This window comes from Dreissena polymorpha, chromosome 4, assembly GCF_020536995.1.
Source record: "Dreissena polymorpha isolate Duluth1 chromosome 4, UMN_Dpol_1.0, whole genome shotgun sequence".
NCBI classification, from domain to species: domain Eukaryota; kingdom Metazoa; phylum Mollusca; class Bivalvia; order Myida; family Dreissenidae; genus Dreissena; species Dreissena polymorpha.
Window position 1 is genome coordinate 88,973,782 of NC_068358.1, and position 62,113 is coordinate 89,035,894.

At 32.4% G+C, this 62,113-nt stretch overlaps 1 protein-coding gene across 2 annotated transcripts; it reads left to right on the forward strand.

The window, feature by feature from the left end:
- The first annotated feature begins 24,677 nt into the window (after window positions 1-24,677).
- Window positions 24,678-43,913, forward strand: LOC127876851 (neural cell adhesion molecule 2-like). Of its 2 annotated transcripts, XM_052422344.1 has the most exons (8): window positions 24,678-24,714; window positions 24,955-25,206; window positions 40,496-40,626; window positions 41,698-41,932; window positions 42,298-42,318; window positions 42,851-43,141; window positions 43,405-43,434; window positions 43,612-43,913. In XM_052422344.1, exons 2-8 carry the CDS (start codon window positions 25,122-25,124, stop codon window positions 43,767-43,769), a joined length of 951 nt encoding a protein of 316 aa, XP_052278304.1. In that variant the 5' UTR covers window positions 24,678-24,714; window positions 24,955-25,121; the 3' UTR covers window positions 43,770-43,913. The 2 variants fall into 2 exon arrangements, with proteins under 2 accessions (XP_052278304.1, XP_052278303.1); XM_052422343.1 differs by lacking the exons at window positions 24,678-24,714; window positions 24,955-25,206 and adding an exon at window positions 37,667-37,811.
- The last annotated feature ends 18,200 nt before the right edge of the window (window positions 43,914-62,113 follow it).

A 62,113-nucleotide genomic window follows, 5' to 3' on the forward strand; every position in this document is an offset into this window, starting at 1 on the left:
CTTAATTTTAACGGCAGCTTATTTGATATCCAGTCTGTAAACGGCCGCAATTGAAAATACAATCTGCGAACGCAATCTTACTGAAATCCATACGATTTGACGGCAGCTAATCTGCAATATTTAACCGCAGTTTTCTAACATCCACTGCAAACGACAGATATCTGACATCCAGAGCGTGAAATTCAATAAACTGAAACCCACTTATCGGACAACAAGTAACAGAAATCTAAACTGCTAAAAACTAACGAACTGAAATTACTCTGCAAAAGGCAGTTACCTGACATCCACAGCGTGAACTTCAGTAAACGGCAGCTAACTTAAATTAATACAAAGAACGGCATCCAACTGAAATCCACTCTGTGATTTGCAGCTAAATGAAATCCACTATGCGAACGACATTTACATGATATCTACTCTGTGAATGCCAGTTACCCGAAATCATCAATTTGAACGACAGCTAACTGAGGCAATCTGTGAAAGCTAGCAAATTGACAACGAATCCACTCCGAAAATTTCAATTAAGTAAACTAAGCTCTGCGAACGGCAGTTTTCTGAAATTCACAGTGTGGACGCAAGCTAACTGAAATGCACACTGTAAACGGAAGCAATCAAGTATTAACTATGCAAATGACAGTTTTCTGAAATCCGTTCTGTGAACGTCAACTTACTGAAATCAACGCTGCGAAGACAATAACATGAAATCCGGTTTGTGACGGAAGCAGTCTGAACTTAACACTGATGACGTAAGTTACCTGAAAGCGACTCTCAACATCAGTTACCTGATACCAGCTCTTCGAACGGCAGCTAATTTAAATCCTCCCGCGAGCGGAATCTGAATTAAGTTCCCACTGTAAACGGCAGTTGTCTGCACTGTGAAGAGCAGAAAACTAAAATCTACTAAGTGAACGGCAGCAAGATGAAATCCACACTTTACAAAGGCGAAAACTGAATTCTACGCCGTAGAAGGCGGCAACGGGAAGCCTATTTGAAATCAATTCTGCGACCAGCAGTACACTAAAATCCATACTTTTAAAAGCAGCAAACTGAAATCAACACTGTACAAAGCAGCAAGCGGAAATCCACTCTGCAAATCGCGGCGTTCTAAAATACACACTGTGAACAACAGTAATCTGAAGTCCACTCTGCGAATGGTTGATAACTTAAACCCGAACTGTAAATGAAGCATATTGAAATCCACATTGTAAATTGAAACAATCTTAAATCCAAACAATTCATGATGGCGAACGGATATTCACACTGCGGATGGCAGTCACATTTAAACAACATTTTAAACGAAACCTTATTAAATTTCATGTACGACAGCTTATTAAAATAAAAAATATGTACGGCAGCAAAGTGAAAGCAACCCTGTGAATAGCAGCTGATTGAAATGCACACTATGCACGACCGAAAAGGAAGATACACACTGTAATCTGCAGCTACCTGAGTTGAGTCCGACAAAAAAGTTGCTGTTTTCTCTTGACCCGGTTTTGAGGTGTAAAGAAAATTCTTAAGTTAGGGTCATGTTTCTGATGAAGAATCTAAATGATGCCAGGCTAGTTTCATTGAGGGTTTTGAGAAATGCAAAATGGCGTCTAATATGGCTTTTTTAAGTCTTTCTTTGGTTTATTATATAAAAATTCATCATTGTATGAATTACAACGTCATTTTCATATATATATATATATATATATATATATATATATATATATATATATATATATATATATATATATATATATATATATATATATATATATATATATATATATCATATATATATATATATATATATATATATATATATATCATATATGATATATGATATATAATACCCGATTGTACATAGTATATATGGGAACAGGAGTGCAAACTAATGTTTTATTTACACATTATGAAGGTAGCGTCAGAAATGTCTGCCAGAATGAATATTTTTGCATAAGATCAATTAATATGGACCAAAAATACAATAAATTTGCAATGAGTATTTTAAAGGAGTCTGATTAAATGATTTCAATAATAAATGTGTAAAGTAAAGTAGAACCATCTAAATCTGACCATTGGAGATAAAATATGTTATCTAAGTGAACAGCACCATCTTTAAATGAATGCTTTGTTTATGAAAATAAATCGGTGTATTGTCATAAAGCAAATTAAATAGAAAATGAAATATAATAATACGTATTATTCAACCTTTGGTCACTAAGGTAAAGCTCAAGTTACTTTTTCAAACATGGTATATAGTAGGATGTGTACCAGTTAAGAGGGTTGTCTAGAATTGAGTGATGGTTTAATGTAAATCTCCATATAACATATTTTGTCTTGAATAACAACAAATACATACACTAAACGTTTCCATCATTCCTTTCTAATGGACAACGCAAATAATATAACGTGCATATTTATTTCTGCTAATTTCTACAATGCATTATGTCAACTTGAACCTTTTGAAATACATGGTAGTAACGATTTATCACGTGAGCTTTGAAGTGTTGAACATGGGCTGTCGCTTGTACAACCACATTTTATCATTGGTTAACCCTATGCCCCGAACCGTTCGATATTGTACGTATACAAACAACACTCACTGTTTAAAGCACCTGTTGTCTAAACTTTTTATATCAAATTTATTCTCTTGCACCAGTTCGCAAAGACATATTGGGTTATAGTATTGAACTCAATACGTTTTTCCAATGAAACAATGTTTATACCAACAACATGTCTGTTGTAAATTATTTGCTGACTATTTGCCTGTTCAACGAAAATGAGCGCACATTAATTATATACTTCTTAGGCGTATAACGTTAATGGCATTCGACACCAATAGATACATATTAACTTGAAGACACCATTCAAAATCTCAACAATACTATATTATTGACTTTCCGTTGACAATCATGTTAGACAACACATAATGTAAGAAACAGCTAAGAGTAAACTACCCAGATAAGCTTTTTATTCTCCCCACAAGTAGTTTGCGTGACGAATTATTCGCATTTGTGTCACATTTGTGCATACAAAGAAATTGATTATTTAATCAACTTCAGACTCATACGCCTGGGACTATCGGGAGGAACTTTGAAAATCCTTAATTTATCAGTATCTACCATACGCCATTTTAGATAAGAGTAAAATAAACGTCATCATGCAATTTATAGATTTTTTTCATAGGATCGGAATTGTTTCGCTGCTTAATTGTTAAAATAAATTCGATACATTAAAAAATATAGTTAATGTATTATTCATAAATATTTTGCGAGAAATTGAATACTCAAGTGTTGAAATAACACAAGCATCATTTTAGTGCTGAGCAAATAGTGCAAAATAATGAACATATGTTCTGACAGACATAAGATCTAATAAGCTCACACCAACCGGGCTTCTCTGCTTATAGACTAGGCGATATTCTGGTGAGTTTGGTGACCAGTTTTTGATGTTTACATCCTTTATAACACTGGTATCATAGTTATATACTATGCTAAAGGAAAAAATATTAGTTTTATAAATAACCTAAGCTTTCTATAACGGGGCTTTTGGTAAGTTATACCCGCTCTATAATGCGTGTGTGGGTACCTAACTCCTCAATGTTATTTTGTGTACTGGTGGTTACATCTTTTTTCTGAAACTTTTAACAAAACATTGCTTTCATTTTTAATAAAACTGTGATTGATGTGATTGATAGTATTACACGTGGCTAATATGACATATATAAGTCATTTTAATGTATAATGCTGCACAAAAATCATTTCGGACATTTCTGAAACAACTGCAATGTACGTATTGAAGCTGCCATTCGCAGACAGACGCTCGGGAACCGAACTCTCAAAAGATATTTCTTTTGAGGGTTTGTAAGTACTTAATAATAATTCTGCAAAAACATTTACCAGTTCTGTTTAAAAAAACAAATGGACATAACGGTGTTTAACGAGTATTTCCGCAAGTTTCCGATTGCGCACCGAGATCACCCATGTTAATACATAAAGATGCTACAAGCCATTTTGAAAATTGCTAATATGAAATTTTTCAATTTTTATAATAGACAGTGCTACAAAAAAGTAAAATGGGTCATTTTTTTCTAATAAATAACGTTCTGCGACGGTTATTATTGGCAATTCTACACATTGATCAGAAGCTTCCACTCTCAGTTAGCGATATGATGTTCTGCTTTGGAAATGATAAGAATGTTCATCATTCAACGAATCATCAGGGATACCTACTGCCCGAGTAAAAGAAATAACATGACACCGTTTACCATATTTCTTTTTTTGTCAAAAACAATACACGAAATTCGTCAGAAAAAATGTGAACCTCGACATTCAGCCTGCGGTGGAAAATGGCGGATAAACCTGAACCCCGATTAATCGATCGCTTGCTGGTCGATATATTTATAGCCGAGAGTTGGATTGACAGGTGGCTGGATATTTATTGAATATAAGCAACATATATATATACCTGAATTGCGCATTGACATTCTTATGCTATAAAAAAGACAATCAACCTAAACTAAAACGGAAACTCTAAAACGTTAAAACAATCTAAGTCAAATAAGATGCATGCTTATGTTGTATAAAACTCTCGCGATGTCTTGTTTGTATGAACGTTACCACCTTACGCATTGTTTGAAGACAGACAGACAGACAGACAGACAGACAGACAGACAGACAGACAGACAGACAGACAGACAGACAGACAGACAGACAGACAGACAGGCAGACGGGAATACATACATACAGACATACAGACAGACAAACAGACAGACAGACTGACAGACAGACAGACAGACAGACAGACAGACAGACAGACAGACAGACAGACAGACAGACAGACAGACAGACAGACAGACAGACAGACAGACAGACAGACAGACAGACAGAAAGACAGACAGACAGACAGACAGACAGACAGACAGACAGACAGACAGACAGACAGACAGACAGACAGACAGAAAGACAGACAGACAGACAGACAGACAGACAGACAGACAGACAGACAGACAGACAGACAGACAGACAGACAGACGTTGTCAACGATAACATCATACAAACTTTCACATCTCTACGAAATATACAAAATATGCTTAAAAAATTCTACTTAAAACAATTAATTGTCTTAAAATTATTTAAACAAAACATACATGAACATGTATGTACATTGTCACAACCTAGATCCACAGGTGGAAGTAACGTACCCAGGATAGTATTTTTCATATATATATTTTTTAGGAGCCCAATATATTCAAATTAATATATAAAATCATGTTTAATGAGAAAAAATTGACAAAGAGCCATGAAAAAAAATCCCCACCCTCTAATATTGGAATCATAACAAGGTCATTAACTAGACTTTATTATAGACCTGTCTTCGCGGGCCGCAAAAATGTCAAAAATAGCTTTAATCCAAAGCATCCCTTGATCCTACTATGGGCAATTGGACAACCTTTCAAAAAAAGTTAACTTCAAAAATATCTGTCCAGCCGTTAACTCACAGTCGGTCGAAAACCGAGCAATATTTCGAGTCCGTTTGTCAACACGAATAAATCTTCTACAGACTTTCAAACAATATTTTTTAGTTTTTGCCCCCTAATCGATAGCTCCCGCCCTATTCCTTTGAAACAACGAAGCGTGTCAAATAATGCATGCATATGCAACCACACACCCCTAAAAACTTATTCCAATACAATCAGAATGATAAGTAATTTCCATTTATTCACATTTATTAAAACATCGTTGTTGTTGTTGATTGGATATTTATGTGCCTGGCTCTGTCAGTGTAATTCACTGCTAAGCCGGGTTCAAGAGCGATGGCTTCTTTCGTTTTCAAGTAAATCAAATTTAGAGTTAAAACAGTTGTTGCAAAGAAAATATAACATTTTGGAATTAGTTTTTAGGGGTAAGTGGTTGCATATGCATGCATTATTTGACACGCTTCGTTGTTTCAAAGGAATAGGACGCGAGCTATCGATGAAGGGGCAAAAACTCAAAAATATTGTTTGAAAGTCTGTAGAAGATTTATTCGGGTTGACAAACGGACTCGAAATATTGCTCGTTTTTTGACCGACTGTGAGTTAACGGCTGGACAGATATTTTTGAAGTTAACTTTTTTTGAAAGGTTGTCCAATTGCCCATAGGAGGATCAATGGATGCTTTTGTTTAAAGCTACTTTTGACATTTTTGCGGCCAGCGAAGACAGGTCTATGATAAATTCTAGTTAATGACCTTGTTATGATTCCAATATCAGAGGGTGGGGAATTTTTTTTTTTCATGGCTCTTTGTCATTTTTTTTCTCATTAAACATGATTTTATATATTTATTTGAATATATTGGGCTCCAAAAAAAAAAAAAAAAAAAAAAATACTATCCAGGGTACGTTACTTCCACCTGTGCCTAGATCGTCAGTCGCAGATCACTTAAGAAAAATTACTTATTAAATATGAGGTCTTACGAACCGAAATATATTAATTCTTGTCGTCAACGTAAGTTTATCATTGGCGTCGCACTGAAGTGCGGCGACTAGTATGTAATACGTTTTTTTCGCTTATGGGAGGAGAAGTTATTTTACGGATCAATGTATATATTCAGAGGCGTATCCAGAAAATTTTCAGAGGGGGGGCTCAAGAGGGGAGGGTGCGGGAGGGGTGTCCCCTTCCGTCGAAGATTTTTTTTTAAATGGCACCTTGAAATGATGCGATTTCCTGCTATCTAATCAGCATTTTGCATGATAAAAGTGCATGTAAAACAAATAAGAACTTGAGTTCACACATCAAGTGTGACAGACAGACACACAGGGGTAAATCAAATGTCTCTCAAACCACTTAAGTGGTGGGAGACATTATCTTTATCCATAACTTTTTTAACAGAGTTAGATGGGTTGACCTCCTATTTAACCTTGTTGGATATCCTACTAGGTCAACTTAGGTACAACATTAAAATGTTTATGTCCATGTCCCTATCAATGGAAAGCAGGCACACAGCGGACAACCTGTCCTGACCCATTGATGATCTTAGTTTTGTCTTAACAAGTCCTTGGGCACTGATACTCTTTTCACACTCGCATGATGTAACAGGGAACACACTTGATATGGACAAAACAGTGTAAATGATGGGGTACAGCTGGGAATCACAATGTGCAACAGAGCCCTGAAGGGTAGTAGGTGGGTTGGGTACACCTTTCCACCTAGCCTGTCATATAAAGTGCAACTCAGCAGGGAGGGACTGAGGGGAAGGGAGATCATCAATGAACCATTCAAGGTCACTAGCACTGACAGGAGAGGCGCACATTTGTTCAGGTATAAACTTCAATCTCATGGCTGTCTTAGTCGGCAAATCACTGAATCGGGTGTCCATTTCGTTCACAAAAGTGTAAACAAAGGGAGTCGTTAGGTTTCTGTGTAGTTTAATTCGGGTGTTGCTGCCTCAATGTTGCAAAGACCTATAGATGTTATCTATAGGTCTTTGGATGTTGTCACGCTTTAAGAAAATGATTTAGTTTCATATAGCTTAAGTAATTCTTCATTTTTGAGTCTTTTTTAATTTTAAAAAGTATGGATGAACATCAAAGCAGTTAGCCCGATTTGTAAAAAAATAAAAATAAAAATAATAATTGACATTCATTAAGTGTGCAGTTAAATTTCACTGGCAATAACTTGTTACTCAAAAGGATTATCACTCTAAAGAGCTAATACCAATTAAATTCATCAAAGAAATTACCGAACAAATAATAATAATTGTCCATTGCGTTCGTCTAAACTCTTTAATTGCTACAAATTGAAATATTGCTTTTCACAAGTCTCATGCGGCAGCCATTTGTAAACATTTATCTATGGCTAAATGTATGGATGAATTTCATTAGTTGAATGTATCTTCTTCAGCCAATCAAATAGCGCAGTTTATTACTTACAGTCAATGAAGCGTGCACTTTAGCTGACGAAGGTTAGATCGTCTGTACACATGCCTGGGGGCTAATCACACAAATCGACAGCTGTTTATGGCTTAATTAGGGACATATGACAGGAAATACACAAGTGGATTGAAACTGTAAGGGGCTCATTTTTATTAAAAATCGTGTCTAGCCAGCCAGCTGGGGGGGCTTTAGCCCCCTAGCCCCCCACCTAAATACGCCTCTGATATTTTTGTTGTCAGAATATATCTTACACAGTGGTGATTTTTTGTGTAAATTATTGTAAATAAGTACTGCATTTGTGCGTATTACATTTACTAAAACATTTATTGCCAATAATGCAAATCTAATTGTTTTAATTAATAACTGATCGCAGGGAATGGGCAATAATAAAAGATCACAGGGACTGGGCAAATTCGCGAACCGGTGAAACTTTCTGGTTTTGTATTAAAACAAAACTTCTTTGTTCCACTATCATAGCAACCACCTAGTTACTAATAAAGGCGCTAAAGAGCGCGAAGCGCGACACGTATTTTTAATTGTAATAATGAGTCTTGATAAAGCAAGCAGCCGCTTATCAATGAGGAGCACCATCACAGCACCCCATTCTCATTACTATCAAGTCCTCCTACAGGTTTATTTTAAGAACCACATATAGAAGGCCGCAGGCCTGGCCCGTATGTTGCCAGTGGTATGGACCCTTTGGTATGGGCCTTTAACCCCGCTCACTATCCAGCGTTTAAACTTCCGGGTTTACATTTAAACTGACTATTAATAGCTTATTAATATCTTAGTTAGAAGGTGATTTTCAAGCGGTTCCGTAGTGTAGTGGTTACACGCTCGCTTCATACGTGAGAGGCCCAAGGTTCGAACCCCAGTAGAATCAAATTATTTTATTTGTGTTCTATGTTAACTTTTTGTTTTGATGTAGACATTTTAGTTTAAAAAAATATGCTGTTTTATTGTAACTATTTTTTTTTGTTTTTATTATGCCCATGAAATATATGTGTGAGAGGATGGGAGGTTCGTAAACACATTAAAACTTTTACAGTGTTTTCATATCAATGAGTACTCAACTCTTATCGTAAATAAGCAACGTAAGAATAAGTTCAGAATCATCTCCCCTTGAAGTTGAGAAAAGTATGAAATTACGCTTACAAGATGAAGCAGTTTTTTTAAAACCTACACAGTTCTGTTCCATTAATGAAAACTGCACACGAATGCCAGTAAAAAAAGGAAACCAATGCAAATAAAATGAATTATGGAGTTACATCACAAAATCATAGATAATAGTTATTTGGGGGTTATAACACAACATCATAGATAATGGTTATTTGGGAGTTATAACACAAAATCCTAGATAATGGTTATACCAGTATCTTTTTCTATTTTGTTTAAAATAATCGGCCAATAAATTAATATTTACAGTAGAAAAAAAATCTTTCCATGTAACTTCATTTCGTGCCTTTTATACTGAAATTCCCGACGCCCTTTGATGCTTTGCATCAATACTTATCTTGTATACTCTTGTAATATTTATCTATAACGTGCACACCGCTCTCATTCTTGTTTAAGTGATAAAAGAGGCACTGATAAAACTCCGATATGCACAAATGCGTGTTATAAAAGTAATTGTGATACAAGGACTTATATTGAAATTTCTATCAAAGAAGGAAAACATTCTCCTAATGCATGTTTAGTAATACACTACAAAGAATAAATGTGTATGCCTGCAAATATAAGGATACAACTTGAAAAGAATTGCAATGTATATGGCCATATAATAACTGGTAGGCTCATGCAGTTAGTTTGAAGTAATAAATGAAAGTGTTATCGCTTCGTCTCGTTTGATGTGAGCATTTATCATTAACATGAACATCTTTTGAAATCTTGATGATAATTAAAATTATTATCATAAGCATGAGAAGTGCTAAAGCTATATAAGTACTAAAAGATTCATGAGGGTTATGTTCTTACGTTCCTAACCCAAGGAGCACTTACGTACTCTCAATTCTTATTATTGCGTCATGTTATATTGGAAAATCTGCAACGCAGGAGTATCAGTTTACGCTTATTAACAAATTTAAATGGTAAGTGCTTACAACTTAGTAGATGTTTCATTTTAATGTTTAAAACGTGAAATGTGTAAGCAATTAGAAATAATATTCATATGATTGTTTTAACGTTAGTGACAATACATGGAATACAGCATGTTTGGCTATCTTAATACAATGTGAAAGTGTGAATCTTCATCACTCTTTTTGCAGGCAGTGCCAGATTATTCCTAATTCAGATATATGTGTGGGGATTTATTTTTAAGATAAATTTGTTCCGATGTAAAACTTATCTGCAGTTTTTCTCGTAAGTAATCAACTCAAGTTTTTCTGTCTTTGACTATGTTATGTGAGCGATTATCATAAACGTTAGATTGATATCTGCATAATTATTATGATTATTATCGTTGACGTGATAAGCTAATGATATCTGGATCATGCTAGAGAAATTATAACACTTCGTTTTTGAATTGCTCCTTCAAAAGATGGCCTTCAGGCACACTGGTATGTTTGTTTTAATACCTGTTCATCTTAAACAACATATTTTGCATCGTAACCGATTTCAATGTACCAAAATGCATGAAATTAGCACACTATTTACAATATGTTAGTAATGTTACTAATAAATATACTTTTTCAAGCATTGTTATTGCAGTAGTCGACACATTTATTAAAGTAAACCTTAACAATACTCACACCTTTCATGGTTATGTGTACCGTTTTAAATGTTGTATTAATAAGTTTATTTTCGATCCTACAATATATTTTTAATAAGTATAATTCTATATTTCGATATTATGCGTTTTTTTTATCAAAAGACATAGCACCGACAAAAGGAACTCATCATTTGACGTATGCTTTTGCAATATATTTAAGCGAGATACAATCCAAACTGTGCTTCATTTTAAGCACAATATAATGTAATACGGTATACAACTACAACACTGATATTGACATCGATGCAATGATGTTTTATGTGAGATTACAGATACAACATGCACATGTGTTCAGTAGTTTGTGCTTTTTGCTTTTCATATGAATATGGGCTAGAGGCACATGTGCATTCAACGATTTTTTATTTTATCAATAGGTGCTTAATACACGTTTGTTTTCTCTTTGTATCGGTGTTAATCGTTTATATATGACTTGGGTTTGCTCTTTTCAACAATCTGGTACCTTTTAACCGTTGTTCATTGTACATAGTATTATTGAAGTAAATAATTAATAGGTTTAGTCCAAATAGTGCAGTTGGGATATTTATCTTACTTCCTTTGACATAAATGTGTTCAGTTTACAACACAAGAGCTTATCGACTTGCTTGTATTGACGTTATATTGTTGCCATTGAATAAAGCGAGAGACGTTGGCTTTTTAAGTCTACATTAACTGTAAAGCTTCTTTTAGTCGATATTTGTCATTCATTTTCAAAGATTAATCTTAAGCATATTTGTTCTTCGTCTAACTGATTGCTTTCAAGCAGCGTTATACAAATAATGTCAGTTTGATAAGTAACAATATCCCTCGATGTAAACCAAACCAAATCTTAAAGGTTTGGATCGAACGCGTTGAAAGCACACATATATTGTGTTATTGACTGCTTAAATACCGGTGTATATATTCAAAAAAATTATTTCAAGACCAAACTATGGATAGTTATTGTATTTTACCCCCATTTAATTATCATATATTACATGTCATTAAGTGGTAATCACCCTGTGTATTATCAAAATAATCGATTTAAAGCGTAACATCCGACTTAACACAGTGTTATGTGAAGGTTATCAATTAAGTGGTCGATACTGAATATAATTATGTTTTCTGGAGACATAACCAACTCAGGCAGAAAATGTATTGGCGTATGTTGTACAGTTGCTTGTCTTCTCACTGTGTCAGATATGTATCTGAATTGTCAGTTTTGTGTGGTATTAATCGATATCCGTATCATTACGTTCAAATGGCATTCGAGTGCCCTAAGAAGTTAGGCCTTTAATAAATATTTATATCAATATACTCATAAACCAAGAACCACTCGAGTACAACTACAGCAAGGAGAAGTCATTGCCAAACATGTTGTGTATGAAGCCAATAGCCTATTTGATCACAAGTACATACACGATAAGAGATGAAACGCTGGATTTATTTTGAGTTTATGACTTTACAAAATATGTATTCTTTTAATAATTCATAATTGTAAAAGGACAATGTGATCTAGGAAATTTTTAACAAACCAAATTATATGTATAATCACGGAATGTCCTTGTCCTGCGCTTTATATTGGCGGCGATATAAAGTGTAAGAGGGCGAGAAACAGCTTGTAGATAATATTCCTTGAAAAAAAAACAGAACCAAGTGTTGATTTATTAATACTGTAAACTCGCAATTTGTACTTTAACAATCAGATTTTAATATATATATATATATATATATATATATATATATATAAATAGTTTATCACATATTTATTTTTGTGTTAAAATTCAATTAATGTTACTGTTCAGCAGTTCATTTTGTGTGTTGCAGAGGAAAAAGTTCTTTATAAAATGTCACAGCTCAAATGACCCACTAATTACTTTGTGTCGACTTTCATCCAACTTGAAGATAAAGTAATTATATGAGTAAACTTTGTTGGAGGGGTAAGCAAAATGTCAGGAGTTTCAATTATGACTTGTTTCTAATTGTTCGGTATGAAACTCAAAACTCAGAAACCGTCCACAATAATAAAGCTATAATCGAATCAACTATAAGCATTTGTAACTATTTGTTGCATGCTTAATTTAGCGCTCATACGGGTAAGTGTTTTAATGGTTATATATGAGTGCATGCGGTTATACTAGAACCAGGTTTAAACTACCTTCCCATGTGTATTACGTACAACAGTGAATAACGTCACTTGCGTATTGTAATATATACTTCAACAACTTTTTTATTTTCATATAAGCAGGTATTCTTTACAGCGTTTGATGAATCTCTTCATTTAATTCTTAGCTTTTTCATAAATATGCTTATAAAGGTTTATTAAGTTGGGCAATAATTGTAGGTCTAAGTTCTGATCTGCAAATTAAAAGGCAACATTACTTATCTGGTAAACGTATATATGTTTGCAAAACTGCAAGTTCGAAATAATAAAACGTAAATATACCCAGATTTTCCTCATTGCAAACATGACGTACTTCGTACCTCGCATTGTTTAATCTGCATTGCTGAAACATACAAACATGCAAATGAAGTGTTTACAACATGGCAGATGTTTTAGTTTGTATGTTTAAACGTGAAACTTGTTAACAATTAGAACTTATGTTTATATGTTTTTTGTGTAAGAAACAATACAAGGAGTACAGCGTGTTTGGTGGTATTTATACCATGAGAAAGTTGACACTTGATCACCTTTTGCAGGCAGTGTTCGGTATGTGGATAAGCTTAACTCTAAGTCTTGATTCATATTTATTTGTGGGGATTTATTGTAATAAATATGTGTTTCAATGTAAAATAACCGTCTGCAATTTTGATCGGAAGTATAAAATTAAGTATTATCGGTATGGCTAATTTGATAAGATCAATAAAATCAACGTGATATGAATATAACGATGATAATAACGATTATTATCATACACGTGAGAATCTCTTGATATCTGGCCAGGCTTGAGAAATAATAGAACTTCGGTTTGAAATTGCTTCTGAACCCGATGGTCTTCAGATAACATGTATGTTAGTTTCAATACCTGTTCGAATGAAACAACCTAGTATTGCATCGTAAACGAATTCAAATTACAACTTCTTGCAATGATAACACTATCATTAAAAGATACGTTTTGTTTCAAAGTGTACAGATAAATATACGTTTTCAGGTATTGCAAGTGGTGTAGTCGACACATTTACTATTGATCAACTGAACAATACTCACACCATTCATTATTCTAATAAAACTCATGATTATGTTGACCATTTTAAACTCGGTATTCATAAGTGCTTTTTTCGATCAGACAATCTATTTTTCATGAGTGGATTTAAATACTTAGAATGTTTGAGTCTGTAATCGAAAGAAATAGCAACAACAAAAAGAACTTCAAATATGACTTGTGGTTTTAAATATATGCAACTCAAACTAAGCTTTATTTTAAGCACGCAATAGTTTCATATAGAATAACACTACATCACATAAATTAACATTGACCCACTCATGTTTTATTTGCACTCACACATGCAACATGCGCATGTCTTCATTCGGTTTAGATTTTCATTTGAATATGAACTTAAGGAACATGTTCGTTCAAAGAATGTTTTACTTCGATCTGAATACTCTTTCGTTTTTATCGTTGTGTCTGTATTCGTCAATGAATTTATTACTTGAAAATGCTCTTTTCAAATTATTCAATTGGGTATGGGACTGTATTACACGCGTGTAATTATTTAGATGGAAGTGTACTTAATATTTAAGTGTAAACGTCCATGGTGTTCTTTCATAGTTTTGCTAAAACTCAGCATGTACATGGCGATGATTCTTCTTAAATACATTACAGCATACAAGCTATTCGCCACGTGTTTTACTGAAGGTGTCTATGGTTGAACTTATGAATTTGATGTGGTACTGTCGTACTGGTATTCTTCGTTAAAAAAAGCATGTGATATTCGTCGGTGTTTCAAATAAATGAGCGCTTTCAATGCGTTAACAAATATAATAAAATAATTTTTGTTTTTAATAATCACGTACTTAGACGTTTTTAGAAATACGTTCATATTTGCGTTACAATGTGGGTGCAAATATCAGTTACAGTTAAAATAATATGCATACTTTATTTTGCTAGAGACACCTACGGCGTGGCCGGATAAAGTGTTTGCACCATACAACAGACATTTGAAGTCTTATCCAGTCTATTCATAAACTCGGAAAATCAGAATAACGACATAAATAACAATCCGGTATCTTTTAACCGATTTTGAGGGTACATAGTATGATTGAGGTAAATAGTTCATAGATTTAGTCCGAGTAGTTCAGCTGTGATATTTATCTTACCTCCGTTGGTACAACTATATTTAGTTTACATAAACAGAACTAATCGATTTGCTTGTATTGACGTTATATATGTTGCCATTGAATAAGGCGAGAGACGTTGGCTTTTTATGTTAACATTAATTTGAAAGCTCGTTCAAGTTTATATTTGTCATTCATTGTCAAAGGCTAATCAATAGCATACTTGATCGTCGTTTAACTAATTGCTTTCAAGCAGCGTTCTACAAATAATGTCAGTTCGATTCGAAACAACATTCCTTAAAGTAAATCAATCGACAAAATTAATTAATTAATCGAAGGCGTTAAAACAGATATTGCGTCATCAACTGCTATAAGACTTGCGTAGATATTCCAAAGATAATTTCACGACGTAACTTTGGAAAGTTAATGATTTTTGTCATTCAAACATCATGCTCAACATTTCATTATGTTTGTTAATATATCATGCATTATCCAAATTATCGATTAAAAGCGAAACAACCGACTTACCACGGTATTGCATGACGAGTATCAATTTATTGTGCGATAGTTTGGTATGATATTCTTAGTTGTTATTACGCATGTTAGAAATTTATTGCATACTTTTTTCCGGGAATATATCGGCATTTAAAATTTGTGCGAGTGCTCGTTAAAAGCTGCGTTTGACTGAAAATTCTAAATTATACGCAGTTTCAGATAAAACATGATTATGTTTTTTTTTATCTCATGTACCAAATTGTATATATTTCTTTAATATGTTTTGTATATATTGTACATTAGTGTTAATTACTAACTTTTCATTGAGCACACTACATATTTAAATCGTATATCTTAATTAAATAGATTTTGTGTACATAATGGACATATAGATTCGGTCAAATTGATGTAATTATGTTTTCTGTAGACATAACAGACTCAGGCCGAAATGCTTTCGATTCGGTCGTTGAAGTTTAAATTTTTCAAACCGATTCGATGAGCTAAATTGTCCGTTAAATTTACCAATCGAGTAAAATTATATTTTTCACATATGTGTTTCTGTTAAGGATTGGTGATACTGTAGGTTTAACTGTGGATTGTACATGGGCATGTCTTACAAATAACATCTATTAAATGATCTAGTCCATAAATCGTGCGACTGATAACGCATTAATCGACTCGTAACACATTTTTTATTTCGGCATAGATGTTTTAATTCGTATGAAAATGTTTTATATTGTCCAATTCATTAAATACATTTAACTTGCATCTGGGATGCATTGTAATTCAACAAAAAGTAAACAACGCGTGAACACACATTAAGACCTGTCACAGAAATGAAAACGGTCCGCATGATAGGGCGTCTGTCATTTGGGTACACTTCTAATGCATATTGTTAGCTTTGTCATTTCATCCCACGCTATATTTAATGTTTACGTTTTCTGTTTAATGCGTACTTGGTATGTTCTCAATATTTGTGTTTCTATTCATTAGACAATGCCAATATATCCCTCCTTATGAATACACACGTTATTAAACTCAATTTCATACACTTTGGTCCTAATTACTAAAATAATTTTCTATATAAGCGTGAAAGAAATGCGCCGAAATATTTATCTTAAAGTGAGGGGCATACTTAACGCTTACAAGTATGCAATATATTCCCTAAACCGTGACGCATGCGCACTAGAAATCTTACTTTCTATAAAAGCTAAACCACATAAGGACATGTCATAAGGGTCAGTAAGATATGTTCCACGCAAGTAAATTTTTTTATGTGTGAAAATTTTGTTTAAGTTGGTGAGTCAATATGCTCACTGTACCTTTCCTTATTTTCCACCAATCATTACAAGCGCTCTCGCATTAGAAAAATAAAGGACACACAATACTTTTCGAATATATGTATGCATGGATTACAATAAACGGCCAGTTCTTAATAACATACAACCGCCATACGTATTGTATTGCCGTATGTTTTACAGTTGTTTTTCTTCCTATTGTGTCACATATGTAACTGCATTGTCAATGTCGTCTGGTATGCATCGACAGCCGTATCATAATGTAAACATGTCATTCGAGTGTCATTAGAAGTGTGGCCCCTTATGAATATTTATATCAATTTGCCCATAAAGCCAGATCCACTTTAGTACAAATACAAAAAAAGAGAAAGCATTACCATACATGTCTCTTCTTTATGAGGCCAATCGCCTGTTTGGTCACAAGTATCTTGGAGATAAGAGACGAAACGCTAGATTTGTTTTGAGTTTATGACTTCACCAAAACATAAAACTTTAATAATTCGTTATTATAACGGGACAAATTCGGTCTCGAAATATTTGGCCAACCAAATTATATGTTTTTTTAATGGAATGTCCTTGTCCCGCTCTTTATTTGCGGCGACTAAGATATAAAGTGCAAGCCGGCGAGAAACAGCATTTATATAATATTTCTGGAAAACAAGCAGACTCCATTGATACTTTATTAATACTGTAAACTTGCAACTTGTACATAAACAATCAATTTTTAATCTCAAAATTTTTTACATGATACTTGTGTGTGAAAATTTACAATTGTTGTTGTTGGTCAGATGGTAATCTAGTTTGTTGCAGAGGAAAAAACTTAATCAGTCACGACATCTATGAGATTATCTTGGTCACAAATTGTCTGTGGTATGATACCAAGGTCTTAAAATTAAATACATCTTTCTATATTAAATGTGTATTTGGTAAGATGCCAAAGTCTTACAATAAAATACATCGGTCTTTATTAAATGTCACTGACTAAAAGAGCGTGAAATGGCACACTTATCAATTATTGTAGACTTTCCTCCACATAAAGTCATAATATCAGAAAGCTGTGTTCGAAATGTAAACAAAATCTCAGGAGCAACACTTGTGTTTTTCTTCAGTATGAAGTGTTTGAAACTGAAAACACAGAAACTGTCCACACAAATAAAGCTCGAGTCAAATCGGAAAACAGCATAGATTACTATGTTTTTCTTGCTTAAATGGACGCTCATATTGGTGAGTGCGTTAATTTGTTTATATTAGTGTATGCGGTTATACTAGTACCAGGTGAAACAACATACCCCTGTGAATAACGTTCATCAGTAAATAACATCACTCGAGTATTGTAGTATACTTCAAGTACTTTTTTATTTCAAATAAGTGCGTACTCTTACACCGTTTGATGCATCTCTTCATCGATGCTTACCCGTTTCAACATTAGGCTCATACAGGCTTATTAAGTAAGGACATACTCATAGATATAAGTAACTGATTTGTAAATTACTATGCGAAATGACTTATGGGGTAAACGAGTACCTATGCAATAATACAAGTACGCAGTAATTAAACGTAAATATACCCAGATTTTCCTGCTTCTTTAACAACCTATTGTTTTACTTGTGTCAGTTCGCCTTGTGAAATGTGTGAACAATTGAAATTGGTCATATGTTGAGCTTAAACATAAAACAAAATTACATAATAGGTGTTTTCTTGAATAAATGGACACGATGTTCATTCCGCGCAGGCATTTTACATTTCATTAAGATTTGGATTATTTGATTCTCCAAATGTATAAGAATGTGAAACCTCAGAAAACAGTTCTGTCAGAATACACGAGTCTAAATATTTTTGTCAATACAAAATTAATACACGCACACTTTGTTTAAAAACATTGAGTCACCATTGTATTGTTCTTTCATAAGTTATGTGTTTATATTGATTGCAATGTTGAACAGTTAGAAGCATGTCTATATGTGAACAAATGCAATATAAACATCTGTATACGAATATATAATCGATTTTAATGGCTGTATAATTATCGTTAAATGGTTTTATAAATATTCATCTATACTGTTTTTACTTTAGTGTTCTAGTGCTCCTGAGTGTTATCAAACTCGGACTTTACTTAATATCTATGGACACAATAATTAACCATAAAATATTGATAAGTAGTACTTTGTCTGATCGCTACAACGGTGACCATTAACTGACAGTCCTGAGGGGTTATCACTTTTTATAACCAGACACTTATACTTTTTTACAAAGAAATCATCACATGGCTTTTTTGACCTGTTGACCGTAAACCTACAGCTACACTGTAATTGGTATTGCATTTGATACTTTGAACCTTAATATAAAAGTGTAGGATTTCGCATTGGATTTTGAGCAAAGCCTTATCGCTTCTGAGATAGGGCAGCTTAGGAGTTTAGACTCGTTCCATTACGAGTGACTTTACTAATATAAGGTATCGCGATTTTAATATTTGCGATTGAAAATTCGCTGCTCTTGTGCACGATTTCCCACTTTAAATGTCATTTCATTAAATTGAAATAATTGATAAATTAAGAATTAAAATAAAATTATCTCAATATAAAGAAGTGAAACTCCAGCTGCTGGAGCAGTATTGAATTTTTATTAAAAACAATTAGTTGGTCCTTTATTTATGGCAAGTGACCGATTGCCCAAACAGTACAAAACAGCACAATACAGCACAATACAAACCAACATAAACACAAAATATGAATAAAGCTAGGGTCACCGCCTTGGAACGGTCAATGCAAAGCATTGGGGGTTTAAACCTGGTTATAGAGCGCTCAACCTCACACTTGGCCCAGCAATATTCATATACATTTAAGTATCTCAAACCACAATAGTTAATTCATGTTAGTTCGTTTTTGTCATTATTTTGGTCATTGTTAAAAAAGTACACAGTAATAAGTTTTTTTTAAATTTGGATTTGTGTTAGGGTTTTGTAACCCGATACTTATTTTTTTATGATTGTAAAGTCATATTGCAAACATATTGATTTTGCAATATTTCATGGGTCATCAACCTATAGTGATATTAAAACCACAAACAAAAACCAATGTAAGAAGCCCGCGGTTTTATTGCAGAAGATAACATCCTTCAAAATAGATTAAGAAGAAATGACAAATGTAATTTATATGGGTGACTTATAGTTTATCAAACAACACATTTATATCGAGTATATATGTCACGGATGTTTGATGAAGTTTATGGTTTCATGACAACGACCTGAAATTGTGATAGTCGTTGCTATTATTTTTATTGGATTTATGAATGTGTGTAATATTCATTGCATATTTGAATTTCGTATAAACTAATAAGACAGCTTTGTATATTCTTATTGACAAATAAAGAATACTTACTTAGTGTGGAATACAGCAATGTCTGCTTGAGGAGGATTAACAACTCGTCGCTTGATTGCTATAGTGCTCTAACTACCATTTTCATTTTTTGGAGAAAACGCATTTAAAGGTTTAACCTTTTTTTTCTCACTTATTTCTGCACGTATGTGGAAAAAATATGCAGGGGTGTTAATCAGCAAACGGAGAATATGAATATAATTAAATATTAACTTAGTAAATTATATGTTAATGTTATTTGCCTTATTTTTTAATCGTTAATGCTGAACTGCTCTATCGGGACATAACGCATTATATCGGTTACGGATCTGGACATTTTTTAATTGAACGTGATGAAGATGGATCATTACAGTTCTGAAATGAAACTCAGTCACGTGGTGTAAGTTCTTGCAATTGATAGGCTAATCTGAGCGTCAATTCTACTTTTCTCTTACTCCCGGAGATGGTGCAGTGCAGCATTCACCCGATTACGTCATATTAAAGATCTCGTTCTCACAAACACAGCGATATAAAAAACTCATTTAAAAAAAAATGGAGATAGAGCACTATAGCAATTACGTGACGAATTCTTAATCAAAAGTCTTAGCGAGTTGTGCAGGTTTTCTAAAAAAATAAATAAACTTACATTACCTTACGCTTACCTGGTATATATATTATGTTTTAGAGTTGTTTGTCTTTTTTTTCAAAGTAATTATCGTAATTGTCTAAATCAAATGTCTGAAAACAACATTGAAACTTCAAACAACGACATCAAACTATAATCAATTATATCAAACTAATGAACGTGTAACGTGTTAGACAACAGTCAATTCATTGGAAACACATTATCAGCGATTTTAATGCGAGTTTGCGACCGGGATATAATGAAATAGCATTCACGTGTATCCACCATAGTACCGTGTTTATTAAACCTATTACGCTTATATGAATCTGAACCTGTTTGCCTACGCCACACATGATTTGCTAAACAAGATCTTTCGGTTGATATATTTAAAGTGGTTTGTTCAGTTAGAATTAACACACGACAAAAACAGTATTTGAGCAATGTTTAAAGTGCATTTAAATTAGCAATGGCGTATCATATCTTACTTGACATTTCGAATGCAAACATTAATGTAAGAAATTGTGTTTTATGAGCTTTTAAACATGTAACAGTTACGTGTTTTTAGTTGATCGCGCTAGCGGGTAACTAATGTAGATGGAGTTTTGCAAGTCAGTCTGCTTTTAACTACGCTAGGAACGACAACCACCGCATATGCCTGTTTAAACTTCACTGGTACACTGCAGACAGCAGAGTGTGTAAATGTAATCAATAGTGTTTAACAGCTTGCGCGACGACATTGGTCAGTTTATCATTGAAATCTGTACATATTGGCCGCTTTCAGGTAAAACGTGGCTTAACGCATGTCGAATAAGATTAGCCTGTGCACACTTATTAGCCTGTGCAATACGCACAAGCTTATTAAGGACGATTATTTCTGATTTTAATGTGTTTTTCGTTTAAAGAGAGTCTCTGGTACTGGGGTGATAATTAATGCATATGCATTAAGCCATGTTTTCCCAAAATGAGGCTTTAATGATCTTGTTTATTAGTGAGTTGAAAACAAAAAGATTAACGTGATTATAACTTCAAAGTAACCTCGCTGACAAGGCAAATAAACAAAATCCCTTATAAATCAAATAAACAACAAATGAGTTCTAAATTTTTACTTTGTGGCATTTTTAGTAAACATCTCAAAGGGACATTTTCACAGTTTGTCATTAAATGCTTAATATTGATAAATGTAAATATTGGATCTTAAAAGCTCAATTAAAAGAACAAAAACAAACAAGAATAAAATTAAAGAAACAAAAAGTTACCCTCAACTGGGCTCGAACCACTGAACCCTGGAATAAAAGTATATCGTTTAGACCACTCGGCCATCCTTGCTCATACAATGAGAGATGTATTTTATACTATATGTATAATCAATCATCGTTGAATGAGAAATTTAAGGACAACAACAGAACTCTCCAAATTATTAAATCGTTTAATTTTGTCAATTTACCAAAACGTGAAAAGGTCCCTTTGATTTCAGACTTGCAAATGTAATGAGTTCAATACACAGTCAGATCTTACATCTTGAATAACTTACAGGTTTAGTGGCTGCCTGTTAGCAATGGGCCAGTAGATTTAAGCCATGAAACTCAATTTCAAAAGTTGGTTACAGTTGGGCTAAAAAGCAGAACAACTAGCTTTTTGAAAGCTTAAACAACTCAATCCAATTAAACATAGCATACAAATTTGCGACTGTGGATCAATTAGGCCTAGGATATGATTTAATTCCGGCTAACAACAAGACATTATGCATCAAAAGTCTGTCATGTCTGCAAATTTGTTGCTCAATAATATTAAGAAAATAGATAAAGTATTAAATACACATTACAAAACATGTACATGATTCTAGGCTTGTTATTCTTTAGCAAGGCAACCAAAATTCTAAAGATGGTTGCCAGTGCAGCAACCAATTGCGAAAACAAGATACATATTGTTTTTATTTTGTCTAAGTTATCTCTATAACATAAATATGAGGATAAACAGTGCACACACATCTCGACCTGTGCTTTAAGACACACTCTTTATAAATTTGAATGGGTTGTGTTTATTTCAAACTTGCGATATAAAAAGCTATAACAATTATTTTGAAAACTGAGTTGCGTCTAAGATTATGCAATAGCGAACAACTTCAGTGCCTCAGCGCTTTGATTTGCTAGTGTAATGTGTCATGTTGTGTTTTTCAGGAAAACTCTTTTATCTGTTGCACGGAAAATGTATTTTTTAAATGAATATTTGCAAATATATAAGTTAAATTTCAACACAGATAGACATTATCAGATAATTTTATTTTACACCATGGACAACATTATCTGTCAAAATGGGATATTTATCATTTTTAATGGAATTCTAGTTTATGTTTATTTGAACCATTATATTTAATTTACCCAGTGGTACGACCTTTGCCTTCGGCACTGAAAGTTGACAGCTTTAGTCGCATTACTTGTTCTTTTGATTAAGACGGTCAGTTGTGCAATCGAAGGAAACCAATTGCTCTCACTGATAATCAATCGGAATATCAGATACCATCGAGAATAACGATGGCCATTAAAAATGCTTCTTCAAAGACCACAATACTCAACAAACAACTGTCAATATGATATGCGAATAGCCGTTTGAGTAGCAAGGTTTGTTTCATGAGTCAAATGTTTATTTGTCTTTTGTAGAGTAATTCTTTACATATTTTTTTATATATAGTTGCTAAATATAAAGTCTTAATTAATAGTTCCCAGTTTAAATGTTGATAGAGAGTAGGTATTATGAAATTAAGGACACATATGATGTTCATAAAATATTCTGAGTGATTTTCTTCCAATTTGCCTGTGTATTCTTATTGCTAATTAACCAAAGGGTGAACATCGTTGAAAAATAATAAGGTTGTAAATTGCAAAAACTGACGAATATGTATGAAATAACATAATTTAATTAATGTTTTATGAATGTTATAATACTACTTTGATTATTGAAAAATACCATGCGCATTGTTTGTTTTAAAACACACCTTCTTGAAAGTCGCTCTAAGATATACACATCTCTTATCACTGTAAATTGACAGTAACTGCTATTACTCTTGTTAAGTCCCATTGGACCGTCGTTAATATATGCATACATTAGCAGACTTTATCCGATGTTGTAGTGAAACTAATGATCTAAACATTTGCAACTGCATAAGAAAAAATAATATGTGTTCTAGTATCAGCTTGAAGCAACAACTTATTTAAAGGACTCAGACAGTTGTATGTAACATAATAACAACTGTAGTTACATTATTTTTTATTAAACAATTCACTTTTTCTCATTAACACTCACGATGCTCGTCGAGTCCATAATTGAGTTTATGTAAATAATAATAATAATAATAATAATTATAATCAGTTTTTAATTTCAGTGAGATTGAACTTCTTATTTTGAAAATATATAATATTATTTAGAACATTACGAAACAAACATCTGTGTGTAGTATTACCGAATTATCAACGAATGCACACCGTGATATATATAACTACCTACCGATGCATTCAGACCGTTCACTATCGCTGGTAAAATTAGGTATTTTAAGAGTCACTGAACCACATTGTTTATTGCAGTGATCGGAGTTTGTGGTGGTATCATTAACGCGTTTAGTATCAGTGTCGACGGTTGGAAGGATTGTCGCGATAAAAAATATAATAAGCGCATAAGTTATAGTGGTAAAACAAAGAGGAGTGGTTTGTTAGTAACATCAACTGTGTTTCAGTGCAGAAAATAATCTAACAGGTTTAAATTTACAAATGTGTTGAGTTTGTAGTGCTCGAACGCTTTAGAACTCATATGTAGATTTTCGCTTAAATGTTTGTTTGGAATGTACTCAATATTGTGTGATAAAACACGATTACATATATACACTACAGTGATTACACTGTGACTCTATTATTTGCTAACGTTAAATCCGTCTGTGTTTGTTTTTATATGTTTTATAGTTTAAGATGAGATTTAAAAAGAGAACATTCCAAGTTCTCTTAACAGAAAATATACTGGATAACTTGTGTTCGAAAGTAGGTATAATTTCCTTCAATAAAATATATTACTGTTAAATTCCTTTACAGGAGATGTGTACTACACGAACGGTTGCCTACAGAAAATCATATTACTTTGGAAACCCATAAAGTTTAGTAAACTGTATTATGCCAGCGGACATGTCATAAAACTTCTTCAGTTTGAAGTTGTATCGGAAATGCATTGATCAACATTTGTTAACTTCAACATGTTACTTATACTATATTATTTAATTGCAGATGCTGAATTATTGCAACGATATGGATTTAAGTGAATTCAAATTGATGTTATATCCGTTACCAAGCTTACATGTAACGAAACGTGTAAACCTTTAGTACGAGAGGTAGTTTTCGAAAGTTGCTGAATACTGTAAAACACGTGCATCATTCAATAGATACTAATAATAATGGAAATAAAACGTATGCTTGTCAAACTCCAACACTTTGGAAGGACGTGGCTGTTATTGCTGCTTATATTTCTGCGAAATTCAGGTACTTTTTACTTTAGTTAAGTTTAGTGTAAACCTATTTATTCTAGCTCGATTGCATAGAAAGTTCAAGGCTTATTTTAAACGCTATCGAATCCTTCTACTTTAATAATGGTTTTGTTTTGTTACTTGACTCTATTATTAACAACCGGAGAAATGGCAGTCTTGCATAGATTGATTATTGCTAAAGCTATTAATAATGACATTAACCATAAAGCATTCCTTATATGTAATGAACCGTCTATCAATAAAAAAATTCGTGATTATTTTATAGTTAAATGATCACTAATTCGTTTTAACGCAAAGCTATAAACATTAAATGATGTCGATCAAAATGGTTGTCATTTGTCGTAAAAGCAAAATTGACTTATCACATGACAAACATGTAATATCACAATCGTAAATCATGGCTGGACCAAAATCATATGATTCGTTGTCATTACATTATATACCGAAGGGGAAACAGGCTTGAGATTTGTCAACTTATGACCAATGAACACTGTTCGTTATGATATTCTTCGAATTAAGTGTAAGGAGCAATGCTCATAATGCGGGCAATGGCCAATCAGACAAGTTTAGTATATGTCCTCTTTATGTATACTATTTAAGCATGATGAAGATTATGTCAAGGCAATTATCGATATAAAGCTTAGATAACTACGAGTTTATAATAAATAGAGTATGTACGGTACGCAAAGTGTGAACGATAAAAAGGGTGTTTATATATTAAAGATGTGCTATGTAATGACTTATTACACGTTCGTATTGCTGAATGGAAATGTGTGGCATATGAACAAAAACAGTTGCATTCATTAACATTTGTTATAGATTGCGTGGATTAAACAAACCATGTTATAATCAGAAATGCGAAGAACGTAATGTACAGAGTTCGCCAGTTAAATTATATCGCATAATTTGGAAAGAAAATGGAATTTATTTTAGGTATTGATTGCATTAGTGTGATTCAATGTTATGATGTTGTATCCGGGGTACTTAAAAAAAACACTATAAATTTTAGAGATAAATATGTTGTGGATCGCTAATTTACGAATTGTGCTGACAAGCGAACGGTATTACATGCCGTTTTAATGATAATTCAAACACCATAAATTATTAATGAATTGTATTTTGTGCAAAATTGTTGGATACACATCATAAAAAGTACTAGGACTTATTTATAATGGCATGAATCTATGATCATATTATAATCAATATGTTTCAATAGTTACCGAGTTTTCTCTATATATATCAAGATAATGTGTAGTAGCACCATTTTATCAACAACTACGTGTTAAGTCTGAAAGACAGCAATCGCCGTTATTCAAATATGTTTTCACAGAAATTACTGTCGGCACGTTGGTTGCATACACTATGTAAATGGTTTGAGTATTATAACGATCGTCAATTCAGAAACTGGATTAAAACGGGTTCAAATGATTACTAATCATGAGACATACACATCATTCAATTGAATTCATGCTTTAGGAAATCGACATGACAACATCATAAACCCTACAACAATAAATTAACCCTCACATATTTCGTGCCCAAACCACTTCAATAGCATAGATAGTTTATACAAAGCCAGCAATGTATTGTATTAAATGTGTTGGATTCACTGGAGTATTCCATCCATTAGTGTTAATTGAGACCACATAATGTTCTCATTTAGAAAAACGCTGAATTGGTGGTATGTTAGTAATTCTCGAATTACCATATGCAAGTCATATCGGATCAATCTCTGTTGTTTGTCTGGAAATAAATTAAACTGCCACGCACAGTTGTTTATTCAATATGTTTAGATTGAATTAGCAATTTTTCGAGTGCATCAGTTGGATGTATTGCTGTAAGGCAATACATAGGTTTGCAGCTACATTTTTCATTAAACATGATTCGCTTCGCGATTTTGTTCTAAATATATCGTTTTATTTTCCATTAGAGTAGATAGTGACTATATTCAGTTTAAAATTTAAAACATTCCAAGTTGCAATAGAACTTAAATAGAAATAATGTATATATGGAATCGGATAAAATATATAAACACAATCTCGGGATTTTATATTGAAAAGTTTTGTTGTGAAATGTTTAAAAGACAATTCAAGGTACTATTTCTAAATATTTATACTCATTTTAATCCATTATTTATGATATGTAGAAACGGCCCTATACTAATGTGAGGCTTAATATTTTTGTATGGGGCAATACGTAATCTTTGATATTACAACTTCACTTGACTTCACGCGAGTGATTAATGTTAATGATGTGTCTGTTATTCATTGGAGCATTTTATACGTTCTATACAAATGAGAAGTTCTCGATATGTGACACTATTAAATGAACCGATCGATTAACGTAATTGTTTTCTTTATTAGTGAAATTTATCAAAGCTGATCTATGAACTACGTACATGTCAAATAAACGCATTCACATGGCAGTTACTCTATTTGAATTACTGTATACACGGGTTTTGCAATTGCACTATGTAAGATATAACAACACTTTAATTTAACCATCGTTAGGATTTGTAATCTATCTACCACCCACGATCACGTCAGTGTTTGGAATGTTGTAAGCCTTGAATATTGATCTGCCTGATATTTGTTTGATTACAAGTTATATAAAATGCACATGACTTTCAATGAAATTTCGCTCAAGCAAATCATCAACGGAATGTTAGATCGTATTTATTTAGCACTGGTCTTATACTTTTACAAACCTATGAAGAATATTAATATATGTACGCCTTTATCTACAGTTTTAAATATTATCAAAAGCGACACCGTAGTGTTCGAGTCATATAAGAGAGAGCTTTAACCTATTAATGCTAAAATATTCGTATAGCATGTGGTTTATGTCAACATCAATCAATATATTTTTTATCCGCGACCTGTGTGACGATTTTTTTCTCATAAGGCTTCATTTGGCACTTAAAAGTGACGGGCGTAAAGTTTTTGCAAATGTGCTTTGAATTGAAAGTTTTATTAAAGGATTTTGAAATCATTAGCTTTAGTAAGTGTATGTTGTATAATCTATACAGGTTGATTTCAGATAAAATTTTATCATGAAGCGCGTTATGCAAGTGGTTCTATGTCTTATATAATATAATAAACGAAAACTATAATCTAAAATCTTTGAAGATTCCTTACAAATTCCTTAAAAATATGAAGTTTTAATGTATTTTTAAAAATATTTGTTTTTAATGTTTAGAATATAGACTTATATTATAAAGTTTGCTAGTCTACTAAGTGATGGAACGCAAATGGAACGCACACATATCTACATTGATCAGTTTAGACCATCATATTGGCTATATACGTTTCATCGATTAAGGCATTCGGCATTCAGGCCATATACGTGCCAATAAAAGGGCGTACACAAAGTAACAGTGCATTCTATGTATAATGTCAGTTCTTCATCATACGTGCTACACATATATTGGTAATTTATTGCACGAACTGTAAGCGAATTAAGCAATTATTGAGAAAAGGTGAGACTAAGAGCGTTGAGTCATCGGAAAACATATGCACTTCGTTAATACTTACATGTCGAATACTTAATACGAAGAATAATGTATAAGTCTCAATTTGAACGATATGTGCGTTTAACAGGAATATAAACATGTATCAAGCATTACAAATGATATTCTGAATTTTGTTTAACTTAAATCATCCCAAGATTCACAGCAAATTTCAAAAATGTGAAATGCAATATTTAGTTTGTTATTGCATCAGTGAATTTAACTGCGACTTCGTTAATATTAAAGATTATGTGGTGCTTACCTGTGCATCGTCACTGCATTGCCAGCCATTTATATTGGTGTTTGCTGAAACCATTGCTAGTTATGTAAAAAGAATTTTATCTAACGACATGACAAAGTATGCATCAACATTTATATTTTTGGTGTATCATTATATTATATTCAACTAATGTATGTACACACTTTAATGTACTTAAAATTCAAGATAACCAAACAGTTTATAATTAATGCATTCTAATTAACTATGTACTCGTCTGTTCCGAGTACGTTTACTCTAGATTTCTCTATATGGTATGGGCTTTATAATCGAAAATGAACTGTATTAATTTTGCTTTTGTCTGCAACGAAAGCTATCACAGCATAATTATTAAAATAACAAATGCTGTATTGTGTACCATATAAAGGCTTTGCGTAATGTTTACAGTCTGACAAACGAATAAAATACAACATTCTCCCGACTAGTTCTCATCATTCACATCATTTGTTAACGATTAACTTAAATGCCATATACATTAACAGCCAACTGGTGAGCATTATACACCCAGTGTGAGTAAATTATAGCGCGGCTCATGTTAAAGATAAAATGGCGCACATTATTACTAAATATTGTTTGTGATCGTATGATAAATTATTGTATTATATCTGATAGCTTACGTTTTTGGGCCAAAAACTGTTGATTCTTTGAATTAATGCATGTGGAAATTAGTTTTTAACTTAATGCTAAAAAGCCCTTGCATAATTCGACATGTATTTAATAAATGTATTCGACATGTATTCAACATAAGTTGGACAGAAATAAATATATTGTATATTAACGCCATCATTTGTTACGCATGTGTATTGCGATGCAGCAGTTAATTTTCGCATTGGCATATGCTCATGTGCATTTAGACCGATTCTATTTAAAAGTCATTATTATAATTGTACAATATTTCTTTTAATATGGAACACTGATGTTATCTTAAAACATTACAATTATCTCATGTAAAGCATTTTATTTAAGTAATAAATTACAGAGATTCAAACAAAGTATTACAAAAGGTGTAAAAAGTTCTTATTAACGCCATTAATAGAGATAAGTCATACTGCACAACTGAACATCAAAGACATAATAAATGAGAGTAATGATATAGAAAACAATAGCGACATGAAAAAAAAACATGAAACCCGAAAGCCATTTATCATTGCATCTCGGCATAATGTTTGTAACGTTAGTCACATTACACGAGTTGCTTAACATTAAAATGAAGAAAAAGAATGAAATTAATGCTGTTGAAGTGTTTCATAGGTCGTGTTAAGCAAACTACAGTCATTCTGAAGAAACTCGATTCAGCAGAACCTATATATGGTATGTTGTATGATGAACTCGAACAGTGAAGAAATACAATCATGAACAGAAAAGATCATTGCACACAAGAACATATATTTTCTACATTTTCAAGAATAATTTTTAATTCATCTGATAGATGTTCGTGAGAGTTTTAATTGTGTTGATGCGATAAAGTGTAAATTAGATAAATCAGTAGTATCCATTCCTAGCCGAAAATATGAAAATACCTATCATATAGTAAATTGTTGCTACTGATATGCTGATTTGAAATGCATCGAACAATCCCTTAGTTAAATGTACATAGCAAGTGCTAAATAACATTGAACCATAACCTTATTGAAATGCATGTAACTAAAAGACTGATTTATTAGCAGAACCATACATTAACAAACCATTAAATTTTTGGAGCAAATTTGTACACCACCTTCGTAATCCTGAAGAAAAGAAACATAATTTGTACGACATTTATATGCGTTGAATGTCCTTATTATGCACATGTCATGAGAAAGGTAGTTATAGAATGTTACATTGATGTCCGCTGAATATCCTTACTTATGAATAGTACTCGATTGCAATAGACATTAGGAAAACACAACTTCGAAAATTCGATTCACTAAACATATTAATAGAAACTGAAAGATTTATTATTTTTCTTTATAAATCCCATTAACAATTTAACAAGTTGTTTTTATCGGTCGATCTTCTTTTGAGCAACATTGACACGAAAAAGTGCTCAAGAATTGAAAAAAGTCAACGTTAGGAATGTCTTTAAATAAAATTGCGTCATATATGTTACTATTAAAAGATTTAATAAAATTATTATACAATCGGGGTAGGGTTTAGTCACTGAACATGCATATATCGTCAGGTCACTTATTTTTGCGATATGCGCGCACAGATTGCTCCATGCAACCTTTTCAGAGAATCGTGAAAAAGGAAAAGGATTTTCTTCAAAATAAATCAAATACATGAAAGTAGTGTATGTACCCTAGCGCAGTGGTTTTACAATTTGTGTGCAAGATTAATAAAGAGTACCGAACAAAAATGAATGGACTATGCATACATTTTGATAATTTCAGTTGAAGTACGATTTGGAAATTCAATTATATTAGTTTTTTGCTTATTTTAGTCCTGTCTGTATTTATGTTCAAGCGTTGTTATGTGAATAGAAACAATACTCGGAGCACATACATGTCCAGTCATCACGAGGGCCGCGTTCTTATTGTAAACAAAGTGATCGAAATTAGGCAATGCTCGAAATAAGGAAATCGTACGATAACCTCTCCTACCACGTGGCAAACTATACTACCATTTCATCTTGACCGCATTTCAGTGCGTCGTGCTGAAAGATGCTTTAAACGTTTTGGAGTCTTCAGTGGGAATATACTCCCTAACAACACTTAACTTAGCGACTATTTGTATTTTTATCGCTTTGCAGGATATCTATGACGATAACCGTGCATTGCATTTGTAGTGAGTTCATATAAATAAAAAAAGGTGTTTGAGACGAAGAAACAGATTAAACTTATATTGGATGACAATCCAAGGTTTTATTGCAACCGCAAAATACAAATTGAATTTCTTCAAAATTTAAAGAATACATACATTGAAGGAATTCAATTTTTATTTTGCGAACATCTTGACCGCGACGATGCTGTAAAGATTTTGATGACATTCTTCATTACTGTCATGTGTTTATCTTAATACGAATGATAAATAAAAGCTAGTAGTGACAACCGGATGACAATTCCACGTCCACATTGAATGTCATCGATAAAGAATAGCCTTGCTAATCCGTTTAGCGTGAACTTTAAAAAAGCGCGTATATCGGTTTACATACCATACGAGTATCGTGTGAAATACAATTCGTGTAGGTAACAGCATGACATGGTACAATCCAAGATAAGTTTAAATGGAACGTTATGAAGTAGAACTGAAACAACCCACATTATGCTCACAGAACAGGCAACCTTCCGATATTGAAGCTAAACAACAACCTATAAATATTACCGGTAATTGTGAAGTTTCACGTCTAGAAAATGAACTATTTACGTATTGTAAACGAGTTTAATCAGTGGTAAAGTGAATACAAATTCAAAAAAGGCGCGAAGCGCATGTTTTTTTTAATTAACATTACATATATATTATTAAAGAACTTTGCCTCAATCTGTCTGTAAATTTGTAATTGCCGAACGTTGAGGACCTTGTTGTGATCATAAGAAGTATTCCTGGTAATGGAAATCGCGTGCTTATTTTATATATAAATAATGAAGGAAGTTTAACATGGATCTGTTGGTAGTACTGTATTATGCAACTAATGTACCACTTAAACAAAACCAATATGTAACTACTCCCATGAAACATAATTCGCCCAAATGTGTGTCGCCATTGATAGCGGCGCGATTAACTTAGGATCTTCACACCCTGGGTGTACTGTCATAAGAAAGCACGTAATTAAGTCGCTAGATCTTCAACTAAAGCCTTAAAATAGGTCGACCTTTAACATAGTATCATCATTTATTGACTTTCTACTTATAGGTATATTGTTGAAGCAAATTAGGGTCGTTAATAAGGAAAACTGCAAAAATCGGACCATGTTTCGCGACTTGATAACATTTCTTATTTATATCAATCTGACTTTTACTTGTCATAATTAGCTATAGTCAGAAATATCCTATAATTTAGTAATTAGCACACTAGTGTGAAGTGTAAATGTCTATCGTACTTTAAAACTAAAAAACAACTCGTATGTTCAACGCATAGACACATATGTCGCTATCTCGGTTTATTGCACCCATTTTTCTCGATTGACACACACTGAATGACATATTTACTTGAGATTGGATTCGACTGTCCATGCTTATTCTCGCCCCTATTAATCGTCACCAAGATAATAACGGAATTTATATATAAGTAAGAGTACCTTGCATTTTTAAGAGTATTATATACTTATGTGCGTGTGTTAGCGAGTGTGTCTGATTTTATTTGCAGTAAATTTTCGTTGTTATAGCAATGTAGAACTTATTTGTGTGTACGACACATTTTGTATTTTATTTCTTTAGTGTTCAAAGCAAAAAGCAACTATACGGCTAAAACCACTTCAATTTAATGTCCCCCTCGCCCTACTGTGAACATTTAAAGTTCTTTACACAAAATGAAAAGTGTGTTATCTATAATTGCTCAGCAGGTAGTTAACCACGATGCTCTACTATAAGATGGCAATATGATTACTGACATACACAAGTAAACAGTAGAAGTTAATGGATGAAACATTGTGCCTAGGCAAAGAGTAATCATTCAATGGTCAGCAAAGACACTTGAGTTAAATGAGCCAAAATTAACAATGAACTGGTAGGGTTTTCATCGAAGACTGTACCAATACTGTATCATACAGATTCAATATGTGTAGTAAGTACACATATTTCGTTAGTACAACTTCGCATGGTGAGCATTTAATGTAACATTTAACTCTGCGAATAAACATCGCCCGCACGCAATTCGTTCTTTCTCTTCTACATATTAATACTATAGTTTTTAACAAAACAAATACATTTATGCAATCAACATAGTAATCATGCGGAAGCGAAGAGAAAAGGTATGTGCATCAGAGAGGAAATAACAAATATCAACTTGGTGGATGAATCAAACTACTAGTATTCCCTGTTTCATATTTTCTGATTGTTGAATGTTCACACATAAAAGGATTTTATAATACACACAGTGCCAGTGTAATGCCCTACTTGTATTGATACGGAATGTTCCTCGCAACATCATCAACGATAACGACATGCATTATATTGGTTTCCTAGCGTTAACATATAATATGGAACGGTTTTAATAGCAGAAGCTGCATCGTCGTCCTGGTCAGACGGTAATGCATTGCTATTCCCTGCTGCTGCGGATCGCATATGCATTGACGGCTTAATTCGAGAAATGCACAGATCCGATCGGCATTGGCACTTACAACTTGATAGCTTGGATTTCAACCCTATAATTTGTTCTTAATATAAATTTCCCGTGCAAATGATTTGAAGACGCATCAAAGGCGGTCACAACATGTCTAAAGTATGTTTTGTCCTTCGCACAAACCATTCAAATTGCACTTATTATTTGGAGTTAAAAACTAATAAGAATGTCATCCCTTTATTGTATGCAGAATCGGTTCATGCAATTCTATTTGTGAATTAATTTTAGGATGCATTTCATATAATAAATTACATTCAGTTGTCTCTTATCGCTTACAATACATATTTTGATACTTAAGAGTACCTCATTGAAACGCAACAACTGTCATTATCACAAAAAGGTTTTTGACGTTAAACTATAAACTTATCATCATTCATAATCACTGGAGCTTAATTGATTAGTTAATTTGAAAAGTGTTTCTTCTTTATAAAACTGTTCTAGAAATGCTATATAAAATGCGTACAATTATGAGAAGCTGCAAACTATTTCCGAAATAGTAAAAGACGGTCAAATGAAGTCCATTTGATGCAAGCATTTCGGGCACATACTTCTGAATAGTAATGGCTTTCTTTTGTGGTTCCGGGAATACTCAGGAGGCGAAACGAAAGCTTAGCTTAAATTATTTCATTCAATGCCGTGTTCTCACACAATGCGTTCAAATCATCTTGTTGAGGAATGGTATTTATATGTTCACGACCAATGGCATGGAAAGTAATAATTTGCGGTCATGCTTATTGAAATGTGAGTAGCATTAGTCGAAGCCATTGTGAAGTGTTTTATGCTTTTCTGGCATTCGGTGTTCGACGATGTAATCCTATAACATTTAAACGTACATGAATTGTTCCTTGTGATATGAAGCAATGTTTCGGCAATAGAGCAGAAACTAAATGATGTTGTTTTTTCGCTGTAACCTTTTAATCTGTTGCTGGCATATTCTTACAATAATTATCATGTTATGTTTAAACTTGTTTTTCAACAAAGTCCTTACCTATTTGCAACCCCCATGTGGAAGAAAATTTCGTTTGCAATATCGAACGCCTGAATTCTTTCGGTTATGCTTCCTATTTACCTTCAATATGGAATTTATGTTACATGATAATAACAAAAGTTGTATACATTACACTATGCGGTGTAATGGGATTTCGGCCTTAATTTAACAAGCTCGACTTAAATGATGATGCATTTTGATTATTATCTCTATCACCCGTACAAACAACAAAATACTTACACCATCACACAATAAAAACGCTAACTAAGAGATCTCAGTGGTTATTTTTAATTTGTATACATTAGATACAAAATAATTTTAAAACGCAAACACATTTTAATCCATCCAACACAGCCATACTCGTACATCGTATGAATCCATTTACAGGAGCATGGATAATATAGCGTTCTTTCATAAACAAGTTGCACAAGCATATAATTTGGTATTGTCATGAATAAATCTTCACAAATGAGCGTGGGCCAAAAACATGGTTCACATTAAATGTCTGATGTATTATGTGTAATTAGCTTACGTCAAAACACCGACACCCTCATTAGCATTGATGGTTTCTAAACACCAGTTTCCTATATATTAAGATCAAAGTCTGACATTAATTTACAAATTCCGAAGCCTATTGGACTCGTGGGATTACTAGCGAGAACAAGACCTTTCAAGAACTGACACCGGCTTCATAAGGTTTCGACGGGATGTATAAATTCTCCAGAGGCCGTTGCACAATTATAGTTTTCTGCACACACACATACGCGCTTGTGTCTAGACTGTCGCTTCAATCTGTAATATGTATAGTTTAACACGATGGGTTGATTGTCAGATATGTTTGGGATGATGTACAGAATAAAAAGGCGTATCGTTAATTTCTTTAGCCTTCAGATACATTTTTGTCTCCTTGCAGTGTCATATGTAAATACAAATCATAACACACGTTTACATATTTTTTTTTAATTCCATTTGTAAAACGTTATATTATGACAAAAGTTCTGCTATTTTAGCTATAAGTTGAATAATGTGTTATTATGTTATTAATAAACAGTTATTTGCAAAAATTGTTTAACACCGCTTTATCATGAGAAGCAGTTACTTAAACACATCGGAATTATTTCCTTATTTCCATATTTTTTCTTAAAGGCGCGTTATAAGAAGTTTCTTTCATGTGATGTTTATGTTTAAATTAGATTTGTTTGCTACCACAAATACAAAGTGTTCATCAAATGATAATTAAAACTGTGATGTTGATGCAATATGGATGCCATTTTGTGTTATTAAGTGTTATTTCCTGATAATCAGTGTTCTATGTCTGTTAGAATCGGTAATTGTACATGTGGCTTCTTATAAATTGGCAAGTGATTTTATGCACGTTACGATTTTAAATTAATAAAAACATTTTTAATACCGCTGAAATAGAAAACGCCTTCTAAAATACAACAGGGTTGCTGAATATTTGACATAACATCTGTTTCGTAAAATTAAGTTACTTCATGTCAACACATTATCACATGTCTTACAGACCGAACATATCACGAACCGTTTCATTTTAATATCACATAACAAAATTAAACTGATTAAAATTGATGAACAATTGTGTGACCATTTTAACAACGTTTTCAATTTCAATGCACAAGTTCGTCTGGTATTGCCCCTACATGTGCTTTGTGTATCTTTAGATTTACAACCCGTGTGCTCTAGATTTAAGATGAATGCCAAAGTTCGGCCGTGCATGGATATTGCAAATTATTTATATTGTCACGTTTGTATTGAAAGCGTCAGTCCGTTGTAATGCCACCACTGCTTACGGAACCATATTACTTGTTTACTTATTTAATCATATCATGCCCAATTACCTTTCAACCGATCAATGTAACCGCTGCATCGCGACTGTCTCTGAAAGCAGCAAAATGTCTCTCGCCCATCATGCTATATGCATTGGGTTTTTACAGTTGCTCTAGACATGGAATTGATGTTGCTACGAATATGTTTCTAAAGAGAGAAATAATCACTATGAAACGCTTGAATTGCAGGATGTTTCCATAAATTTATGCTATATGTTATTAGACAGATTAAGGTGTTGTTAACATATTTACATTATCTAGAACACAGTTTTGATTTTTTTTAAATAATTTATCAACATATTTTTTAAAGGCTAAGAATTTAAGAAACATCACAAATATTGTGATATAACACGAAGTACATCAACTATGTTTTCAACTTGAAGACATGTTTCTGAGTATTGTGCATGTTTTGACGTTTGTACGGATACTTGCTCTTTTAAAATGTTTTATGCAAAATTCCAGTAAGCAAAACAAGCTTAGATATAAGAGGACTAAGAGATTCGCAATGTTACCAAACAATATTAAAATAACAGCCTAATTAATTTAGGGTTTGAAAATGCGTACGTATCGTGAAATTGTACGTATCAAAGGAAGTGTTGAAGTTCTGCAGAATATAATTTACGCAAATTTGCAATGGAATTAACATGTATGTTCAATGTGGAAATAGTTTTTCTGTTCGTTCTACATTGTGGGTTTGACACAGTCTGCAAAGAAGGTGAGAGTAAGTGTGTATATGTGTTTTATATGTATATGTGTTGGTTAGGTGGCGATATTTAAATAATACACATGTGTTCAGTGTTGTTGGGGACTTAATGTTATTGAATGATAGCAATCGTAACTAAAATTAAAGTTCACATCGATATTCACTTATATTAATGATTGTTTATAATAAGAACATTTACCGATACTGAGTATTTTGTATCAAAAAAATAAATAAAACGATAAAATAAAAAAAAATATTTAAAAAAAAATAAATTACAATACGAAAAAAATAAAAAATACATAATAATAATAATAATAATAAAAATTAATAGAATCATAATAATTATGATAAAAATAATTATTATTATTAATAATTATGAGAATAATAATAATAATAAAAAGAATAATAACGATTATGATGATGATGCCATGATGACATAACGTGTGAACGAAGTACGCTAGACTTTCTGTCTAGCATCAAGGTAAATTGAGTCAACTGGTTCACGTTTTGCCATATATTTAGTGTCATGTGTACATGTAAACCGTACATTTGAAATTTGCAATTCTCAATCATTTTAGTGCATGCGATAAACTGATTGGATAGTGGACAGAGTATTTCAAAACATGGTTGTCTTAATGCATACGTGATCCATTATTGAGGTTATGGCTTTCGATAAGTATACTGGCTAATATTTTGTTGTTGTTGAAAGAAACTTGTAATTGATATTTCGTTTGCACATGTTCTCTTCGTTGTTCAGCAAAGTTGACATTTAATACATTGAAATCAGTTCGTTTAAGCTGCATGCTAAACACTAAAGTTAAATAATACTATATTCATACAAGGTGCATGTCTTAAATGTATGTGTTGCACACGATTTATTTAACATACATTTATATAAAACATATCAATTAAGTACAATGATTAAGTCACAAACACGAATTAATGGAATATGGAAATACGACTTATGTAATACGCGTATACACCGTCAAATAAATTGCTTCACTGAGGATAAGCATTTAAAGTATGACTATTATTTCAATCATCGATGAATCTTTTGTTTTAAATTTTAGGTTCCAACATAACATACTCATTATTGTAAAAACTATAAGGATATGTACGCCTCGCTTCATTATGATATTCTTCATTACTATTTACAACGTCACTGAATCCATCGCGATCATTTTAAATAAAGAACTGTACACAATTACATGCATTGGTGAATACATGTTCTCATTAAGTACTGATTGATGAGGTACATAATGACTAATTAGCTTATTCCGTTAACAACAAAGAGAAACCACGTGTTGCCGTTATTATTGGGTACATTATGCTACGAAAGCGTGAAAACATTTTTATAGAACAATATTACACTCACAGTGCATATAAAGAGTATGACACAATACGTCTTGTTCAATTTTTTTATGTATTTGTAAATATATAATATTTTGGCACGTCGAAGTCTTTCAATATGGGAGCTTTGTTGACGACTCGACCGTTGTATTGGCATATTTTAATGTGCATGCTATAATATAGTGCCTTTTTTAGTTGTTTATTAGTAAATCAAACACAGCTGATTGCCGGATCGGATTAATGAAGTCAAAACGCAATATTATAGCTTTTCTTTCCTTACAACGTTTCTGCAAACTGTTCTTTTTTAATATTGGGAATCGTTTTCTGTAGTCCCCTTCGACCATTAAATATTTCAATCTGCCATTTTGTCCGACACAACAAACACAATCCACAAAACGTGTTCTCTGCATCCAGCAAGTGTTGCAATGTAGCAAACGATGGTATGTTAGGACTCCTGTCTTCTCGTACATGCAGGGTGCAGCCAGTGTACATACGCGCCCGAGTTGTCGAATAACATTTGTTTACATCCTCAGACGCGAGAGTGTTTAGTCATACGATGCCTTTTGTGTTCTCGTCAGACGGTCAGAGAGGGTTTAGTCATACGTGTTTTAGAAAGACTGACCAAATGATATGTCGGTAGAGTGAGGTCACGTTTTGTACAAAAACATAATGTCGTTACTTCAAATAATAACGACACAATTGTGTTCACTGAAATCATGACATCCACGAGGTGGTCATTCTTCGTTATGTGGCTATAATTAAAAGATTTGAACATTCTACAAACCCCATTTCATCCACTTAGCATGAAACTTGAACAGACCATAAAACAAGTGTTTTGTTACGATATATGAGCTGATTTCGAACTTGCGTGTGGGTTATTCAACAACATAGTTGCAATATTTTCTTTTAAGTCTTATATCGAACTTTATCCAAAGTACCTCCGCACTAAGCTGTTGAGTACCTTTGGAGTATTTTAGGTTTGACCCTTAAAAGTTTTGGTACTCTTCATTGAATTGGTGATCGCTATTAATAAATTCAAAATTGCTTAATTGTGTTTAATGCTGATCAAAGTTATATTTTTAAAAATCCTTTTCTAACACTACTTTCAGGTTTTTAGCATATTTTCCAGCTATATAAAAGCCTTCAATAACGATATATTTGTGTTTAGAAAGTGATACAACGCAAAAACGTTTTTTTGAATTCCGTAAACAAGCTCTTGTATATTTTTCATTTGTTGCTTTGCACTTCCTGTGTAATGATCATACTAATGTAGATCAGTGTACCAAATAACACAATGTTTATTATTGAATATTTCCTACATGTGTATGAATGATGTGTTATGTGTTCTTCAGATGCCTACAACTACTATGGGAGCAACCCTTCCTCTATTCCAAGATTTCTGCCCGTCCCCACGAATATCACAGTCCACGAGGGTGAGACCGCGCACCTCCGATGTAGGATTCATAATCTCGGCCCGAAATTTGTAAGTGTTGCGTTTATATTGCCAAATTGCCTCAGACACCACAGGTTTATAAAGAAGAGTATGGGCTAAACCTTCTGATCAGTATTCGGGCATCATATTAACTTTAGTTCTTACTATTTCTGTGCTAGGATCATATTTATCAAACTTATACAGCTAAATGACCATAGAGTGTTGGTTACAACAAATAAACATTTTTTGCAAATAACTTTGACAGAATTAAAACGTTCGGTTTGTTTCTCCCCTGCAAAGCTTTTATGTTCACCTTCTCTTGGTTGGGTTGATCTGGCCCCGGGTACGCAGCTGAATTACCTTAGAGTGTTGATGAGAGAGAATGAATTTTTGTTGAGACTAGTTTTGTTTAAATTATTGTTCCTTTTTTATGTTCTCCTTAAGTAAAGGAAATAGAGTACGAATCGTTTTGTGAACTTCTTTTTGACGGTTTCGTGGATTTTGTTTCAAGTTTATCATCAGAATTTTGTAATTTGTTCATTAGAGAAAATGAGAAATTAAGGCTGCAACATGTTTGGAAATTATTATTGCCTTTGTTTTTTCAATTGTAAGCCTATTTAAGTTCTAAAAGTGTTTGCGAGCTTCGGTGACTGCTAACACAGTTTCGCTCAAACCTTCACAAACACATAGTCTTCATGTGTTGATGATCGTATACAAACGTATATTTTCTGTTATAGTTTAATGGCCTTTTTGTTCGCTATATAATGCATATGGACCTCAATATTGTCTTTACTCAACTCCTTTCAAACTGGCTGGTGAAGATGATGATAGTAAACACACAAGTACTGTGTGGACATAAGTGTGCCACATGTCTAATTATTTCAGCAATTAAACTTCTATATAAAATTTGGGTGTGTATATTATACATATATCTTGTTTTGTTAAATATCAGGGTGTCGTTATAAACTTAAATATGTTCGTAACGACATTATTAAATGTTTTATTGCCCTTTATATTCAAATAATCACTGTAATAAAACTTACAGGAATGAAGCCAAATTACATCATGGATAATCGATGTGTTGTATTAATTATTTAACTGTCTCCGTGTCGATAACAACAGGTCGTTTGGCGGAAAGCGGATGAGGAATCACCTCTGACACTCGGAAAGACGACCTTCACCCCTGACGAAGACATCGAGGTCCAAATTGAAATAATCAACCCGCAGGATGTCGAGAACGAGGAGAGCAGATACGACCTGATCATCAAGAACGTATCTAAGGACCAAGAAGGCATATACGCGTGTCAAATCAGCGCAACAAATAACTACACGTTCAATATAACGTTAAACGTTTTAGGTATGTATTAGTAACCTGCTGATTTTAACTGTTGTTTTAAATACGCGTAAATACGCTTTTTTAAAATAATGCAACGGTACTTGTTTGTTTATGCGACATCTGTACACAGCCCAATCTAATGACTAACTAATAAATACGTTTAACTTTTAAGTGAATGAAGTATTATTAATATATATATATATATATATATTTTTATATCGAAATGCGCATTGTCAACTAAGATTTACAAAAGCATTCACTTCATTATATTTTTGCCTTATTTGACACGGGTATAAAATGTGCGGCAACATTATCATTGCTGAATAGTAAAAGTAGTCAACAATTTATGAGCCAAAACTGACCCGTCTCTTTTGTTGTTTTTTCAGAGCCGATTAAATATATACAAGGTATGTGTTATTCTTTGTTATTCTCAGAAATTAAAACTAAGATAATGACATGTTCGTAACAGGGTATTTTTATTATAAGATATATGATTTAAAAATATCCTGATACTTTATTCTGCAAAAAACTTATCTGAATTCGAATATTTATTATCAAATTATGTTTATTTATATAAATGTTCACAAAAACACAAACTGAACGAGGAATGTCGTTTCTTGAAGTTTAACATTCGGGGATTTGCAAACGCACTAAACTTGATCAATGCTCTTGTCGACGTTGTTCAATACATGCCTGCATGCGTTGAAGACAGTCATAGGCATGCCTAGCGTATTGCATTTCTTTATGTGCATACAATGCTAAGTGCGTTTGTGATAATATGACACAACATTAATTGTATTTTTTTTTCTTAATCCATTGCATGTATAGATAGTCATTTTCAAATGTATTCGAAGCATTTCTTTTCGTTTAGAAACAACATATTGTTGTTTCGTTCGCACGGCATGAATTGTTTATTCCTATTGTAATCCACGATTGCAGTGCTTGAATTGACTGGGACAGAGTACGTAAGCCTTATGGAAGACATTCGACTAGTCTGCAACGCCACTGGTGCTGTTCAAGCCCCGGATTCTGTGGACTGGTTTTTTGATGATGAACCCATTAGCGAAATGAAGCCCGGACGCGTTCTGTTATTAAACTGGAAACCAATGCCCGGAAGGTCATTGATAAGTGAACTGGTGATAAAAAACGTGACCACTGATGACAGAGGGCATTACGTCTGTCGGTTGACTAAAACGCTTGCACAGGGGTTTAAAGTCCACGTTCTAAATGGTATGCACATTATGTATTCAGCCCATTTAATAATATATTATTTATATTGATATAAGCGATGTGTATACAATTGCATACTATGTATGCGCGTTTGTATACATTTTTACGATGTATGCATTCGTTTCCGCCATATCATCCTTATGCGCAAATCAATTATGATTTTTGGAATATAAATGACTTATTTTAAAAAGTCTCTAACAAAACAACGAGCCATAATTAATTAAGTGAACAAATTTGTGCACATTATGTTTGTTATCTTTCAGACAAAAAGAATCATAAAGATCCAAAACGAGGTACGAATACACTGTTATATTCTATCATTTATCGTATATATTACATAAACATTTTATTAATATTTTACGCTAGTAATTGATTGCAACGCATTCATCAAACTGCATTAAAAACATGAAGTGTACTTTTGTGGTGAATATGTGATGAGTATTTCTGTGCAATATGTTTTTTTTCTTCAGATATGGAAACGGTGAGGTATTCATATAATACATATCATGACCCTTATAAAGTGTTGGAATCACGTGGTAAAAATGACGCACGTGCGGTTTATTGGAGCACTAGCTTGCAAACGACACTTACGACAGCAACATTATTCTGGACGATAGCCTTATCATAGCAAAAGGTTTCCCAGACCTTCATAAAAAAATTGAAGATATATCTAAGACCTGCATGAGGTTAAATGTTGTGTTTACTGTGTTCGAAATAGAGAGTTGATGACTCTTTGAATAGCGATATTATTTTTTTGTATCAGAAATGTTTATTAAAGCTTGTTGTAATATGGTAATATAACAACATATCTAATAAACATTTCTGAAATATATGATAACTAATTATAAAAAGTAAAACTAACCTGTAACACATGGAGATCACTTTATTCATCAACTCCATAAAGTGTTATGAAGAATAGTGGTCATGGTATGTTCACTCATGCGTTACAGGCTGATCACAAAGGGATTAGTACTGGGGAATGATGATTTGTTAAATTGATCTTAAGCCTTGATCGACCGACTATAAAAACACTGTAACTGTAAATGTTACACTATGACATACTCCCCTGCTTTAAAACAAAAGGCTCATGACTTTTTCTTAATATATAATTATGTGTTTTAATAATGTTAATGAAAAATTATTTCATTAGTTACAATGTACATCAGGCAAATATAATAATCATTATTTAAAAACCAAATGAACATATCTTAAGGGCTACACCACCTGAGTAATCCCATCTTAGATAAACAGTTTACAGCAACGTACTACGATATATAATACTGTTTCGAATGTACCAGCAATTTACTTAATTGGTTTCAATTAAGTACCACAACAACGTCAGTACTATAGAAACATAAACCGCTTCATGAAAGCTGTACATTAGAGTTTTAAACATCTCATATTCTACAGAAGTCATAATAAATAACTTCAATAAAAGCATTCTATAAAGAAGCTGTAGTAAGCAGTACTAAGTATGCAAAACTGCTAGTAATCAACTATTACAACAAAAACTGAAAATACGTTTTTGTTTGGTCATAATTCATAATCATGAGACATGATACATGTTGATATTTCAATATAAAAGGTGATGTATATTTTGGCAACAACTTTAAGAATGCTATTAATTAAAACACACACACACTTAGAAATGTACATGTAAATACATGTATAATGCATGCAATTTACTGTCGTGTCAACAGTAATACCTTCTTATTCCTAATATAGGAAATGCACAAAATGGATTCATGCAAATTAAATATTTAGCAACTATTGAGTAACTTTAATTAGCATATTTAGTTGATACCTATTATTGCCTCAAAAGTTGGTGCATGTTGTTACTTATTTAAGATGACGATATGTTGTAAATGCTCCAAGCTTGATATATATTACAATGTAAATTCATTTGTAATGTTCTGTTTTGCAATGATTGATTTTGGTTTTGTTTTTACATGTGATACATTATGTAATTGTATGATACGTTGATAGAAACAAATATTAGACGCTATGATACTTAGATTATATAGCATTCTGTTGTTATTTCATAGGTTGTAATTAGAAATTACATAAACCATTATAAACGATGTTTCTATTCATTCTTTTTAAATTAGAATGTGTTTTTGTATTGCCAGTTTTGATTGTTGCTTCAATTGTTTTTCTATATGGAACATAATGTCAAGTTTTCATAATGCAATAGGATTAAGTTGCTTTCATATTTAATTTGCATGAATCCATTTTGTGCATTTCCTATATTAGGAATAAGAAGGTATTACTGTTGACACGACAGTAAATTGCATGCATTATACATGTATTTACATGTACATTTCTAAGTGTGTGTGTGTTTTAATTAATAGTATTCTTAAAGTTGTTGCCAAAATATACATCACCTTTTATATTGCAATATATCAACATGTATCATGTCTCATGATTATGAATTATGACCAAACAAAAACGTATTTTCAGTTTTTGTTGTAATAGTTGATTATTAGCAGTTTTGCATACTTAGTACTGCTTACTACAGCTTCTTTATAGGATGCTTTTATTGAAGTTATTTATTATGACTTCTGTAGAATATGAGATGTTTAAAACTCTAATGTACAGCTTTCATGAAGCGGTTTATGTTTCTATAGTACTGACGTTGTTGTGGTACTTAATTGAAACCAATTAAGTAAATTGCTGGTACATCCGAAACAGTATTATATATTGTAGTACGTTGCTGTAAACTGTTTAACTAAGATGGGATTACTCAGGTGGTGTAGCCCTTAAGATATGTTCATTTGGTTTTTAAATAATGATTATTATATTTGCCTGATGTACATTGTAACTAATGAAATAATTTTTCATTAACATTATTAAAACACATAATTATATATTAAGAAAAAGTCAGGAGCCTTTTGTTTTAAAGCAGGGGAGTATGTCATAGTGTAACATTTACAGTTACAGTGTTTTTATAGTCGGTCGATCAAGGCTTAAGATCAATTTAACAAATCATCATTCCCCAGTACTAATCCCATTGTGATCAGCCTGTAACGCATGAGTGAACATACCATGACCACTATTCTTCATAACACTTTATGAAGTTGATGAATAAAGTGATCTCCATGTGTTACAGGTTAGTTTTACTTTTTATAATTAGTTATCATATCTTTCAGAAATGTTTATTAGATATGTTGTTATATTACCATATTACAACAAGCTTTAATTTGTTTATTACCAGTAATCATGTATCAAAGTATGAATAGTTGCTATCTAGCTATGGAATATAAATAACAATATGAAATGTATAGATTTTATATATAAATAAAACAATATAGATATAACACTTTATGAAGTTGATGAATAAAGTGATCTCCATGTGTTACAGTTATCCTTGATTTCCCACATTACCGAACCTATACAACAAGAAGAAAAACCCCCATGACTGGAATAATTGCTATGATTTACGCTTAATATTTTAACTTTAGTAAAAGCAGATGTATGATAAATAACGGGCACAAATGTAGGTCTGTTTTACAAACACGTCGCATATTTAGATGGATATATTGTGTTCATTAAAACAATTTGAACCTATATGAATTTGGCAAATGCCTAGCGCAATATAGCCATTTTTCAGCGTGCTTTTTTACATCTTGTGAAGCCTTTGATCATTGTTTCTTACAACAAAAAACGAGAGCAATGGATGTATATCGTCATGTAAATTAAAATGTTCACCGTCATATCGTGAAATTTGTTTAAGAAAAACGCCGTTACCATATGGCAATTTTGATAAACATTTTATCTGTTACAACAGACGTTAACAAATTTATCCACCAATGGTATTTATATGGTGACAATTTACGACCTATTAGCAAAAAGCAATCTTCGAAAATTGTTCACATTTTGTACTAATTAGACATCATAACAAGATAATTGTTTCATTCATGTTGGTCGTATTAAAAATTATTGATCTAAAGGCAACGAATGCTTTGTACTAACTAGTATGTATGCTTAATACAAAACATAAGTAAACAGGGTGCGCCAAATATTGAATTTGTTCTTTTTATTGCTATTAATTATGCTCAAATATTTGTCGTATTTCGACGTCTTTTGTACGTGTTGTTTAAACGAATATAATTACATTTAGTTATTATTGTTTTGTATAATTTTTCAATTTTTGTAAATACGGGTTCAGAGTTATACAAACGTAAGTGTCTACTGTTGTTAACAATTATGAAAAGCAGACGAATGTATCATATATATATATAGTCACATCATTATTTATGTTGTTGATATTTATTAAAATAAACGTTATAAACTCTACAGGTTCCTGCTATTTATTCCGATTGATTTGGGGCTTGTTATCAGAATGACGTCGTGAAGACGCGGAAGGACTCGAACTAATCACACGCACTTTGTATCTAAAATTAGCTTTATATATATATCATTGTTTGTTGCTCAAAAAAGAGTTTAACATTCTGTACATGGTATATATGCGGTTGAAACGATGGGATGATTCGTCAGCTATCTTCACTAACAGTAAAGGCAACGTTCCTACCAACATACCTAAGTGTTATTTTCTGTGTGTACACACGTGATTATATTGGAAAGCAAAATTAAATATAATAAACACTAGACCCATGGATAAACCGCGTGTAATCCTTTCAATTGGGACAAAATTGTTAAAATGTCACACTTTTGTGGGATGAAACAGTGACTGAGCCATTATGTAATATTAAGCGAAGCCTATATTAATGCCATTCCAAAGATGAGAGCGTGCAATTTTGCAGTAAAACACAAAACACCTTTTTTGAAAATAACCCTCTTGCATACAGTATGATAACATTATATTATTTTAATCGTTCTCTGGAGCGGCATTCAATATTCACCAAGACATTTTTCATATCGTTCGACGTAGTATTTTTCCTCAAATGAATAAAAAAAATTATAATAAAATAATATAGGAAACTTCATTACACGTGCTCAATTTATGAAAAGTTTGAACAGTTCACGTGCGTCCAGTGCCTGTGGAAGAACACGTTGCTCCCATTGTAAATCCATACACGTTGGAGAAAAATTTAAAAGTACAGTAACAGGCGAGCAATTTAATTTACAGAAGAATATGAATTGTGCATCTAAAGATGTAATATAGCTCATTACATGTAAACAGTGTAAGAAGCAGTACGTTGGACAAACCATGCAACCGGTGCCAAAAAGAATGAACAGTCATCGATTTGACATAAGAAACTTTTCTAACCCTGAATTTTCAACTTTGGTCGCATCACATTTTAATGAAGATCACCACAGCGCAAATGACTTTTCCTTTATGCCAATTGATGTTGTTAGTAACAACATAAATAGTCTGTGTAAAGAAACTTACTGGATTCATAGACTTTAAACATTACACCCTAATGGTATGAATAACAAAGTTCTTTTTAACATAAAAGACTAGCTCTTCAATTTAATTAAGCTTACTTTTGTTTTTTCCTATAAGTATTTTTATATAAAATTTTATAGGAAATTGTGTATTCTTGAATCCGAAAGTTAAACTTAATTTAATTAACGTTCATTTTATTGACGTACATTTTCCCGCATTTTAATGTACGTTAAGTCAATGACGTAACATCCGCTTTCTGTTATTATTTGTATTATCCTGATGAAGGCGTAATCCGAAACGTTGATAGAAAGGAAAGAAAAATATGTGTTTTTGTTGGATTTATCATACTATATCCTCAAATGAATATAATTTATGATTATCATTTCCTATGCAAATTTGTGTTCATGGTTTGGACTATCACGACATCGTCTGCTATGCATCACGAACACGCACGCTTCTCGAAAAGTTATTACGCGTTAAATACGATGTACACGTACCCCATTCGTAATTCATATCTTAAAAATATTGGCATAATGACAGTCCAATAAATACTGTTTAGTTCGTAATGCCATATGATATGATATCGGTAGTGTCGTTCTATACGTAATGATATTCAATAGACTGAATTCAGTGCACATAATAAACACTGATTTCAATTACATAATTATAATATTGAATTGTCTGAATTTTGTCTGGTAACCATTGACAGCCGTATCATTTCGTTCATATGCCATTCGATTGCCCATAAGAAGTGAGACCTTTAATAAATATTTATATCAATAATAATATGCTCATACACCCATATCCACTTGAGTACAACTACAGCAATGTGAAGTCATTATCAAACATATTGTTTATGAGGTAATTGGCCTGTTTGATCACAACTACATACAAGATATGAGATTAATCGCTGGATTTGTTTTTAGTTTAGTTTGTGAATTTACCAAAACAGTACTCTTTTAATAATTCTTTATCATAAATAGACAAATTAGGTCTAGGAAATGTTCGACCAGCAAAATTATATTTATTATAACGGAATGTCTTTGTTTCGCGCCATTTATCGGCGGCGACTATGATATAAAGTGTAAGCCGACAAGAAACATCATTTAGACAATATTCCTGGTAAAAACCGAAACAAGTGATTATTTCTTAATAGTGTAAACTTGCAACTTGTACTTAAACAATCAATTTTGAATTTATATAGTTGATCACATAATATTGTTCATATTGTTTGTTGCAAAAGAAAATGCTTTATCATATACGATATCTATAAAATTATCTCGGTCACACATTGTTTGTTTAGGATTCTCTGTTCTTAGAATTAAATAGAGCGGTCTATAAAATTACATGGCTGAATGGAGCGTCAAATGACCTACTTATAACTTTGTGTAGACTTAACTCCAAGATAAAGACAGCACACTTTGATAGAAATCTAGAAGAATCTCAATAATTACAATTTGTTTTTTTATATGTAGGGTTTGAAACTGAAACGCAGAACATGTCCACAAAAAAACTGTTATAGAATCGATTAACAGCGTATGTTACTATTTGTAGCATGTTTAAAGTAGCGCTCATATGGGTAAGTGTTTTAATGGTTACATATGTGTGTATGTGGCTATTTTAGTACCAGGTGAAACAACATACCCCTGTGCATTACGTACATCAGTGAATGACATCACTTGAGTATTGTAGTTTGCTTCAATATCTTTTTTATTTTCAAAAAAGTAGTGTTATCAAGACATACAGCGTTTGAAGTATCTCTCAATTTGAAGCTTATTTTTTTATAATATTTTACAAAGGCCTATTAAGTAGGGAAATAATAATTGATGTAGGTAACTGTTTTGCAAACTAATAGGCGACATTACTTATCTGGTAAACGGGTATGTGGGCAATAATACAAGTTTGAAATAATAAATCGTAAATATACCCAGATTTTCCTCATTGCAAACATGACGTTCTTCGTACCTCTTACTCCAGCAGAATGTTTGCAAATCAGGAAGTCTGTGAGTCTCATTTTAATATGCATACTGCATCTTATTGGAAGGAATCCATGCAATATATAACAGTTCAAAATATATTAAGTTATTCTCGTATCCTTTAGCAACTCGTAGTAAAGGGTGTTTTATCCTTCGAAATATACTGTTCGAAAAGTTTCCGTTTTATTCCAAAGCATTTTACATCATTACTCAATATTTGCAATCTTAATCATAATTTCATCGCTGGTTCGTTTTTTTTGCGTTAACTTTATGCTTACTTGTATACTGTTGTGCATGATATCTATAAAACAACAACTTGATTATATGAACACGTTTGCAGGAAGAAAGGTTATTGAAAGAAGCAGCATTAAACGTATCAATATGTCAAATCAAACCCATGTTTTAATTAACAATGTCAGTTCCATCTAATATGTATTTAAATGTTTTTTTATTTGGAATAAGTTTTCAAATATAGAAGGCTTTGTTATTATTAAATGTGCACATATCAACTGACCAATTGTTATATCAACTGAAACTCCAGCAATAATTCGTGAATATTAATGGAAACAATGAACACTGGTACACATATTAACTGTCGAATCGATGTATAAAAGGCTTCGCCCACACGATATTCCAAAAACAGAATACAAAATGTCCATTTATCGGTAAATTAAAAACCATATTTCATTTACATTGAAAAAAATAAACAACATTTAACGAAACTCGACAAAATATGCAAACATCTACGGACCGATATATTGATCGCTTATTGGTCGATCGAAATTTAGACGAGATCATGATTGGCACGTGGAGAGTTATTGACTGAATATATTATTATAAGCAACATATATTTACCTGAATCACGAGTTGACATGTGTAATGCTATAAACAGAGAAGTAACTGAAACTTAAACTGAAACTCTTAATGTAAAAACGATCTAAGTCAAAAGTGATTCGTTTAAACTTTGTTATAATTTGTTGCGAAATTACAGAAATATGCGTTATTGGAACAATTTGTCGAAGTGGAAAAACAAAGGTTCTTAATGTCCTAAAAAGATAAATTACGCTTATGTTAGCATACGATGTTAAATAGTTATACATCTCAACGGAACAATTGTGTATATTGGCTGATATATAACGATGTTACCACAGGTATTGCAATTCAAATATAACTTGTTACAATTTTTTTACTTTGAAACCTTTGTTGCTGTGCAAATGAGAGTTTACAACATATATCAATGTTTATGATAAATTAAACGTTTATATTCAATGAAAGTCAAAGTGTTTCGCTCATTTGTGCATTATAAAATATTCACTAATTAAACGTATAGCAAAGAGAAATATAATTTATTATTTATGTATTAAAAGTATACAGGGGATGAATAACATGTATGTATACTGTCACACCATATACATGTAGTTTCAATCGTTGATTCCGTACAAAAATATACCTCATTAAATGTGAGCTCTTACGAACAGCAATTGAATAACTTCTTGCCGTCTATTCATTGTTTTACCAGACCATTAAAGTGATATTATGCGCATTTTTTCACTGTTGAATTGAGCTGAACATAATTAACAGGTCAAAAGAGTTAAAATGTGGTAACTGACCAATTATCTGCCACTCATCTTGCTACCAGTTGTATATAGAATATATATATTATATTGATATTTTACATGACTGGCCCAGTCCTCTAAGACGAGTGGAACTATCTTTTGATTAGGATCGGAGTTAATGTTTGTGTGTCGTATGAATTGATATCGTTGCAGGAAATTAAAATGATCCGTAAAACAAAATTGTGTCTTTGTGTCGTATGAACGAATCTGCACTAAAACTTAATTAAGATTCATACCGTACATGCATGATCAGTTGTCAAACGAAAGTTCTGTTTATATTCAAATGCATTATTTGTCTTTTTTCGGGTATTGTTTTAGTATGTTGATGCTGCATTCCATATATAAGTGTATATGAAGTGAGAATACCAAACATAAACAGCGGTTGCGATAAACACTTATAAACATAGCATATACTGTTAAATGTGCATAAGATCAATTTAATATATCGATCATTTACTCTTGCTGCCTCTTTATTATTTATCTATAACATGCATATCGCTTTCCTTTAACTGTTTGTGATAAATAGGGCAATGAAAAAAACTCAATATACACGAATGCATTTAACTTAGTCATTAACCTTACAAAATATGTCGATTGTATTAGCTAGAGTGATGGTGTTTGCAAGATGGAATTATAAAAGTTATTGTGATACAATGATGTATATTTAATATTGTATCAAAGAAGGACAATATTCTCATGGTGCATGTTCAATAATATACAATTAAGAACAAATGTGTGTGTATGTTATTGAAAATATGACGAATTAACTTGAATGCATTTACCTTAGCTATATTATTACTGGAAGGTTCTGCAGTTTATTTAAAGTAATTAATGCAAGTGTTATCGCTTCGTCTATTTTTTTTGAGCGACTATCATAAACATGAACATCTATGAATATATGGATCTTTTATGTGATTATTATCATAAACATGAGAATTGTAAAAGCTACATTGTTACTAAAAGGCGTGTTCATTGTTATTCTTACGTTCCAAAAGAGAGAAGCACTTACATACCATGAATTCTTATTATTACCTCGTGTTGTATTGTTTAATCTGCATCGCACAATTACAAGCTGAGAGCATACACATTTAGTGTTTAAAACTTTGGAGATGTTTCAGTTTGTATGTTTTAACGTTAAACGTGTTTACAATTAGATCTTATGTTTATATGTTTTTTTCGTAAGTGACAAAACAAGGAATACAAAATGTTTGCGGTATTTATACAATGAGAAAGTTTGAAACTTAATCGCTTTTTGCAGGCAGTGTCAGGTATGCGAAGAAGCTTCCCAATTATTTTTGATTCATATATATTCGTGGGGATTTATTCTTAACAGATTTTCGGTCCAACGTAAAATAACGCAATTAATTGAAGTGTTAACGGTATGGCTAATTTTATGAGATTGATTATCATCAACGTGAGATGAATATCTCTATAATAATTACGATTATTATCATAAACGTGAGAATATATTGATATCTGGTCTTGCTGGAGAAGTAATAAAACTTCGTGTAATTGCCTCTGATGCCGATGGTAATCGGATAGGTATGTTAGTTCAAATACCTTTTCGAATTAAACTGCCTGTCATTGCATCGTAACCGAATTCAAATTTCCAAAGTCTTGCAATTATGACACTATCACTAATAGATACGTTTTGTTTCAAATTGTACTAATAAAAATCCTTTTTCAAGTATTGCAAATGTTGAAGTTGACACATTTACTCTTGATCAGCTGAACAATACCGTACTTTTTTTTTTCAAATATAACACATGTTTATGTTCACCATTTTAAACTCGGTATTCATAAGTGTGTTTTCAATCATACAATCTATTTTTAATGAGTGGATTTCAATACTCCGAATGTCTGAGTATATAATCGAAAGAAATCGCAACAACAAAAACAACTCCAAATACGACTTTTGGTTTAAGATATTTGTAAGCGAGATACATTCCAAACTGCGCTTTATTTTAAGCACTCAATAGTTTCATACAGAATAAAACTACACCACATACAGTAGTATTACATAGCGATTATTCTTCTTAAATACATTAAATCATAACTGCTGTACGCTTCATGTTTAAGTAAAGGTTTCTTTGGTTAAACTAATACATTTGATTTGGGACTGTTTTGCTGGCATTTTGCTTTTTAAAAAAAGTACGTAGTATTCGTCGCTGCTACAAGTAATTGAGCCATTTCTATGCGTTAACAAATATAATGATACAATTTTCGATTTTAATAATCACCGTTATTAGACATTTTTAAATAAACGTTCATAATTGCTTTACCCTGTGGCTGCAAATATCAGTAAGAGTTAAAATAATATGCATAATTTATTTTGCTACAGAACCTACGGCGTGTCCGGATAAAGTGTTTGCACCATATAACAGACATTTGAAGTTTTTTTATCCAGCTAGTTGTCTATTCATAAACTCAACATAAAGACACACATAGGCCTAACAATCCGGTATCGTTTAACCGTTTTCGAGGGAACATAGTATGATTGAGGTAAATAGTTCATAGATTTAGTCCAATTAGTGCAGCCGTGATATTTATCTTACCTTCTTTGGTACAACTGTATTTAGTTTACATCGAAAGAGCTGATCGATTTGCTTGTTTTGACGTTGTATATTTTTACATTGAATAAAGCGTGAGACGTTGGCTATGTGTGTGCACATTAAGTTGAAAGCTCATTTAGGTTTATATTTGTCATTCCTTGTCATAGACTTATTTAAAGCATATTTGATCTTCGTTTAACTAATTGCTTTCAATTAACGTTTTACAAATACTTTCAGGTCGATTCGGAACAACATTCCTTTAAGTAAACCAATCGATAACATTAATTTATAAATCGAAGGCGTTAAAAACGCATATTGCTTTATTACATGCTATAAAAATTGTTTAGATATTCCAAAAATATTTTCATGACGTAACTTTTAAAAATGTATGATTTTGTCATTCAAACATCGTACTTAACATTTCAGTCTGTTTGTAAATACCCCATGTATTATCCAAATTATCGATTAAAAGCGAAACAACCGACTCATTGAGTGACGATTATCAATAAAGTGTACGATATTTTGGTATGTTATTCATAGTTAGAAATTTATTGTATACTTCTTTTTTTCTGGAATATGTCGGCATTTCATTAATTTATTTACGATCGCTTGTTAAAGGCTGATGTTTCCTCGGCGTGTTAGACTGACAATTCAAACTTTTACGCAGTTTCACATTAAAAATGATAATGTTTTTTTGTTATCAGGCCCCGAATGTTATTATTTTGTTAATTACGATAAATCATGGTATATTTAGCCCAATCCCTGATTGTAAAACTATAACGTTTTGCGGAATATTTCATTTCGTAAAATCAGAACGTTTAACCAATGGTTTATTTGTGATGATTATGAGATGTCTGTCATCATTTGTGTAATAAAAATAGTAAAATGTTAAATGTATGAGTCTATGACAGGCTATTATAACGTACCATGTGTTTTTGCCTATTTATATTATTGATTTCTATGAATATATGTTTAGTGCTGCACATAATTATGTAACAATTTAGAATGTTTTTTTCACATGTTCTTAAGTCATATTTCTTTGAACAAATAAGCAATTAATCCGTGCCACGTGACTAAAATGTTAACGTACACTTAAACATAACAAATAAAGAATAAAAACATCGCACATTGAAAAAGTTAAAGGATATGTACAGAATAATATCCATCACTAAAATATACATTATGAATACTTGACACAAAAATCCATATTGCATCAAGTTAACCATATGACGAAGTTATTCGCTTTGGTATTAGAGTTTTTATTAATGACACAAGTACATGTATGCCAGAAATCATCGCGTGAAAATATTATAAACTCCATAAACATAATAATAACAGAATGTCATCGCAACTTATTCAGACTAGCTATCTGTATATAGGCGATCGATGATGTCACACAACGTTTACAATCTTTAGCGATCTTGCAGAGATAATACATATTTATATTTTGACATAAAGTTAAAAAATACATGTTAAAATAATAATAACAATACTTACCAATATCATATTTAATACACGTGGTTTTTGAATGTTATGATACTATGTTCTGAAATATTGTCAACACAAAGGAACTTAACTGGTATTTACCGCCTTCCATAGTGCCTCAGAAAGTTGTTATTCTGTTGTTCCGCCGCACAATATACCTATTGATATTTATCGCAATTAAATCAAATTTTCTTTCTTAATTTATGAGCATGATTTGAGGTAACGTTGAGCTTGGTTTGCCTTTAAATCAGTTTAAACCCTTAATACTTGAATTGACCGTTGAAAGTCAGAGACCACTCCGTAAATCATTTGCATGGTTCGTGTTGTCTTGTATATCTTGTACATTAGTGTTTATTACTAACTCGCCATGGAGATCATTGCAAATATGTTTTTTGATTGTAAATCTTTATTAAACTGTTTTTGTGTACATATAGAATTTTTAGATTCGGTCAAATTTATGTAATTATGTTTTCTGTTGCCATAACAAACTCAGAAAGAAACGCTTCTGTTTCGGTCGTTCAAAGTGTTATTTTAACACCATGAAATAAATTGTCGAGCGGAATGTGCAAACCAATTCAATGAGCATAATTGTGTGTTAATTATGCCACTAATGTGAAATTATATTCCATGTTTTCTCATATGTGTTTCTCTTCTCTTAAGGATGGGTTAAACAAAAAATAGCAGTGAATTGTACATGGACACGTCTTACGAAAAACATCTATTTTATGATTAAATCCATAAATCGTGCGACTTATATGGCATCAATCGACGCGTTACAAATATTTCGGCAGAAATATATCAATTGTATCCTTATTAACATATGTTTTATATTGTCCAATTCATTAAATACATTGAACTTGCATCTGGGATGTATTGCAATGTAACATTAAGTAAACAACGCATGAACACACATAACTATCAGTTAAAGTGAAATAAAACCGGTTGGAATGATAGGGTGTCTGTCATTTTGGAGCACTACTTATACATGTTTTCAGCTTTGTTATTACATCCTACGCTTTTTTAATGTTTAAACTTTCCGTTAAGTGCGTAGTTGATATGTTCTTAAAATCTGTGTTTTTATTCATCAGGTAATGATCGTGGATTCCTCATCAATAATACTCAGGCGGTTAAACACACTATCATACACTTGGTCCTTATTATTAAAATGAACATATATATAAGCATGACAAAAATGCGTACACAATTGATTATATTGAAGACGGCGGCATACTAAATATAAAACATATTAATAAACCCGTGACATATGCGCACTAAAAACCTTACTTTCTCTAAAGGCTTCACTACATAAGACATTTCACACGGGCCAGTAAGGTAAGTTCCACACATATTTTCAAATTGTTTTTGTGTGTGTGGACATTGTGTTATAATTGGTATGAAAATACAAGTATTTTGCAATATGATCACTCTACCTTTCGTCAACTTTCACCAATCATTTAAAGCGTCCTCGCATTCGGGAAATAAAAGGCACACAAAGCGTTTCGAGTATATGTATGCATTGATAAAAATAAACGGCCAGTACTTAATAACATACACCCGGCATTACGTGTTGTATTACTGTATGTTTAACAGTTGCTTTTCTTCGTAATGTGTCACATATGTATCTGAATCCTCAATGACGTCTGGTATGCATCGACAGCCGTATCATTATGTAAAGATGGCATTTGAGTGCCCAAAGAAGTGTGACCTCTTATGGATATTTATGTCAATGCTCATAAAACCAGATCCACTTAAGTACAAATACACAAAAGATAAGTCATTACCATACATGTCTCTTTTTTATGAGACCAATCGCCTGTTTGATCACAAGTACATTGGAGATAAGAAATGAAACGCCGGATTTGTTTTGAGTTTATGACTTTACCAATATAGTAAACTTTTAATAATTCTTTATTATAAAAGGGCACATTAGGTCTAGGACATGTTCGGCCAACCAAATTATATGTTTTTGTAATGGAATGTCCTTGTTCCGAGCTTTATATTGGCGGCGACTACGATTTAAAGTGCAAGCCGGCGCGAAACCGCATTGCTATAATATTTCTGGACAACAAACAGAAGCATTTAATAATTCATAAATACTGTAAATTCGCAACTTGTACTCAAGCAATTAATTTTTAAACTTTAGATTTTTTAAACATGATACGTGGGTGTGAACATTTAATTGTTGTTGCTGTTCAGATGTTCAGTTTGTTTGCTGCAGAGGAAAAACTTCATCATATACGACATCTATACGATTATCTTTTGCTTAAATTGTCTGTGATATAATACCAAGTTCTCAATATAAAATACATCGTTCTATATTAAATGTGTATGTGGTATGATACCAAATTCTAACAATACAATACATTAGTCAAAGTTAAATGTCATGGAAGAATAAAGCGTTAAATGACAAACGTATCAATTATTGCAGATTTTTCGGCACATTGAGTCATACTATTAGCAAACTGTGTTAGAAATCTAAACAAATTCTCAGGAATAACAGTTATGTTTTTCTGCACTATGTAGTGTTTGAAATTTAAAACACAGAACTGCCCACACAAATAAAGCTCTTATCGAATCGGATAACAGCATAGGTAGTTTCGCACGGTTAAATGGGCGCCCATGTGAGTAATTGTGTTAATTTGCACAAATTAATTTATGCGGCTATACTCTTTGTATTACGTACATCAGTGAATTACATCACTCGAAGTATAATTGAATTACGTTTTATTTATTTTCAAATAAGTGGGTACTTTTACACCGTGGATCTAAGTTAGTGATTTGTAAATCAATAGGCGAAATTACGTATTGGGTAAACGAGTATGGATGCAATAATACAAGTTCGCAATATTAAAACGTAAATATACACAGAAAAGTAAATTCATGTCGATTTATTTAATGTCATTATTTCGGTAGTTGTTAAAATATTACACAGTAATGCGATTTTAAGTTTGGATTTGTTTAAGGGTTTTGTAAGCCGATACATATTCTATAAATGATTGTACAGTAATATTGCCAACATATTTGTTTTTGAAATATTTCTTTGGGTCATCAACCTATAGTGAGATTAAAAACACAAACAATACTCTACTTTGTAAGTAGCCCGCGGTGTTATTGAAGAAGATACCATCCCTCAAAATATATCAAGGAGAGATGACATATGTAATTTATAAGGGTGATTTATAGTTAATCAAACAACACATTTACGTGGGGTAAATATTGCATTGATGTCCGGTGAAGTTAATGGTTTAATGACAGTCGACCTGAAATATGGTGATAGTCATTGTTATTTTTATTTATTTATTGATGAATGCGTGTAATATTCATTGCATAAGTGAATTGACATCTCTCATGGAATAATAAAAGACGGCTTTGTACGTTTTGTAAGTAATAAAGGATACTTAGTAAGTGTACAGACAATTTTAATTACGGAGGCTTAACAAACGTAATCACAAGCAGTGGCGAGCTGTTCAGGGTTTCTAGCCAAGCAAACAAAAAACAACTTACATTTACTTACGCTTACCTGTAATATCTATTATGTTTCAGATGTTTGTTGTCTATATTTTGAAAGTAATGATCGTAATTGTGTAAAGCAAATGCTGAAAACAACATTAAAACTCCAAATGACAACATGAAAATATACTCAGTTATATCAAATTTATGAACGTGTTACGTTCAATTTATTGGACGAACATTATCCGTGTTTTTAATGCGAGTTTGATAACGGGATAAAATGAATTAGCATTTACGTTTACCCACCATAGGCGAACAGTACCGTGTTTATTAAATCAATTACGCTTATGAATCTGAACCTGATTGCCTACACCACCCATGATTTGCTAAAGGAGATCTTTCGATTGATATATATTTAAAGTGGTTTGTTCAGTTAGAAATCACAAATGACAAAAACAGTATTTCAGCTATGTTTAAAGTACATTTTCATTGACAATGGCGTATCATATCTTTCTTGACATTCCAAAGGGAAATATTAATGTAAGAAATTATGTTTTATGAGCTTCTAAAACATGTGATATTTACGTGTTTTTGCTAGCGTAATGTGTCGTGTTGTATCTTTCAGGAAAACTTCTTAATCCGTTCCACGGGAAACGCGTTTTTTAAATAAATGTTTGCAAATATATAAGTTAAATATAAACACAGATGGACATTATCAGATCATTATATTTTACACCATTGACAACATTACCTGTCAAAATGGGGTGTATACCATTTTTAATGGCATTCTAGTTTCTGTTTATTGTTAACAACAACGTTGCATTTACCCAGTGGTAAGACATTTGGCTGCGGCACTGAAAGTTGACAGCTTAAGTCACATTAGTTGTTCTTTTAATAAAGACGGAAAATTGCGCAATCGAAGAAAACCGATTGCTTCCACTTATAATCGATCGGAATATCAGATAAAATGGACGCTGGTCATTACACTGCTTCTTATCGCTCAATGACCCTTTCTATCAAATGGAGACACAATACTCAACAAACAATTGTCAATATGATAGGCGAATAGACGTTTGGGCAGTAAGGTTTGTTTCATAAGTCAAATGTTTATTTGTCTTTTGAAGAGTAATTATTTTCATGTTTGTTGTATATAGATGCTTAATATAAAGCCTTACTCCATAGTTCCCTATTTAAATGTTAATATAGAATGGATATTATGAAATTAAGGACACATATGATGTTTATAAAATATTCTGAGTGATTTTCTTCCAATTTGACTGTGTATGGTTAATGCTTATTTACCAAAGGGTGAATATCAATGAAAAATAATAAGGTTATAAACAATGGCAAACACTGATGAATATCAATGAAATAACATAATTTAAATGCTTTTGTATGAATGTTATAATAAAACTTTGATTATTGAAAAATACCATGCGCATTGTTTGTTTTTAAACACAACTCTTTTTTTTTTGATTTTTGCAAATCGCTTTAAGATATACACATATGTTATCATAGTTAATCGACAGTTGTACCTGCTATTACTCTTGTTAAGTCGCAAATGACTGTCGTTATTATATGCGTACATTAGCAGACTTTATCCGATGTTGAAGTGAAACTAATGATCTAAACATTTGAATATACATAAGAAAAAAGAATATGTGTTCGAGTATCAGTTTGAAGCAACAACGTATTTAAAGGACTCAAAAAGTTGTACATACGGATTATTACGCTAGTCAATTGTTCCAAGAGTTTGTATCAGTCGAGTGGCTTGGGTGATGACGTACCACACGAGAGGCGGAACCTCGAGTGTGATGCGAAATAGCACAATCCACGAGACTGATACAAACTCTTGGAACAATTGACTAGCGTAATATTACTTTTATTATATTCAACAACTAATGAAAACAGTTAACAATTGTAATTTTTGCTTTAACAAAACTGACAAAACAATGATTAAAACGGTACGCCATAGTTTATTTAAGACGCGTATGAATACAGTTTATGTAAATTAACGTACACTGTAAACATTTGAACCGGGAAAACACAGGTTTCCGACACTCTTACCTAAATGACATCGTTAATCCAATGTTTATAACAATTAAATTGACAACTTTAATCCAATGTTTATAACAAAAACGTTGAAACGATATGCACTTCCACTTCTGTTATTCCATGTCTTTATCAAAACTTAGTTTAAACCACACCGTTTTATTGTATTCCTATCGAAATTTACATTTATGCATGATAAACATACACACCGAAATACGCTTTGCATTCGTTCGATGTTTTAAACAAATAGTTAAGTTACTGTTAGAAAACACCACGCCCGACATGTCCTTAAATTCCAGTGAGTTTAAATAAAACTAGTGTGTTGCGTCACAGAAAAAAATGACGTCACACGATGTACTACGTTTTATTTTTCGTAATATAAAATTGTGGTTTCCTAGCTTTGGTGCACGTAATGCGACGTCATTAAATGGGTCGAAGAAAGTAGTCCGGCTAGTATGGTGATACAAAATCGGAAAACAGCGAGTAACATA

What these genes read in the sequence shown, in the direction of transcription:
- LOC127876851 (XM_052422343.1), top strand. Translation starts at nt 37,724, where the DNA reads ATGGAATTAACATGTATGTTCAATGTGGAAATAGTTTTTCTGTTCGTT. An exon ending in ATAATCTCGGCCCGAAATTT is followed by an intron (nt 40,627 to 41,697) that starts GTAAGTGTTGCG and finishes CGATAACAACAG; the next exon opens with GTCGTTTGGCGGAAAGCGGA. An exon ending in TATAACGTTAAACGTTTTAG is followed by an intron (nt 41,933 to 42,297) that starts GTATGTATTAGT and finishes TTGTTTTTTCAG; the next exon opens with AGCCGATTAAATATATACAA.